General features: G+C 44.5%; 1 protein-coding gene across 1 annotated transcript; it reads right to left on the reverse strand.

The window, feature by feature from the left end:
• Positions 1 to 3,382: 3,382 nt before the first annotated feature.
• On the reverse strand, positions 3,383 to 36,157 carry LOC117528734 (galectin-3-binding protein B-like). The gene is made up of 5 exons (XM_034191370.1): positions 36,073 to 36,157; positions 35,017 to 35,126; positions 34,710 to 34,907; positions 33,864 to 33,998; positions 3,383 to 4,658 (listed from the first exon to the last, which is right to left on the reverse strand). Exons 2-5 carry the CDS (start codon positions 35,102 to 35,104, stop codon positions 3,586 to 3,588), a joined length of 1,494 nt encoding a protein of 497 aa, XP_034047261.1. The 5' UTR covers positions 35,105 to 35,126; positions 36,073 to 36,157; the 3' UTR covers positions 3,383 to 3,585.
• Between the last annotated feature and the right edge of the window lie 35,932 nt (positions 36,158 to 72,089).

The following is a 72,089-nucleotide window of genomic DNA, read 5'->3' on the forward strand; positions in this document are numbered from 1 at the left end:
ACACTCATCTAATAAGCTTTCAAGCAGAAAATGAGAAGGGCGAATACTGCCATGAACACTACTGGCCAGTAGATGGCAGTAGAGGCCTTGAAAACAAAATTCCAGATATAGTAATCCGTGTCTGCTACATTTAAAATGCGTGGAATTTAACAAACGCAAATAAAACCAACATCTATAAACGCAGAGAATATATTCAAGAGCGTTTTAGGCACTAGAGTTTAATGCTGTTGTCCGTGAGCCTGAACAGAGTATCTGAAATGCATTTGTCCTCCTGTCGTGAATGTGAATTACATCATCCTATCCATAATGCACTGCTGGGCTCAGCATGTGCTCACAAAACCTTAAAAATTAGCACATTACTTTAAAACTAAAACATATATCTGATATTTTCACTTAATAAAACAGTAATTTTAAATAACTTGTCCAAAATTAGTTTGGTTAAAATTTGAACCATAAGTTAAAAATGTATGCCTCTGACTGACTTAGGTGATATCCCAGCATATTGGTATGGTGTTAAAGAAAATGTTTTTTTTCTTTTGGGGCTGTTTCTCCTTTGTCTGAAGAGGTTTGAGATGCTTTTTATACAAGCAGTTCTCTTCTGTTTGCAAAGGTTATAGCTGTGTGTCTGTTACAAAACTTTTAACAGGTGGATGCTAAATTAATTTTAAAAATGCTTGTTGCTGTTCAGATTTGTTTATCGGTTTAAAAGTTATCAGACAAAGATTAATCGGAAGATAATTGGTCCGATAATGGTTTTTAAAGTTATCTAAAAAGATAATCAGATAAAGAAAACGTTATCTTCGATAATTATCTGTTATCGGATTATCGGAAGTGTGCCCACCACTGGTTTGAAGGTCATGTTGAAAGAACCTGTGAAGATGATTTTTTATTCAGAGAGTGTTACACAAAATTGACACAATTTACTGCAGGTAAATATCGACCTGAAATATCAGAATTGGGCTCCAAACCTTGTCAATAATCGGTGTCAGCACCTAAAAATCCATATCTGCCCAACATATATACATAACACACACATGTATATACATATACAAGGTCTGTTAGAAAAGTATCGGACCTTTTTATTTTTTTCAAAAACCATATGGATTTGAATCACGTGTGATTGCATCAGCCAAGCTTGCACCCTGCAGCTCATGGTGCGAGACACAACCACCTCTGTGTTGGTCTCACAGGACGGCTTTGAGATGGCTTTCAGACGGCTTCCGGTTGCTTTTCAGTCGTGTGATTATCTGAGAAATTGAGCATGAGCTGGACATGTCCTGTGAGGCTTCATCACGACGTTGCTTTGCGCCATGCGGCACCGCCGCGACACGCGGAATTCCTCCGCTCCTCTTTCCATGACAAAAACTCCTGTAACAGTGGAATGTGCTGTTCATTTCTAAACTGGATGCTGTCTTGATCCGGTATGTCATCTGACTAGCACAGGAATTGCGGAAGACGTGGACATCAGCACTTTTTCGGCACATTGAGACAGACGTGCGGAGGAATTGCGCGAGTCACGGCAGAGCCGCATGGCGCAAAGCAACGCCGTGATGAAGCCTCACAGGACATGTTGGGGCATGTCCAGCTCATGCTCAATTTCTCAGATAATCACACGACTGAAAAGCAAGCGGAAGCCGTCTGAAAGCCATCTCAAAGCCGTCCTGTGAGACCAACACGGAGGTGGTTTTGTCCAGCGCCATGAGCGGCAGGGTGGCGCAATCCTCCGCTTTTCTTTCCATGAAAAAAACTCCTGTAACAGTGGAATGTGCCAAAAAAGTGCAGATGTCCACGCCTTCTGCCTTTTTGTGAAAGTCAGACGACGTCCCGGATCAACAAAGCCTTCACATTGGAAATGATCTGATTGTTTCAGTGGGGTTTGAGCCTGTCGATCGGCGCTCGGAGTGCGGGGCGCTCTCAGCAGCTGTGGCCGGTCTTTAAACCGGCTGGAGCACTCCTTAATCTGTGTAATCCCCATAAAATCGTCCTTGAAAGCCATATTAATTTTCCGAATGGTGTCCACCTGGAGGTCTCTCACATTTTCTGGAAAAAAATTGATGCAGCAAAGCTCCAAATTGTTCAGACATTTATTCGCAATAAAAATCCGACGAGAGGGGTGGACCACTGCTCACACAAAGCCTGCTCACAGGTGAATGACGCAACCGACAGGCGTGAAAAAACTCACGCATGCGCACAAAGGTTCAAGCTTGGCTGATGCAATCACACGTGATTCAAATCCATATGGTTTTTGAAAAAAATAAACAGGTCCGATACTTTTCTAACAGACGTCGTATATATATACGAGGGCTGTCCGTAAAGTATAGGTCCTTTTTATTTTTTTCAAAAACTATATGGATTTCATTCATATGTTTTTACGTCAGACATGCGTCCAGCCCCTCGTCGGAATTCCTTTGTCTGAGAAGTTGCTGAGAGACTGGCGCGTTGTTTGATCAAAATTTTTTCTAAACCTGTGAGACACATCGAAGTGGACATGGTACGAAAAATTAAGCTGGTTTTCAGTGAAAATTTTAACAGCTGATGAGAGATTTTGAGGCGATTCTGTCGCTTTAAGGACTTTTCACGGTGCGAGACGTCGCTCAGCGCTCTCAGGCAGCGTCATCAGCCTGTTTCAAGCTTAAAACCTCCACATTTCAGGCTCTATTGATCCAGGACGTCGTGAGAGAACAGAGAAGTTTCAGAAGAAGTCAGTTTCAGCATTTTATCCGGATATTCCACTGTTAAAGGAGATTTTTTTAATGAAAGACGTGCGGACGGGTCCGCGCGTCGGGACGCAGCCGACGCGGCGCGGCGGCACAGGAAAAACACCTCCGTGTTGATAACCATTTGTTAAAATCGTTGGCTTTTGATGGCTTTCAGTGGAGTGAGTATATGAGAAATTGTTTATCAGCTGGAGATGTTCCAACTTGTCCTCAAGGCTTCCAACAGAGGTGTTTTTCCTGTGGCGGAGCGTCGCGGCGGCTGTATCACCTCAAAATCTCTCATCAGCTGTTAAAATTTTCACTGAAGACCAGCTTAATTTTTCAAACCATGTCCACTTCGATGTGTCTCACAGGTTTAGAAAAAATTTTGATCAAACAAAGCGCCAGTCTCTCAGCAACTTCTCAGACAAAGGAATTCCGACGAGGGGCTGGACGACTCCTCCCACAAGGAGTGCTCACAGGCGAATGACGTCACCGACAGACGTGGAAAAACTCACGCATGCGCACGAGGGTTCAAGCATGTCTGATGTAAAAACATATGAATGAAATCCATATAGGTTTTGAAAAAAATAAAAAGGACCTATACTTTACGGACAGACCTCGTATATATATATATATATGATTTCAATTTAAAAACTGTTGAAGTGTTAACAGACACAAACAAGGAACTTTAACAGTGGTTTATTTGTATTTGTAAAAGATGCACGTAAGGATACTTGAAAAGAAAGAACAGTTGCTGCAATAATCAACCAATAAATGCACAACTGACACACAGACACTGAGCTGATCAGAAGACCTCACAGGCTAAAGGTCCAGGTGACTAGGATCAAAAGATTAAGTATAAACACCAAGAACTGCTTTTGGTCGGTCAGACTTGTTGTGGTCTGACCACAAAGTGGTAGATGTATTTGTCATAAGCGCAGGGATAAGCCAGAACCTGGGTCCCGTTGGTGTTGGTGTGAGCCAGGTCTGCTTTGAAGTCTTGAACTTGACAGATGTATTTGCCTTGGCACACGATCAGCAGTCTGTTATGGAAGACAATGCTGCTCCCGTACTGGCTGAGAGTGTTTTTGGCCTTCAACCACGCAACAGGGAACGACTCACACCGAAGACCTCGGTTTAAACATGCAGATTCACTCATGAAGACAGCTGCCTCCCAGTTAACCTTCTTGTCCTGAAAGATCATGCTATTGTGGACAGGTGTGCTGAAGGACGTGCTTGTGCCATATGCATGGAAGTCTTGATAAAAATAAGGGTTGCTGTGATAGTACGCAGGATGGTTTTGATTTTGTTTTGGGTCAATTTCTGTACTCCATGGCTGAGCAGTGTAGATCCTGGGAGAATAGTCATCATCATCTCTGTTGAACATTGGACTCCTGGTAAGGTTGCTGAACGGCAGGACATTAAAATACAGAGATTTAACAATACCTTCACGATAGAGGGTCTCATGGGTTTTGTAAAGTGGGGAGGTGAACTGCAGCTCATGCAGCTTCACAGCTGGGATCATCGGGAAGCGAATGTGACTCAGCAGGTTGGCCTGACATTCCAGAGAGGTAGAATTACCCCTGTGTGTGATCCAGCTCTCTACGGTCTGAAGGAGAAACATTTCATCTGGGACCACCAGGTCAGATCGGACCAGAAGTTGCTCTAGGAGATCCACAGGGAAGTTGCCCCAAGCTGGAGAACTAGTCAGGTTTTGATAGTTCCAGGCCAGGTATTGGACACAGTTCTCTTGGAGGACCACATCCTTTGTTTCCACTGAATACGTGTAAAGGGACACCTGGGTGTGAAAGGAAGAATCCTCTGGAAGGAGTTTGGTGAAGAGCCGGCCTATGTCCTCCATCAGCTGCATCACTCCAAACTTTGAGGCCATCCAGTGGAGGCACTGTGCAGAGGAGAATGTCACATCCACCTTACGGGTGTAAATGTACCTGTGAAATCAAGATTGTAAAATACACATTTCATATATTTATTTTATTAAATTGTTGGTGACAATTCAAATAAATATTTCACGACATTGGTGTGGCCAAGTGGTTAATGCGCTTGGTTTCAGTTCAGAAGGTTCTGGGTTCAAATCCCACCCCTGCCACATTTCTCCATGTAATGTGGAGTTACATCAGGAAGGGCATCCGGCGTAAAACCTGTGCCAATTCAACATGCAGATCCACCTTGGATTTGCTGTAGCGACCCCAAGTGCAAAAATAAGGGAGCAGCCGAAGGGACTGACTTATTTTCTTCTTGTTTTTATGCAAATGTAATAAAATAACCTACGTAAAATGTGATGTTTTGTGGCACTTTTCCATCTAATGGAGACTATGGTGTCTAACAATGGGTATAGTTTGAAACTAGGAGTCATTTTTTAAGGATAACTTTACTCAAGGACACATTAGTGGGAGTAATGAGTGGAAGACACATGCTGTTGTTTCACTTTCCCCACCAGTATTTTTTGTCCGGTCAGGGATTGAACCTATAACCTGTGCTCACAAACCTGCTTTTCTACGCTTTAGGTATTCCCCCAAAAAGAACTGTATTAATCTGTCTGTACACACCAATTACATTCTTCCCCTTTGTATAGCAGGAGCAGCAAGGAGTTGGATCACCAGTATGTAGAGCTGGGTTTGATTCCCACTAACTCTCTGTGACTGCAGAAAAGACAATTCATCTGTATTGTCTCAGTCCACCCAACTGTAAATGGGTACCAGCCTTGGCAGTGGAAGTAAGCTGTGTTCCAGGTGGAGTCCTGGACTTTCATACACTTGACGCTACAGAATCGGCTCCACTAACCATTAAGGGGCTGTGACAAGAATTCCTGAAACCTTATCACAACACCCTTCTGTCCATCAATCATCCAGCTTTCATTAAGATTTATTTTTTTTAATTTTCATTTGTTAGATTTATAGAGTGATAATTTATTATATATCAGATTTGCATCAATACACTGTGCCATCTCATTGTAATTTGAGAATACCCAAGGGTCCGTATGAATGGACAACAAATATGGTGAAAGGCAGAAAATACTGATGTCACTGTTGGGGTGGGGGGGGTATGTGTGACTGCTCCATTTCCAATTTCAGAATCCAAATCCATATTTATGACAAATTTGGTGGACATCGGAGGGAAGAACCAAACTTTTGACCATTGCCAAAACAAAAACCCTTAAAGGCAATTCTAAGGTTGACAGTCATCCACGTGTCAAGAGCAGCGGGACAAACATACACACAAACAAATGTTTCTCAAAATATATTTTGACTAACATGTTGTCTGTGGGGATCCACAGGCTCTAGATTGGGTATTGTTTATAAAATTGGTAGCTGACATTTTTCAAGAGTGGTAATAAATTACGCAAAGTTTGTATAATGAGTTGGAATGGCGAGTGAGTACAGAATCTTTTTTGAACCTTAGACCGCAACAGTTTTTAGAAGAAGAACTCAACCCTTTTTGTTAATTATGTAATTCTTTAATGTTAATTTACTGTCTTAATGTATTTATCAATTGTTTAGCTTGTTGTTGTCACATACACACTATTATTATTATCAGTATTATTAATATGTATATGTCGTAAACATGAACAAGCAAATCTTTTCAGCATGTCACCATGTCATTTGGGTCCTTCAGACTTTTCAGTAAATGCTTCTGGAGAGCATTAGCATGACTAAAAATCTTCAGCTCCCCAGACCCCCTAACTACAGCCCTCTTAACACCCTGCCGTTTTTAAACATTTTCTTTATTTGCATTATCACACGCCTGGAAAAAGAGTCCTCACCATCTCATTTAGGTCCGACACACTTTATTTTCAGTAAATATGCTGGGAGCATAATCATGGATAAAAATCGAAGCCCCCCCCCCCCACACACACACCAACTATGCCCCTCTTAACCCCAGGGATGAGAATGGGCAAAGAAAAAAAACTCTGAAAATCAGCGGGGGCCTGGGACCTACAGGTTTTGCGCATTTTAGAGGCATTTCGGGGCCACTAGAGAGACCTAATTTCAATTTTACATATTTTTTTGTAGGTTGGGGTATGTGGAAGCCTTACTGTAATTAAAGAATCTTTCTATGCAGACCTTCTTTCAGTGATACCTGTCTCGTACTGTAGCACATATACTTAATATAAATGCCATAGCATTGGACAGATGTCACTGAACTTGCCAAAAGTATTTTTTAAGTGTCTTTCCTTAACCTGCAATGAGCACTGAAATATACTGGAACTTCATGCAAGTATCTGTAAATCATTTAAAGACATTAAAACCTATCAAAACAACATTTGTGGTATAAAACAGTGACTTTATTAATATTTACATGTAAAATGTATGCTTACAAATTACTGCCCCATAATAAATTCCTAAATCAAACTCTGTGAGTTTGCACCCCAACTACTGATGCCAGTCAGCAGGAAAAGCCCACAGGCACATACAGCATAGTAACATTAAAAAACATACATCCTGTGCACCAGCTGTACCGCAGTGTATGAAATTTTCAAAATAAAACAAAATTGATGCAGGCCGATTTCAGTGTGCAGTCAAAATATATTTCATCATTTTTGAATGGTTTATCTATTAAAGAGTAAAAACTGAAGGAAATCAATAATAAGGCCTGAAAGAAGTTTCTGTAGCAACTATTTTAGCCATAAGATCAAGTGAGAGGGGGAAGTGTTGGCTTTTTAAATACTTGAAAGACACTGGACTCATCAAGAGGATTTAGTGCTGCTATAATGGACTGATGCAGCAGGTGGCAGTAATGTAACAACAATAAGGATTCTGGCTGCAAAAGAAAATGCCACAATGGAAGAAGGGTTCGTTTTGTTGTTCTCCACCATAGACATGTGGCAGCCATCTATCACAGGGCACAGTGAAGGTTTGATTTTGTATTCTTGCTTATTTTTTTATTTTTCTTATTTTTTTCCCCTGTCTGCATATATAGTAATGGTAAATGCCACCCTGCCAGAACCATTTATGTACTTTAATACACACATATATGCAATTTATTCTTGCAAGACAGAAGGTATGTAGTGCATGAGTGAATGTGGTGTGCGTGTGTGACCCCTATCTGCCCTTCCCGATCAGCCTACACCATCCTACTCAAAGCCAACGGACAACTTCGATCAGGAAGGGCTGACCACCAAAATGACACAAAGACAGACAAGAACCAAAGACAAGTGGAGAAGACAATAACTGTGAAGTGAGACACCAAGGAGACGGGGCTCCAACCATACGACATACCATGACAAACAACCACACATGAACAAACAGTGACAGCAACAGTCTGTTGTCTAATTAGTGAGCATCCATACCCTAATCCAGAACACCAGAGTCTTGATCCCCTTGAGAGCACCCAAAACTGAACTGTGGTGACGGCCACAAATATACAACCATCCATGCACAGAGACCCAGATCACAGCTAAATATCTGATCACTACTGTGGCTGGTGTGTTGGGCCAAGACAAAGTACAGAACCTTACCATATGATGTGGACCACTCTGGCACATCAGAAGCCATACAACCGAGTGCACGCAACAGACGGTAATGGGTCCAGGACGCAAGGCTCCAGGAGAAACCATTAGAAAAGGGCAGTGGAAGGGCATGGGGCCAAGATGGGCAGCCACCAGAGCCACTGGGGCAGCCCGATTAACCACCAGGGGAATGGCCTGGCAGCACCGGAACGCACCTCTCACCCCCCCAAGGAGGCACAGGAAGCAACCCCATACTCAAGGGAAGCACACAGGGTGCCGCCATGGACCCACAAAAGGGGGGGCCCCAGAACCACACCACCCGGACCACGGACCCCAAAGGGAGGAGTGAGCGCTATCGGGGACGGGGAGCAAAGGAGCCATTGCAATCGAACCCAAAGCACAGGCAGGGACCACTGAGTCATATGAGGGCAGGGCCCGGCCCCCAGACAAGAGGCGAGACCCAACCTCCGGGACAGGAAGCACACGAGGCCCTCCCAACACCCAAGACTCCTCCAACGCAGCCAGCAGGACCACCCCCCCCACACACACACACACCTTTTTTATCTTTCTATAATAATGTCTTTTAGCACTATGTAAAGCGCTATATAAATAGAATGTATTATTAGTAGTAGTCTTAAGTGCTCAGAGCTACAGAGAGCTCTGTATACAGTCCTCTTTTAGGGCTTTTAGCTGGAAAACTTTCACAAGCAAGTTTGCATGTGTAAATATGGTTTGGGGCGGGCATGTCAAGTTCTTGAGTTAATTTGACAGTTTATGTATACATTTTATTCTCTCTGCTTTGTACAGCCTTTCTCTCTGTCCTGATATGAAGTATATTGATATGCTATGTGATTTATATATTATCATTTTCTGATATATAACTTTTTATATTTATGTTTGAATGATTTTGATACTCTGATTTGTATATATTATGCTTTTCTCTGATGTATAACATACAGTGAGGAAAATACGTATTTGAACACCCTGCAATTTTGCAAGTTCTCCCACTTAGAAATCATGGAGGGGTCTGAAATATTCATCTTAGGTGCATGTCCACTGTGAGAGACATAATCTAAAAAAAAAAAAAAATCCCGAAATCACAATGTATGATTTTTTTTTAAACTAATTTATTTGTATGTTACTGCTGCAAATAAGTATTTCAACACCTGTGAAAATCAATATTAATATTTGGTACAGTAGCCTTTGTTTGCAATTACAGAGGTCAAATGTTTCCTGTAGTTTTTCACCAGGTTTGCACACACTGCAGCAGGGATTTTGGCCCATTCCTCCACACAGATCTTCTCTAGATCAGCCAGGTTCTGGGCTGTCACTGAGAAACAGGGAGTTTGAGCTCCCTCCAAAGATTTTCTATTGGGTTTAGGTCTGGAGACTGGCTAGGCCACTCCAGAACCTTGATATGCTTCTTACGGAGCCACTCCTTGGTTATCCTGGCTGTGTGCTTCGGGTCATTGTCAGGTTGGAAGACCCATCCACGACCCATCTTCAATGATCTAACTGAGGGAAGGAGGTTGTTCCCCAAAATCTCGTAATACATGACCCTGGTCATCCTCTCCTTAATACAGTGCAGTCATCCTGTCCCATGTGCAGAAAAACAACCCCAAAGCATGATGCTTCCACCCCCATGCTTCACAGGAGGGACTGTGTTTTTTGGATGGTACTCAGCATTCTTCTTCCTCCAAACATGGCGAGTGGACGTGTGCTGATTTAAGTAGGGGAACCTTCCGTGCCATGCATGATTTTAACCCATGACGGCTTAGTGTATTACCCACAGTAACCTTAGAAACAGTGGTGCCAGCTCTCTTCAGGTCATTGACCAGCTCCTCCCGTGCAGTTCTGGGCTGATTCCTCACCTATCTTAGGATCGTTGATACGCCACGAGGTGAGATCTTGCATGGAGCCCCAGTCCGAGGGAGATTGACAGTCATGTTTAGCTTCTTCCATTTTCTAATAATTGCTCCAACAGTTGATCTTTTTTCACCACGCTGCTTGGCAATTGCCCCGTAGCCCTTTCCAGCCTTGTGGGGGTCTACAATTTTGTCTCTGGTGTCTTTGGACAGCTCTTTGGTCTTAGCCATGTTAGTTGGAGTCTTACTGATTGTATGGGGTGGACAAGTGTCTTCATGCGGCTAACAACCTCAAATAGGTGCTTCTAATTTGGAGTAATAAGTGGAGTGGAGGTGGACTTTTTAGAGGCGGACTAACAGGTCTTTGAGGGCCAGAATTTCTGCTGATTGGCAGGTGTTGAAATACTTATTTGCAGCAGTAACATGCAAATAAATTATAAAAAAAAAAAAATCATACATTGTGATTTCCGGATTTTTTTTTTTGTTGTTTTTTTTTTTTTTAGATTATGTCTCTCACAGTGGACATGCACCTAAGATGAAAATTTCAGATCCCTCCATGATTTCTATGTGGGAGAACTTGCAAAATTGCAGGGTGTGCAAATACTTATTTTCCTCACTGTATATATATATATATATATATATATATATATATATATATATATATATATATAGCCTAATAATATATTGCCTACAAATTACTAAAATAGTTGACTTTACTGCCACTATCTGCTTCTCTATCATATATTTGTGTGTATTTATGTATAATGTATGTGTTTACAGTGTTTGCAAAATACCTGCCTGCAGTCTAGGCTATATCATAATATTCTATTTGTCAGGCTGAGCGAAGGCGAGGCACGGACAGAGGCTGGACACAAATACAGGCTCTTAAACTGGATGTATGAGTAAAAATACTGGTCTTTATTACAGGCAGGGGTTCAGTAACAGGAAGGCAGTCCGCTGAGCAAAAGTACCAGACAAGGGTGAGACAGAGGACGTGGTCAAAAAACAAGGGTCAGTACACAAGCAAACTGGGTTTTCAGAGCTCAGGCAAAAACAGGATCCGGTACACAGAGCAGAATCAAAACACAGCTAGAGCAAAAACAGGACGAGACGAAGTGCTGGTAAGTGATGAACTTCATCAACAAATGAGTAGTGAGGGAGTGAACAGACGCAGTTTAAATAACGAAGACGGTGACAGGAAAACAAGGTGCACGTGAGGACGAAGGATCTGGAAAGGGGGGCGTGACCAGTTTGGGACTAACGGCGTTAAAATATAACGGCGTTACTAACACCGTTACTTTATCAGTAATGGAGTAATCTAACTAATTACTTAGGTCGTGTTCACAACGCCGTTATAGTTACTCAGAATGTAACGTGGCGCATTAGTTTGAAGCTGTTTCATCGGCATTAAGCAGCAGCAGCGTCTTTCTCTCGGCTGCTGCTGTGGTGTGTGGAGCAGTGCTGGCGGCGATATGTGATGATGATTGGCTAAAGGAGGCAAGTGGGCGGGCACTCTGCTCGCACTAAAGCCACGCTGTACACAGCTGTGCATCAAAACAAGCGATGATGGCGTCGAACCAGCCGACGTGTAAAGTTGCTTTTTCAGGTTGGAAGTACCGACATTACTTTTCACTCATTGAAGTAAAAGGGAAAAATGTCCATGTTAGATGCACCCTGTGTCCCGGAACAAAGACACTGTCCACAAGTGTGTCTAGTAATTCTAATCTCATGAAGCATCTTTCTTCGAGTCACGCAACAACAACATTGATTGCTAATGTTAGCCCTGCAGTCAGCGTGAGCTCTGGTGACGGGGATGAGGACGTGACGCCGTCGAAACAAACCAAACTTGATTTTACGGGGAAGCAAAACGTCTCACGTCCTGAGCCGAATACTCTAATTGCATGGTATGTGGTTGAAAATATGCTCTCCTTATCAACTGTGGAGTCCGCATCATTTAAAGCCCTCGTGTCCAAGATCCCAGTGAGAGCAGGAGTGTGCCCCCCGTGTCGTAAAACTTTTTCCAAGTTTATTGACCAAGAATACACGAAAATGAATGCTGAACTTAAAACCACGTTTGAACAATTGGATTACCTCTTAACAACAGCAGACATCTGGACCGCACACAATAAAAGCTATCTCGGTGTGACGGCCCATTGGATAAGCCCAACTAACATGGAGAGGAGAAAAGCTGCAACGCCGTGATGAAGCCTCACGGGACATGTTCTGGCATGTCCAGGCACATCCACAATTTCTCGGATAATCACTCGATGGAAAAACCACCGACAGCTGTCTGAACGCCATCTCAAAGCCGTCCTGTGAGACCAAAACGGAGGTGTTCCTTTGTCTCGCTCCATCAGCAAATCGGTCGTGAGGCGCGAAGCCTCCGCTTGGCTTTCCATGACAAAATCTCTTGTTAAAACTGAAATCTGCCGGAAAATGTTTGATGTCCAGCTCTTGTGATAACCAGAGAAAGTGCACGCGACGGTCTCGGATCCACAGAGCCATCCGTTTAGAAATGATCCGGTGGTTTGTGGCTCTCAATGGCGGCACGGAGCGCGGCGCGCCGAGCGTCCTTAAAGCTGTAGTAACAGTCCTTATTCTCTGTGAAGCCCGTAAAATTTTCACCGAAAGCCAGATAAATTTTTCGAATGGTTTCCAGCTGCCAGTCTCTAACAGTTTCTGAAAAAATTCTGATGGAAAAAAAGCCCAAATCATTCCGCCATTTCCTGACAATGAAAATCCGCCGAGGGGGCTGGACCACTCCTCACTCAAAGCCTGCTCACAGTCGAATGACGCAACCGACAGGCGTGGAAAAACTCACGCATGCGCACAAGGGTTCAAGCTTGTCTGACAAAATCACACGTGATTCAAATCCATATGGTTTTTGAAAAAAATAATAAGGTCGGATACTTTTCTAATAGACCTCGTATATATTAATTCTGTATTTCTCATTTACAATTACAGGCAATCAGAACAAGATTTTCGGAGGTGTTGGGGAATAAACAGGCAATCATAGCTGCTATAACTCTTCCACGATTTAAACTGCGTTGGCTGCGGTCACAACAAAAGAAAGATGAGGCCAAGGCACTACTGTTAGAGGAGTGTAGAAAAATAGTTCTGGAGGAAGGCAAACCAGGAACCAGCTGTGCGTCACAGTTTATGGACAGATCAGCTGTAGCTAAAGAAGATGCTTTCTTCTCCTTTGAAGAAGAAGAAGACACTTCAGCAGCTGCTGAAAATCAAGTTGCTGACTATTTCAGGTCATCATTACAAGGAATGGAGACTTTGCAAGGATTTCCTCTTGTCAAGAGAATTTCCATAAGTTATAATGCAGCCACTCCTTCAAGTGCACCTGTAGAGAGACTGTTTAGTCTTGGAAAGATTGTATTTTCACCCAAAAGGAACAGGCTCTCTGACCAAAGATTTGAAAAGCTGCTCCTCTTGAGGTACAATCAGTGGTTCAAGCGTTAGTGTGTTGTAAACTGGTGTGCCTTTATGTTGTGCAATAAGAAAATACCATGTTGTTATTTTTTTGGGTCAAATCAGTGTTGTTGTTAAGCATGTTCACAGTATGCTTGGGGTTCAATAACATTTTTTTTACCTTTATTTTAAATATACTTGATATTTTGTTCAAATTGTTAAATTTTTTGCACTGGATGATACTTATAAGCTCTCTGAAGCACATTTTTTTGTAATTAGTTACTTTGAAAATACTTGAAATAGCCTTCTGTCAGATATTTGGCAACACTAATATTTATTAGTTCTTGTTTTTATCATATGCTTAGTTTTGCACTGAGAGCTACCATTTCATTATTGTAGCTGAAGCACATTTTGTTTTACTGTTTTGCACTGAATACAATCTTTTATATATTTTCCGTCAATTGAGTTGATTGTTGAGTCTGTGAGACATATGCCTTTATTTTTAGAGAAAGTTCATTTTGTATTCTTGATTATTTTTGTGGTTGCAGTGTAGTAATAATTCTGATCAAGTTTACATTACATATATTATTTGTCTCTCTCTTCATATTAATGAATGTACTCCATTATTTACATGTAATAATGGCAGAAAATGTCTTATTGTTTTCGTTCCAGAACAACAATTTAATGTTATAGTTACTTTGTCAGGTAACTAGTTACTTTTATACTCTGGTAACTGAGTTACTAACTGAGTTACTTTTTGGGAGAAGTAACTATAACTAGTTACTTTTTTTGATGCATGATTCCCAACACTGGGCGTGACTGACAGACGAGGAACAGGTGCAAGAGAGTGAGGGAGGAAAACGGAATGCCAACGAATCAAAGGAACTAAGTGACTGGAAAATTAACGGAGAAAAATGAGACGTGCATAAGGCAGACAATAATAAAAGTGAGCAAAACAAAAGGGGAAAAAACTAGGAGATAACATGACTAAGCAAAGTGAAAAACCAGGAGATCATTAATAATAAAAACAAAACTGGAACAGAACTGACACTGAATAAAATATAGAAATAAATACAATGACAATACAAAATTACTAATAAGAAATTAATAAAAAATTTAAAATAAAAAAAAATTATACTAATAATACTAATAAAGATAAACAATAAGCAAAACCTGTGACTAAAGCATAATGTAAAGAATGTGAAAAGCTAAACCAATACATACGACTAATAAAATAAAAGATAACCAAGAACAAAACTAGTAACAGAAAGAAAACCAATAAATGACTAAACAGAAAATGCAATACATGAGAACCAAGAATACAATAAAGAACCAAAACTCAAGACACAGAAAACTACATGAACATGAATAATCAGAACTAGACAAGAATGAAAACAATCAAGCAGCAAAAAAGTGAAAACAAAGTCAAGAATGGGCTAAACTGAAGCAAAAGAAAAGAGGACGAAGACAGGAATGTAAACAGGACAGAAGCATGACACTATTACTGTTAATCCCACTATGAATATTAAAATATGACCCAATTGTCCTGTATCATAGCTACATGTGTGATGTTTGCAGAAAAATCTGTGTGAAAATCAGTTTAGAGAGAGTTAGAATGGATTAAATGAGTGGAGTGGGTTGGATGACCGGTCTTAGATGGCGGCCCCACGGCTCGTCAGCGCCAATAGGCAGCACCGGCCGATGTGGTGTCTACCCTTTATAATGTCTATGTTCTCCACCACTGATCTCTATATAATGCTGGATCGCTCATTGGCCAATATTTTTGAAGCAAACCGGCCACCATATTACCACTCCGATGTTCCGCTCCTAAACGCTCTTTTCTATTGATCTTTAATGAGGTGTACACAACTTTATTCTTTGTAATTTTGTTAAAAAATTCCTTCATGTGTAGCTATAACCTGCACAAATCGCCAGATCAAAGGCTGTGGACGAACATTTCACCTGTGAGTATGATTGAAATGGGAAGTAATGAACAATAATTTGAAGAGTTCTATCCCTTATTCCAGCATTCCGACAAAGATAATAATAATAATAATAATAATAATAATAATAATAATAATAATAATAATATAATATGCTGATGATTCCACAAATCCCCCTCCAGCTGCCACCTTATCGTGGTGGGGGAGTTTGCGTACCTGGATGATCCTAGGAGCTATGTTGTCGGGGGCCTTGTGCTCCCTGTAGGGTCTCCCAAGGCAAACAGGTCCTAGGTGACGGGTCAGATTAAAAGATCAAGGACCGAGACGTCGCCCGGTATGGCGGAGCCAGGCCTGGGGTTGGGGCTCGCGCGCGAGCGCCTGGTGGTCGGGCCTTAGCCCATGGGGCCTGGCCGGGCTCAGCCCGAAAGAGTGACGTGGGCCCGCCCTCCTGTGGGTTCACCACCTGCAGAGGGGGCCATGGGGGTCGGGTGCAGAGAGGATTGGGTGGCGGTCGAGGGCGGGTGGCCCGGCGACCCAGTCCATGCTCACAGCCGACGTGGAATGTCACCTCGCTAGGGGGGAAGGAGCCTGAGCTTGTGCGGGAGGTTGAGAGATACCGACTAGAGGTAGTCGGGCTCACCTCCACGCACAGCTTGGGCTCTGGTACCCAACTCCTGGAGAGGGGCTGGATGCTTCATTTTTCTGGCGTCACCCACGGGGAGAGGTGGAGAGCTGGGGTGGCATTGCTTATTGCTCCCCAGCACAGTCGCCAAGTGTTGGAGTTCACTTCGGTGAACGAGAGGGTCGCGTCCCTACGCCTTCGGGTCGGGGACAGGTCTCTCACCGTTGTCTCGGCCTACGGGCCGAGCAGCAGTGCAGAGTATCCGACCTTCATAGAGTCCCTGGGAGGGGTACTCGATAGCGCTCCGACTGGGGACTCCATTGTTCTCCTGGGGGATTTCAACGCCCACGTGGGCGGCGACAGTGAGACCTGGAGGGGAGTGATCGGGAAGCATGGCCTCCCCGATCTGAACCCGAGTGGTGTTCAGTTGTTGGACTTCTGTGCTAGTCACAGTTTGTCCATCACGAACACCATGTTCGAGCACAAGGGTGTCCATAAGTGCACGTGGCACCAGGACACCCTGAGCCAGAGGTCGATGATCGACTTTGTAGTCATATCATCTGACCTTCGGCCACGTGTCACTCGAGTGAAGAGAGGGGCAGAGCTGTTGACTGATCACCACCTGGTGGTGAGTTGGATCCGCTGGGAAGGGAGGAAGCCGGTCAGACCTGGCAGGCCCAAACGTATCGTGAGGGTCTGCTGGGAACGACTGGCGGAACCCTCTGTCAGCGAGGTCTTCAATTCCCACCTCCGGGAGAGCTTCTCCCAGATCCCGGGGGAGGTTGGAGACATGGAGTCCAAGTGGACCATTTTCGCCACCTCCATTGTCAATGTGGCTGCTCGTAGCTGTGGTCGCAAGGTCTCTGGTGCCTGTCGCGGCGGCAATCCCCGAACCCGGTGGTGGACACCGGAAGTAAGGGATGCCATCAAGCTGAAGAAGGAGTCCTACTTATCTTTGTTGGTAGGTGGGACCCCAGAGGCAGCTGACAGGTACCGGCAGGCCAAGCGTGCCGCAGCCTGTGCGGTCGCAGAGGCAAAAACTCGGGTCTGGGAGTAGTTCGGGGAGGCTATGGAGGAGGACTATTGATCGGCCTTGAAGAGATTCTGGCAAACCGTCCGACGCTTCAGGAGGCGGAAGCAGCTCTCCACCCACACTGTTTACAGTGCGGGTCGGGAGCTGTTGACCCTGACTGGGGATGTTGTCGGGCGGTGGAAGGAGTACTTCGAGGATCTCCTCAATCCCATCGTCACATCTTCCGAAGAGGAAGCAGAGACTGGGAACTCGGAGGTGGACTCATCCATTACCCAGGCCGAAGTCACCGAGGTGGTTAGAAAGCTCCTCGGTGGCAAGGCTCCTGGGGTGGATGAAATCCGTCCTGAGTACCTTAAGTCTCTGGATGTTGTGGGGCTGTCTTGGCTGACACACCTCTGCAACATCACGTGGCGATCGGGGACAGTGCCTCTGGATTGGCAGACTGGGGTGGTGGTCCCTCTGTTTAAGAAGGGGGACCGGAGGGTGTGTTCCAACTACAGGGGGATCACACTCCTCACCCTCCCTGGTAAGGTCTATTCCCGAGTACTGGAGAAGAGAATTCGACCGATGGTCGAACCACGGATTCAGGAGGAGCAGTGTGGTTTTCGTCCTGGTCGCGGCACACTGGACCAGCTCTACACGCTCCATCGGGTGCTCGAGGGTTCATGGGAGTTTGCCCAACCAGTCCACATGTGTTTTGTGGATCTGGAGAAGGCATTTGACCGTGTCCCTCGGGGCACCCGTGGGGAGTGCTCTGGGAGTACGAGGTCCGGGGTCCTTTGCTAAGGGCTATCCGGTCCCTGTACGACCACAGCAGGAGCTTGGTTCACATTGCCGGTAGTAAGTCAAACCTGTTTCCAGTGCACGTTGGCCTCTGCCAGGGCTGCCCTTTTGTCACCGGTTTTGTTCATTATTTTTATGGACAGAATTTCTAGGCGCAGCCAGGGTGTAGAGGGGGTCTGGTTTGGGAACCACAGAATCTCGTCTCTGCTGTTTGCAGACGATGTGGTTCTGTTGGCTTCGTCAAATCAGGACCTTCAGCGTGCACTGGGGCGGTTTGCAGCCGAGTGTGAAGCATCCAGGATGAAAATCAGCACCTCCAAATCCGAGGCCATGGTTCTCGACCAGAAAAAGGTGCTTTGCCCTCTTCAGGTCGGTGGAGTGTCCTTGCCTCAAGTGGAGGAGTTTAAGTATCCCGGGGTCTTGTTCACGAGTGAGGGACGGATGGAGCGTGAGCTCGATAGACGGATCGGTGCAGCATCTGCAGTGATGCGGTCGCTGTGTCGGACCGTCGTGGTGAAGAGAGAGTTGAGTAGGGGGGCAAAGCTCTCGATTTACCGATCGATGTACATTCCGATCCTCACCTATGGTCATGAGATTTGGCTCATGACCAAAAGAACGAGATCGCGAGTACAAGCGGCCGAGATGAGTTTCCTCCGCAGGGTGGCTGGGCGCTCCCTTAGAGATAGGGTGAGGAGCTCGGTCACTCGGGAGGAGCTCGGAGTCAAGCCGCTGCTCCTCCACGTCGAAAGGAGTCAGTTGAGGTGGCTCGGGCATCTTTTCCGGATGCCCCCTGGATGCCTCGCTGGAGAGGTGTTCCGGGCACGTCCCACTAGGAGGAGGCCCTGGGGAAGACCCAGGACACACTGGAGGGACTACATCTCTCGGCTGGCTCGGGAACGCCTTGGGGTTCCCCCGGAGGAGTCTGGGCGGCTTTGCTTGAGCTGCTGCCCCCGCGACCCGACTCCGGATAAAGCGGAAGAAAATGGATGGATGGATGGATGGATGATTCCACAAAACTTGTATAAACTTTGATTAAGGAATGCTAATTCTTAGAATTGAGTATTTGTCCCAGTGAGATATGAGTAATTGAGAATAGAAGGGAAAAAAGTGTCAAAGTAATAAAAGAAAGAAAGACAATAAATCAAATAGCTAATCATGGCAGGCATAGCTTAGGAGGGATCAATCGTACATTATCTGAAGAACAAAAATAAGTAAATGACAAAATCAGTTCAGTTATTACTTGAAATTGTTGACGTTCTAATAAGCTGTCTATGTGCGGTCCGCATAAGTTTGGAGTGGCAAAGATGTCCGCCACATTGCTTCAGCGGATTGTACATAGTGTGTGGGCCAATGATCTATCCAGGAATATTTACAGATCAATGATCTCCACACCACAGATTTACAGTCATGTTTTCAGAAAAAAGTGCGTTTTGTGTCAAAATAAAGCCATAAAATACATTTTTTTAAGTTAGCGGTTTTATTTGACAAAATAAACGGAACGTGTTAACAAAATTTGATGAAAATCCATGTACAAACAGAGGTTTTGCAGCGCTGAATTTCACTTCAGTATGTGCACAGTATAAATAACTGTGCCACACTTAAAACTTTCAGTGATTGTAAACACATTTTAATTGCATGAATAGAATTATTGGACATACACCTGACCACTGGATGTTCACTCGCTGACCGGTGTCAGGAGGTGGACTTTGGGGCTGGCTGTGCCTCTTCCAGGCTCTTCTGGACCCAGGCAGATTAGTCCATTTAATTTGATGACGTTCCTTCGTCTTGCAGTGTTCTTCCAAGGTTTCGTTGATGAAATCCGACCTTAATGTCTTGCTTTTGTCCCGTAAACGTGCACCTCCCGCTCCAACCCTGTCCACTTAAACCTATTTTTTACACGACCATCTCTGTCTTTAACGCAGTCTTCGTCCTGTCTCTCTTTAATTTTGGCCATGTTACAGATGCAGCTCGACAGACCAAAACTTGCAGAAAATCTAAATATTCTAACTTTTCAGCTACTTCACAGTAGGGCTGCACAGTATGGCCAAATTAGCTGAACTTTCAGGTCTTCTTTTTAAGAAAAACCTCTTCTACACCACTCCATCACAAAGCTGTATTTTATATTTTTAATTAAATATATACCAAGTTGTAGAGATTTGCTGTCAGTTTGAGTTTAAGGAAGATCATTTTAGACATTAGAAAATGGCCGTTTGGGGGGCACTAGCGAGCAGGCAATATGAGTAGGATGCGTGTACAGTGAGCTCCGCACAAAGTTATTTTTTTAAGTCTTCTTATTTGGCGTTCTGACCAAAAGTGTGCCACTGTAGAATCATCGTCGACGTGGCTGGATTATATGAGACACCATTTGCTCTATAAAATGGCCAGCAGCCTGCAAAAGTACAAGTGCAAGGGATCTTCCAACGAGACCAGCTCCGACACAGCTAGCTCTAGCATTAGCATGCTAACCGAGCATGAGACCCCCGCGGACCCTCCAAGCGACTCGGCTATGTTATCTGAACACCACAAACAATCTAACCTGGCGGATTTAAAAATGGAACTGCTGGCATCCATAAAAACCGAAATGACTGAACTCTTTCAAAGAGAAGTAACAAAGGTGATAACAAACGAGATGGAAGGAGTTAAATCTGAGCTGCAATCGGTAAAGTTGGAACTAGCCAACAATACTGGAGCCCTTCGATCAGAATTAGACACAGTCAAAATTACGGTGGCAGATATGGAACATGGACTCTCTGGCTGCTCCGATGATATCGTGGAGCTGCAAGCCAAGGTTAAAATATTGGAGAAAACTGTGTGCTGACTCTGCAGGAGAAATGTGTGGACATGGAGGGGCGTATACGGAGGTCAATTATCCGCATATTGAATGTAGCTGAAGAATTCTCGTGCGCACCAATATCTGTGCCCAGGCTGCTCAAAGACGTGCTGAAGATGGATAAGGATGTGCTGATTGACAGATCACATCGCACTTTACAAGGCAAAAGAGCAGACGGCAAACCCAGAGCGATCATTGCTAAGCTGCACTATCTTCAAGATTGTGCTGACATCCTCCGCCGAGTACAAGAAGCTGGCCCACTCCGCTACAACGGCTCGCCCATACTTATCTTTCCCGACTACCCACCCAGCGTTGCCCATGCCAGATTGGCATTTAATGACGCGAAGAAACTTCTTCGAGGACGGCGGGGAGTGCGATACGAGTTTCTCTATCCCACACGGCTGCAGATCACCCACAACAACGGTACAGAAGTAATTTTTGACAACCCAGCAGAGGCTATGAGGTACATCCAGGAGAATATTGTGTGAGGACAGACAAAATGAATGCTGGTAAAACTGCCCCGTCTTATGCCTTTATTTTATTTTGTTTAGTGTATAATTACAGTATTATTGCAGAACTATATGATTAAGTAGCACAATCCATTTCTGTCATGATCTGGCCCGTTTGGGCCAGTTGTTCTGATTCTGGACTTTGTTTTTTCCTCTTTCATGTTCTGAGCCTTTTGTCTTTTAGTCATGTATAGTCCCGCTTAGGTTGTGTCTGATCTTGCTTCATGTTCATGTCAGGTTATCATTAGTTTTGTTTCTGTTATCCTGGTATTTGTCATTCATGTTCACTTAGTCACTTCAGTCCTAGTTTGTTTCTGTTCATTTATGCTTTGGTCTACAGTTTGGTTTATCACATTTTTTGCATTTTGCTTTTGTCACAGGTATTGTTCATTATTTATCTCTGATTATGTTCCATTTATTGTTTATCTGTTAAGTCCTTTTATTTATATCTTACAGTCACTGGCTGTCATTCTGTTCATTATTCAGTCTTAGTTTATACTGTCATCTCACCATTGTTTATTGCATTCACTTTTATATTTTGATCCATCTCACTCAGGTTATAGTTAAGATAATTGATTTCTTTGTTTACTGCCATCTTAGTTCTGTCAGGTATGGTTTATATGATTCTGTTTTAGCTCATTGTTCTACGTTTCTTTCATGCCAGCCCAAATATGTTCCCACTCCATATCACTGCACCAGCCATTGTGTTTTTGTCTCACACTTTGTTTGTCTGCTTTGTATTTTCACTCACTCCCGCTCTTGCACTTGCTCACGTGTCTTTGTTACTTTCATCACTCCACTGTGTTTTCCTGCCTTCACTCTCTTGCACTTACCTTTGTCTTCCCTGGTCACGCCCCCTTCCAGAACCTTCCCTGACACCTGTGTCTTGTTTCACTAATTATATCACCAGTTATTTAAGCCCTCACAGTCTCACAGTCCCTTGCTCGATTGTTGAATGATTTCACTTTCCAGCACTCACGTCCTTGCCTTGTTTTGCCTTGTATTCAGCCTGCCGGTATCTGACTTTGTTTTGCTCTCGACCTTGTACTTATCTTTGCCTCTGATTACCTCCACACCGTCTTTTTTGACCACAGCCTGTTTTTTGGACCAAGCCTCAGCCTCACGTCTGTCTGTACCTTTGCCATCGCTACTGGACCTCCTGTGTACCGAATCCCAGCTTGTAATTAAACCTTTTTCTTACACCAGTCTGTTTGTGAGCATTTTGCATTTGTGTCCTGCTCGGTTTGTGCCACGCCTGACAATTTCGGTCCATGTTGCTTGTTCATAATATCTGTCTCTGCTGTTTAAGCCTTATTCTTGTCTGATCCGTGGCACACTCACTATAATATCATTCAACTATCAAAGCCTTTTTATTTATTTCATTATTATTATTTTAAGTATTTTATTACCTCAGCCAAGGAGGTTATGTTTTCGGTCGAGTTTGTTTGTTTGTTTGTCTGTCTGTCAGCAGGATAACAGGATAATAAATACAACTAGAAGCACTCTCTGAAGCCCAAGAAAATATGTTAAATTTCCCATTTAAACTGAGTAAAGACAGATTTAAATATGTAGGTATATGGGTAACTAAAAATTACAAAGATATGTATAAAACAAATTTCATTCCATTACTAGATTGCATAAAACAGGATTTCGCACGCTGGACTACATTACCAATATTGTTGGGGGGCAGAATTAATGTAATTAAAATGAATGTCTTACCCAAATTCCTGTATTTATTTCAGTCTGTACCCATATTTTTAACAAAAACATTTTTCTCGATTATAGATAAGTTACTCTTATCTTAACGGGAAAAGTGCCCGCATATCTAGAAATATTCTGCAATGACACAGAGAGCACAGAGGATTTTCTCTTCCAAACTTCCAGCTTTACTATTGGGCATCTAACATCCGTGCAATGTTGTACTGGCTTCATCCTCCCCATAATAGTGGTAAATGGCTAAAACTCGAAGTTTTGTCAGGTAAATCTACCTCTCTGCGTTCTCTGTTGTGCTCAAGGTTACCTCTCCCTCAACCATTATGTATGTATTCAACAAACCCAGTGGTAAAACATTCACTTTAAATTTGGGCTCAATTCAGAAGAACTTTTGGTTTAAATGATTTGTCAATTCATGCACCTATAGTAAAAAATCATTTGTTTGTTCCCTCCATTAGTGATCACTTTTTTTACAGTTTGGGCTACACATGGCCTTAGGTTATTGAAAGATATGTACATTGAAGGACTATTTGCCTCATTCCAGCAAGTGAAAACAAAATTCCAACTTCCTGACTCTCATTTCTTCAGATATCTTCAACTCCACAGCTTTGTGTCATCTTCACTCAACTACTTTCCCTCACGGCCTCCTGACTCACTCCTTGAAATCATCTTCGACACGAATATATCTGCAAAGGGTGTCATTGGAAAAATTTACGGTGTTATTAACTCTCATGATGTGGAACCACTGGCGCGTACCAAAGCAAAGTGGGAGGAGGAACTTGGGACTAAAATCACTGATGATGTATGGCACTCTGCAATTAAGAATATTTATTTATCTTCAATCTGTTTAAAACATAGGGTAATCCAGTTCAAGGTTGTTCACAGACTCCATTGGTCTAAAATGAAACTGGCTAAATTCAAACCTGAGTTGGATCCCAACTGCGACCGCTGTGAAAAAGAACCAGCAACATTGTCTCATACGAGGTCTATTAGATAATAAACCGACTCATTTTTTTTAACTATATGGATTTGAATGGTTGCGATTACACCAATCATGCTTGAACCCTCGTGCGCATGCGTGAGTTTTTTCACGTGTGTCGGTGACGTCATTTCCCTGTGGGCAGGCCTTGAGTGAGATGTGGTCCCGCCCTCTCGGCTGAATTCCTCTGTTTCACACGCTGCTCGAGACGGCGCGCGTTGCTTTATCAACATTTTTTCTGGACCTGTGAGGAATATCCGAGTGGACACTATTCGAGAAATTAAGATGGTTTTCGGTGAAATGTTTAACGGCTGATGAGAGATTATGGGGTGTTTCTGTCGCTTGTAGGACTTCCCACAGAGCAGGATGTCGTGCAGCGCTTCCAGGCGCCGTCGTCGGCCTGTTTCGACCTGAAAATTCTAATTTAAGGCTTAATTCACCCAGGACATCGTGAGAGAACAGAGAAGATTCAGAAGAGGCCGGCATGAGGACTTTATGCGGACATTCCACTGTTTAAGGACATTTTTTAATGAAAGACGTGCGCGCAAATTCGCCGAGTCGTTTCCGTGACAACTCGGCAAATCTGTGTGCACCGCGACAGGAAAAACACCTCCGCATTTCAACTTGAAACGGTGAGACGCTGCTGCCTTGAAGCACAGATTGCCGTCAGGCGCCGTGGGCCGTCCTTACGGCGACACTACCAGACCAAAATCTCTCATCAGCCGTTAAAATTTTTAACGAAAACCAGCTGAATTTATCGAATGGTGTCCACTCAGTTCTGCCTTACAGTTTTGAAAAAATTTTGATCAAACAAAGCAGCAGTCTCTGAGCCATTCCTAAACAATGAAAAAAACGACAAGAGGGTGGGCGACTCCTCACTCAAAGACTGCCCACAGGCGAATGATGTAACCGACAGGCATGAAAAAACTCTCGCATGCCCACGAGGGTTCAAGCATGTCTGATGTAATCACACGTGATTCAAATCCATATGGTTTTTGAAAAAAATAATAAGGTCGGATACTTTTCTAATAGACCTCGTATGTTTTGGTCATGTTCAAAATTAATTAAATTTTGGCAGTCTATATTTAAATTTATGTCAAAAGCCTTGAGAATTAATATTGAACCAGAAGCTAGGATTGCATTATTTGGTGTTATACCAGTGATTCCCAATACTTATTCACACAGAGAGAAGTGGTGGCATTTACCACACATATTGCTCGAAGACTTATACTGCTTAGATGGAAAGAAAAACACCCTCCATCTTTCAGATTTTGGCTTGTGGATCTCTTACACCACTTGTCATTGGAGAAAATAAAGTACTCCGCTAGGGGCTGTGCCAAAAAGTTTTTTAGTATCTGGCAACCCATATTAGATCAGGTTAAAGAGGTGGATCTCTTACTCATCATAAAGGACTAATGTTTCCTTTGTATTTGTAACTCATGGTTCTATTTTACAATTTTCTTTTACAAGTGCAACAGGGTGGGTGGGTGGATTGTGGGTGGTAAAAAAAAAAGTTGTATTGTACTGTATTACCATATTTGATTGAAGTTTCAATAAAAACACTTTGAACAAAAAAAGAAAATGGCCGTTTACTCACCAATATAACTAGGACTCTGTGGTTCAGATGATGTGTTCAATTTCAAAACTGGCACAAACATTTTTCTTCTTCTACTAAGGTGGATTAGAACTTTTGTCGAACACAGTACCAACTACTGTACAGGATGAACCCAGCAGTTAATATGTGTCACCAATTTCAAAATGGCTCTTTTCAACCAGACATGTGGTGCAGTGACATGTCAATCATCCATGTGGCATCTGGGTGTCAATAAGATTTCAGAGAAGTCCAGTGCAACCCAGCGCCACCCATGCCAGGAAGTGTTCAACATTTGACATTTCCTGTTTCACTATGGACACAAAATTTGGAACTTCCTGTTTGGGACTCCTTGTACCATGGGCGAGCTTCGCGCCACTGCACGTCGCTTCACTCTTATTATTTTATTATTTCTTCTATTTTGTTATTGGACTTTTAAATGGGACACAATAGCAATAAGTGTTTTTACTTTCTTGTAGCATCCATGTATTTTTAACATAGTTACAATTATACAACCCCAATTCCAATGAAGTTGGGATGTTGTGTAAAATGTAAATAAAAACAGAATACAATGATTTGCAAATCCTCTTCAACCTATATTCAATTGAATACACCACAAAGATATGATATTTAATGTTCAAACTGATAAACTTTATCGTTTTTGTGCAAATATTTGCTCATTTTGAAATGGATGCCTGCAACACGTTTCAAAAAAGCTGGGACAGTGGTATGTTTACCACTGTGTTACATCACCTTTCCTTCTAACAACACTCAATAAGCATTTGGGAACTGAGGACACTAATTGTTGAAGCTTTGTAAGTGGAATTCTTTCCCATTCTTGGTGATGTACGACTTCAGTTGTTCAACAGTCCGGGGTCTCCATTGTCGTATTTTGCACTTCATAATGCGCTGCAAATTTTCAATGGGCGACAGGTCTGGACTGCAGGCAGGCCAGTCTAGCACCCACACTCTTTTACTATGAAGCCACACTGTTGTAACACGTGCAGAATGTGGCTTGGCATCGTCTTGCTTGCCTCTACTGGTGGTTGGCTCTCACTGCGGTATTGTATCACTTCCTGTTCCGGAGCACAGCGGTGTTTTGCTGTATCTGTTAGCTGTTTAATCTGCACAGTTAGATTGATCTAGTTACCTAGATAACGATTTGTTTCACAGTGTTATCTTCACGTGCCTTAACTAAAGCACTCCCTCTGCTGAATCACCTCTAAATTATTTACACATTATTCACTTTGTGTGTTTTTAGGAATCCGCTAGCTTAGCGCAGCTACTAGCTCTTAGCTGGTTTAGCATGGCGGCTTCTCCTGTCTCTCCCGCACTTTTCTGCTCTGGGTGTGAAATGTTTAGTTATTCCTCGGCCTCCTTTAGCAGTAATGGTACTTGTAATAAGTGTAGCTTATTCGTAGCTTTGGATGCCAGGCTGGGCGAATTGGAGACTCGGCTCCGCACCGTGGAAAATTCTACAGCTAGCCAGGCCCCTGTAGTCGGTGTGGACCAAGGTAGCTTAGCCGCAGTTAGTTTCCCTCTGGCAGATCCTGAGCAGCCGGGAAAGCAGGCCGACTGGGTGACTGTGAGGAGGAAGCGTAGCCCTAAACAGAAGCCCCGTGTACACCGCCAACCCGTTCACATTTCTAACCGTTTTTCCCCACTCGATGACACACCCGCCAAGGAACAAACTCTGGTTATTGGCGACTCTGTTTTGAGAAATGTGAAGTTAGCGACACCAGCAACCATAGTCAATTGTCTTCCGGGGGCCAGAGCAGGTGACATTGAAGGAAATTTGAAACTGCTGGCTAAGGCTAAGCGTAAATTTGGTAAGATTGTAATTCACGTCGGCAGTAATGACACCCGGTTACGCCAATCGGAGGTCACTAAAATTAACATTGAATCGGTGTGTAACTTTGCAAAAACAATGTTGGACTCTGTAGTTTTCTCTGGGCCCCTCCCCAATCGGACCGGGAGTGACATGTTTAGCCGCATGTTCTCCTTGAATTGCTGGCTGTCTGAGTGGTGTCCAAAAAATGAGGTGGGCTTCATAGATAATTGGCAAAGCTTCTGGGGAAAACCTGGTCTTGTTAGGAGAGACGGCATCCATCCCACTTTGGATGGAGCAGCTCTCATTTCTAGAAATCTGGCCAATTTTCTTAAATCCTCCAAACCATGACTATCCAGGGTTGGGACCAGGAAGCAGAGTTGTAGTCTTACACACCTCTCTGCAGCTTCTCTCCCCCTGCCATCCCCTCATTACCCCATCCCCGTAGAGACGGTGCCTGCTCCCAGACCACCAATAACCAGCAAAAATCTATTTAAGCATAAAAATTCAAAAAAGAAAAAATAATATAGCACCTTCAACTGCACCACAGACTAAAACAGTTAAATGTGGTCTATTAAACATTAGGTCTCTCTCTTCTAAGTCCCTGTTAGTAAATGATATAATAATTGATCAACATATTGATTTATTCTGCCTTACAGAAACCTGGTTACAGCAGGATGAATATGTTAGTTTAAATGAGTCAACACCCCCGAGTCACACTAACTGCCAGAACGCTCGTAGCACGGGCCGAGGCGGAGGATTAGCAGCAATCTTCCATTCCAGCTTATTAATTAATCAAAAACCCAGACAGAGCTTTAATTCATTTGAAAGCTTGACTCTTAGTCTTGTCCATCCAAATTGGAAGTCCCAAAAACCAGTTTTATTTGTTGTTATCTATTGTCCTCCTGGTCGTTACTGTGAGTTTCTCTGTGAATTTTCAGAACTTTTGTCTGACTTAGTGCTTAGCTCAGATAAGATAATTATAGTGGGCGATTTTAACATCCACACAGATGCTGAGAATGACAGCCTCAACACTGCATTTAATCTATTATTAGACTCAATTGGCTTTGCTCAAAATGTAAATGAGTCCACCCACCACTTTAATCATATCTTAGATCTTGTTCTGACTTATGGTATGGAAATTGAAGACTTAACAGTATTCCCTGAAAACTCCCTTCTGTCTGATCATTTCTTAATAACATTTACATTTACTCTGATGGACTACCCAGCAGTGGGGAATAAGTTTCATTACACTAGAGGTCTTTCAGAAAGTGCTGTAACTAGGTTTAAGGATATGATTCCTTCTTTATGTTCTCTAATGCTATATACCAACACAGTGCAGAGTAGCTACCTAAACTCTGTAAGTGAGATAGAGTATCTCGTCAATAGTTTTACATCCTCATTGAAGACAACTTTGGATGCTGTAGCTCCTCTGAAAAAGAGAGCTTTAAATCAGAAGTGCCTGACTCCGTGGTATAACTCACAAACTTGCAGCTTAAAGCAGATAACCCGTAAGTTGGAGAGGAAATGGCGTCTCACTAATTTAGAAGATCTTCACTTAGCCTGGAAAAAGAGTCTGTTGCTCTATAAAAAAAGCCCTCCGTAAAGCTAGGACATTTTACTACTCATCACTAATTGAAGAAAATAAGAACAACCCCAGGTTTCTTTTCAGCACTGTAGCCAGGCTGACAAAGAGTCAGAGCTCTATTGAGCCGAGTATTCCTTTAACTTTAACTAGTAATGACTTCATGACTTTCTTTGCTAATAAAATTTTAACTATTAGAGAAAAAATTACTCATAACCATCCCAAAGACGTATCATTATCTTTGGCTGCTTTCAGTGATGCCGGTATTTGGTTAGACTCTTTCTCTAAGATCATTCTGTCTGAGTTATTTTCATTAGTTACTTCATCCAAACCATCAACATGTCTATTAGACCCCATTCCTACCAGGCTGCTCAAGGAAGCCCTACCATTATTTAATGCTTCGATCTTAAATATGATCAATCTATCTTTATTAGTTGGCTATGTACCACAGGCTTTTAAGGTGGCAGTAATTAAACCATTACTTAAAAAGCCATCACTTGACCCAGCTATCTTAGCTAATTATAGGCCAATCTCCAACCTTCCTTTTCTCTCAAAAATTTTAGAAAGGGTAGTTGTAAAACAGCTAACTGATCATCTGCAGAGGAATGGTCTATTTGAAGAGTTTCAGTCAGGTTTTAGAATTCATCATAGTACAGAAACAGCATTAGTGAAGGTTACAAATGATCTTCTTATGGCCTGAGACAGTGGACTCATCTCTGTGCTTGTTCTGTTAGACCTCAGTGCTGCTTTTGATACTGTTGACCATAAAATTTTATTACAGAGATTAGAGCATGCCATAGGTATTAAAGGCACTGCGCTGCGGTGGTTTGAATCATATTTATCTAATAGATTACAATTTGTTCATGTAAATGGGGAATCTTCTTCACAGACTAAGGTTAATTATGGAGTTCCACAAGGTTCTGTGCTAGGACCAATTTTATTCACTTTATACATGCTTCCCTTAGGCAGTATTATTAGACGGCATTGCTTAAATTTTCATTGTTACGCAGATGATACCCAGCTTTATCTATCCATGAAGCCAGAGGACACACACCAGTTAGCTAAACTGCAGGATTGTCTTACAGACATAAGGACATGGATGACCTCTAATTTCCTGCTTTTAAACTCAGATAAAACTGAAGTTATTGTACTTGGCCCCACAAATCTTAGAAACATGGTGTCTAACCAGATCCTTACTCTGGATGGCATTACTCTGACCTCTAGTAATACTGTGAGAAATCTTGGAGTCATTTTTGATCAGGATATGTCATTCAAAGCGCATATTAAACAAATATGTAAGACTGCTTTTTTGCATTTACGCAATATCTCTAAAATTAGAAAGGTCTTGTCTCAGAGTGATGCTGAAAAACTAATTCATGCATTTATTTCCTCTAGGCTGGACTATTGTAATTCATTATTATCAGGTTGTCCTAAAAGTTCCCTGAGAAGCCTTCAGTTAATTCAAAATGCTGCAGCTAGAGTACTGACGGGGACTAGAAGGAGAGCATATCTCACCCATATTGGCCTCTCTTCATTGGCGTCCTGTTAATTCTAGAATAGAATTTAAAATTCTTCTTCTTACGTATAAGGTTTTGAATAATCAGGTCCCTTCTTATCTTAGGGACCTCATAGTACCATATCACCCCAATAGAGCGCTTCGCTCTCAGACTGCAGGCTTACTTGTAGTTCCTAGGGTTTGTAAGAGTAGAATGGGAGGCAGAGCCTTCAGCTTTCAGGCTCCTCTCCTGTGGAACCAGCTCCCAATTCGGATCAGGGAGACAGACACCCCCTCTACTTTTAAGATGAGGCTTAAAACTTTCCTTTTTGCTAAAGCTTATAGTTAGGGCTGGATCAGGTGACCCTGAACCATCCCTTAGTTATGCTGCTATAGACTTAGACTGCTGGGGCGTTCCCATGATGCACTGAGTGTTTCTTTCTCTTTTTGCTCTGTATGTACCACTCTGCATTTAATCATTAGTGATTGATCTCTGCTCCCCTCCACAGCATGTCTTTTTCCTGGTTCTCTCCCTCAGCCCCAACCAGTCCCAGCAGAAGACTGCCCCTCCCTGAGCCTGGTTCTGCTGGAGGTTTCTTCCTGTTAAAAGGGAGTTTTTCCTTCCCATTGTCGCCAAGTGCTTGCTCACAGGGGGTTGTTTTGACCATTGGGGTTTTTACGTAATTATTGTATGGCCTTGTCTTACAATATAAAGCGCCTTGGGGCAACTGTTTGTTGTGATTTGGCGCTATATAAATAAAATTGATTGATTGATTGGTCTTGCTGAAATAAGCAGGGCCGTCCCTGAAAAAAAGACATTGCTTGGATGGCAGCATGTGTTGCTCCAAAACCTGGATGTACTTTTCAGCATTGATGGTGCCATCACAGATGTGTAAGTTACCCATGCCATGGGCACTAATACACCCCCATACCATCACAGATGCTGGCTTTTGAACTTTGCACTGATAACAATCTGGATGGTCTTTTTCCTCTTTTGTCCGGAGGACTCGATGTCCATGATTTCCAAAACAATTCGAAATGTGGACTCATCAGACCACAGGACACTTTTTCACTTTGTGCTTATCCATTTCAAATGAGCTTGGGCTCAGTGAAGGTGGCACCGTTTCTGGATGTTGATGTATGGCTTTCACTTTGCATGGTAGAGTTTTAACTTGCACTTGTAGATGTAGCGACGAACTGTGTTAACTGACAATGGTTTTCTGAAGTGTTCCTGAGCCCACGCGGTAAGATCCTTTACACAATGATGTCTGTTTTTAATGCAGTGCCACCTGAGGGATTGAAGGTCACGGGCATTCAAAGTGGTGATCCTCGTCCCATCTTTGCTTGTGTATTGCTGAGACCTTTGGGGATGCTCCTTTTATACCCAATCATGACACTCACAATTAGTGTCCTCAGTTTCCAAACGCTTATTAAGTGTTGTTAGAAGGAAAGGTGATGTAACACAGTGGTAAACCTACACCTGTCCCAGCTTTTTTGAAACGTGCTGTAGGCATCCATTTCTAAATGAGCAAATATTTACACAAAAACAATAAAGTTTGTCAGTTTGAACATTAAATATCTTGTCTTTGTGGTGTATTCAACTGAATATAAGTTGAAGATGATTTGCAAATCATTGTATTCTGTTTTTATTTCCATTTTACACAACATCCCAACTTCATTGGAATTCGGGTTGTATTATGAACTTACATTGAACTTACTAAATAAAGTCAGCCACACACACACACACACACTCACTCACACTTTTAATATAAATATGATATCCGTGTTGTGTGGGCCGCTGAAGAGGAGGTACTGCTGGCCCACCACCAGATGGCGCCTTACTGTGCGGGCACCTTTTTGTCCTGAAGAGGGCGCACTGGCCTGTTGGCCTCTTTTGGCACCACCAGGCTGTCAGCTGTTTTTCATCATCATCATCCACACCATAAAAGCCTGGGAGAGACACCATAACTCTGCCGAGTTATCAGCTTACCTCACAGGTAAACCAACTCAGCCTTTTGTGCCGTACGCACATTCACTGTTACTGAAGTCTTTGCAGTTGTAACTTTGTATACTTGCAGCTTGTAGCTGGGTTTGTGGAAGTTTGGAGGAGTTGGCGTCTCCAATCCTCACTTCTTATTTTTTAAGTATAACCATTGACACTGCACGTTTTCAAGTTTTCCTCTGCACTCTGGGAGTTATTGGAATTTTCCCTCAGGAGGATTACTGTGTTTGCTGACTGTCTGCTGGGTGTACACACACCCACTTTAATCTGTTTTTGCTCCTGCCAGCAGTACCGGTCTGACAGCCTGGAACGGTGGCCTCCTGGGGTTTCAGGTCTTGGTGGTTCTGGTGGATTGCGGACCTCCGGCTGGCAGTGGGACTGCGTGGGTCCCGGCTCTTCTCTGGATAGGCATCTTCTACCTTCGGGCCTGCCCACTTGTCACCATTTATTACTGAATTGGACTTTGCATATTTGAAACCTTGTTTGCACCTTTGTGTAATAAATTGTGATTTATTTGTATCCTATTGACCGCTCATTTACGCCCCCTAACGTGGGTCTGTGCATTCACTTTCTCAACAATCCGGCCTCCTGCTGGAAGGACGTATGAGTCCAGAATGCAGTTAGCAATGTCCATTGTTCAGTGTTGTTAACTAATACCTGTAGTTTCTCCAAAAATATTAGTCCTATCAATGTTCCGTTTTGGTGCCATTCATCCTTGACCCAAAATACATAAGCATACCAAATGGCAAATGTCAGCTCTCCCCAGTTTGTCCATGATCGAAGCTAGATGCTTTTTGTCTGTTCTGAATTCTGCCGCAAGCAGGTGCTTCTATTTTTACACACCCACAGAGATGGTGGCAGAAGACATCAAACGCAGTACAGTTTTCACTCATGGTAAGGGCAACATGAGACTTAACTAAACTGACTAAACCAATTGAACTACAAAAACACACTCAACAACAATAACAACACTGTTAAACTGACATGAACCATAATAACATTTAAAACCCCAAAACCCTGCTGCACTACAGTATAATATCCATTGTTCACTGTTGTTAGCTAATATCGCTAATTTCTCCAAAAATATTAGTCCTATCAAGTTTCTGTTTTCACAGCATTCAACCTTGATCCAAAATACATAAGCATACCAAACAGCACATGTCAGCTCTCCTCAGTTTCTCCATGACTAAAGCCACACATGCACACACGCATACACACATACAGAGGCCACTTGGCTATTATAGCTTCAGCACAGATGGTTGCCAGTTCGAGTCCCGGCACCTGATGCTCTCCCCAGTGTTAAAAGGGACACCTGACTAATAGTTGGAGACGGTATAAGGCAGGGAGGAAAGGAACTGGCCACTCGACCTCATCGTGCTGTGACCCCGCAAATGTGCTACCAAATTCCTACCTACTTCACTCACTGCATTTTGCATATTCCTTGGCTTTTCCAAAGCCTCAGAATATGATACAACAGAGTGTCATCACGTGTTACCTACTTCCTGTTTCACAAACAACTCCAACGTCTTCCTTGTGGGAGCAGTCGGTCACTCCCCAACCTTTAAAAGAACAGGAAGAGAGACTGTCCTCTGTTCCTTTACACTCAACATCATCAAGCCAAATGGGTCCAGGAGCTGATGAAAAAGAAATCATTTTATTAACTGTTGCAATTCCACATAGATAATTGTAATTTTGTGCAAAACTTGAAAAATGTACAAGCTACTAAATATCTAAAATTTATAAATAAACTTTGTCTTGCACGTTTCAATAAAAATGCTGCTCAAAGTGCTTAATATCATTATATAATACAAATTTAAAGGAATTACTTGTAAGTAATAACCAGTGCAAGTGAAAATACATTTTAAAAATTTTAACATAATTAAGCATTTAAACTTTGCCATAAAATGAACATTTTTCACCTTGAAGATTGCATTTTTGTTTAGTTTTTTGTTTGTTTGTTTTTTGGTGGTCTATGGTCTGATAGATCACTGATGAGTGCACAGTCCTTCTGTACAGAAGGTCAACAGTTCAAATCCAGGCTGGGATTGGCACCTGATGCCCCCTGCTGATCACCCCGAATCAAAGAGGAACCTGACCACCCTGTCCCATTATGCTGTGTCCTCTGCAAATCCCCACAGCTCAATTTAAAAAAAGTATGGGACTCATGTTTTACATTTATTTAAATTGACTTTGTGTAAAAATATCTATATTTATAATTTTTAATTGATGCTTTCATTTTTGTGTCGTCACATACCAGGCAGCTCATTGATTTGTTTCAACTCGACTAGTTTGATTTTCTATACATTTCTGCCCCCTGGTGGTCAGTAAATGCAAGTAAAATGCACCTGTTCCGTAGACTTTTCCAGTTTGCACAGATTTGGCTCCAGGGAACTGCAGCTGTCGACACACCACCTGGGCCTCGGCCAGGTCCCACCCATCGTCACAAACTGTGCCCCACCTCTCGTTGTGGTAGATCTCCACGCGGCCCTCGGCAGCACTCTCAGAGCCGGACAACCTTACAGATCCTTCATAGAACTGCACCTCTGTTTGTTTGCCAACAGTAGACACATGCAGAGGTCAGCCAAGGTCATGACAACAGAAAGGTCATGCAAGCGATCTGTTTCCAAACTTGACCTGCAGAGGAGGACTTACCGAACAGGTTAAATTTTGCAGACTGTCCTCCAGAGACCCAGAAGAGCAACAACATCCACAAAGTCTTTGTGTTCTTAAGCGTCAGCATTTCAAACTGCTGATTTAACAGTCTGACAAGCAAAAAGAGGAAATGTTACAAATGCACTCATTTAGATCAGAACACGATAACTGACACTTTCAGAGTTGAAGGAGTTCATTAGTTTGTCATTAATAATCATTAAAATTGTGAGTGATTTATAAAGAGCATATCCAGTATTCTGTTAGTTCACAGGATTAGACACTGCGTTGTTTTTTTATGATGTGTAGTTTATTTTTTGTTTCTCCACAGCAGAATGCAATGTGGTTCCACACGCTCCAGCTGCTCATGCTGTGTTCATTCAATCGCATGCATAAAACCGTTGTAGCAGGATCATTCACGTCTGCCCAACCGTGTGTCCCTCCCGGCGTCGACTCGATGTTTTCGGGGTTCGCTCATTCATGCTGTTTTGTCATGATTCGCACTTATTCCTACTTATTTGTGCTATGTGTGAAGGGGCCCTTAAACCAGTTCAGACGACACCTTGTTCGCCCAGCACCTTCAAAACAAGGCAAATTTGGGACAAACTTTGTGCTTTTAATCTGTTCTTTTCAAATATATACGTGTATAAAATGCTTTTGAAGGGTGAGTTAAATGTCTTTTCAAGCAGATATTGGCAGATCTTTTTAACTTATTGTTAAAACAGCTCTAAGTCATCGATAATGAGGTTTAAACTGAACAATAAATGATCTAAATTTGATAAATATTTTGATTGAATAATTGTTTACATTCGATTAAGTTGTGCTGAAAAATTTTTGCAAAACTTTTTTTTTTATTAATTCTAGACAATTAAACAGTCATGCAGTGATGAATACTAAATAACACTAATTACAATGTTATGTAAGAATACACCCTAAATTATTCCAAATTTGTGAATTAAACATTAAATGTAAGCATTCAAAGCAAAATGCTTTCAGTAATTACAGGAAAAAGTAACATAATTCTTTATGGTTATGAAGTCATTTTGATTGTTAACCTACCTTTTTGTTTAAGGTAATATCAAGAATCTCTGTCAACTGCCCCAATACGTTCACGTCAACTTCACGTCTGTAGGCTTCCTTAAGTTTCACTCTCACCCAAACCAAAATAACAGGATGTTGTGTAACTGCTCCAGTGATTTAAAAAAATACATCCATCCATCCATCCATTTTCTTCCACTTTATCTGGAGTGGGGTCGCGGGGGCAGCAGCTCAAGCAAAGCCGCCCAGACCTCCCGATCCACACACACCTCCCCCAGCTCCTCCGGGGGAACCCCAAGGCGTTCCCAAGCCAGCCGAGAGATGTAATCCTTCCAGCGTGTCCTGGGTCTTCCCCGGGGCCTCCTCCCAATGGGACGTGCCCGGAACACCTCTCCAGCGAGGCGTCCAGGGGGCATCTGGAAAAGATGCCTGAGCCACCTCAACTGACTCCTTTCAACGTGGAGGAGCAGCGGCTCGACTCCGAGCTCCTTCCGAGTGACCGAGCTACTCACCCTATCTCTAAGGGAGCGCCCAGCCACCCTGCGGAGGAAACTCATCTCGGCCGCTTATACCCGCGATCTCGTTCTTTCGGTCATGTGACAAATCTCATGACCATAGGTGAGGATCAGAACGTACATCGATCGGTAAATCAAGAGCTTTGCCCCCCTACTCAGCTCTCTCTTCACCACGACGGTCCGATAACAGCGACCGCATCACTGCAGATGCTGCACCGATCCATCTATCGATCTCACGCTCCATCCGTCCCTCACTCGTGAATAAGAACCCGAGATACTTAAACTCCTCCACTTGAGGCAAGGACACTCCACCGACCTGAAGAGGGCAAAGCACCTTTTTCCGGTCGAGAACCATGGCCTCGGATTTGGAGGTGCTGATTTTCATCCCGGACGCCTCACACTCGGCTGCAAACCGCCCCAGTGCATACTGAAGGTCCTGATTTGACAAAGCCAACAGAACCACATCGTCCGCAAACAGCAGAGACGAGATTCTGTGGTTCCCAAACCAGACCCCCTCTACACCCTGGCTGCACCTAGAAATTCTCTCCATAAAAATAATGAACAGAACCGGTGACAAAGGGCAGCCCTGGCGGAGGCCAACGTGCACTGGAAACAGGTTTGACTTACTACCGTCAATGCGAACCAAGCTCCTGCTGCAGTCGTACAGGGACCGGATAGCACTTAGCAAAGGACCCCGGACCCCGTACTCCCGGAGCACTCCCCACAGGGTGCCCTGAGGGACACAGTCAAATGCCTTCTCCAGATCCACAAAACACATGTGGACTGGTTGGGCGAACTCCCATGAACCCTCGAGCACCCGATGGAGCATGTAGAGCTGGTCCAGTGTGCTGCGACCAGGATGAAAACCACACTGCTCCTCCTGAATCCAAGGTTCGACCATTGGTCAAATTCTCCTCTCTAGTACTCTGGAATAGACCTTACCGGGGAGGCTGAGGAGTGTGATCCCCCTATAGTTGGAACACACCCTCCGGTCCCCCTTCTTAAACAGAGGGACCACCACCCCGGTCTGCCAATTCAGAGGCACTGTCCCTGATCACCACGCGATGTTGCAGAGGCGTGTTAGCCAAGACAGTCCCACAACATCCAGAGACTTAAGGTACTCAGGACGGATTTCATCCACCCCAGGAGCCTTGCCACCGAGGAGCTTTCCAACCACCTCGGTGACTTCTGCCTGGGTAATGCATGAGTCCGCCTCTGGGTCCCCAGTCTCTGCCTCCTCTTCGGAAGACGTGACGATGGGATTGAGGAGATCCTCGAAGTACTCCTTCCACCGCCCAACAACATCCCCCTCTACACCACTCTACCACTAAAAAAATACATCCATAAAAGAAATGTATAAACTCAGATAATAATAATCACGATTTTACTTCACCAGCAAAAAATGTCACAGTGTCACTCAGCTTTCAAACAATCATTAAAAGAATTTTATTAACATTAAAAACCGTATCCATGAAGCAGCTACAAATAGCTCGTAGTGATGTTATTCTCAGAAAAATTCTAAGAAATTCTAAGTTCTAAGAAATGTCTAAGAATTCAAGGAATTCTTAGGCTTGTTTAAATTTTAGGTTAAGTGAGGTGAGTTGCTTTGTGGATACAGGCCCTGATTTTTTTTCCGCCCATTGTTTGCCAAAGAGCCACAAGATCAACCTTTGGCCTCCTGTGAACAACTATGTGAATGAAAATTACTGCTTCTTAGAATAGCCTTTATTGTTATTGTACAGGGGAGGGGTACAATGAAATTGGAGGTGCTCCCGCAGAGCAACTGTATACTGTATGGATGTACCTTTCAGCATTGATGGTACCATCACACATGTGTAAGTTGCCCATGCCATGGGCACTAACGCACCCCCATACCATCACAGATGCTGGCTTTTGAACTTTGTGCTGGTAACAGTCTGGATGGTCTTTTTCCTCTTTTGTCCGGAGGACACAACATCCATGACTTCCAAAAAACAATGTGAAATGTAGCCCACGGGCCCGGCCGGGCTCAGCCCAAAAGAGCAACATGGGCCCACCCTCCTGTGGGTTCACCACTTGCAGAGGGGACCATGGGGGTCATGTGCAGATATGATTGTGTGGCAGTTGAGGGCGGGTGGCCGGGTGGCCCGGTCCGCGCTCACAGCCCCTGGCTGTTGGGATGTGGAATGTCACCTCGCGGGGGGGTGAGGAGCCTGAGCTTGTGTGGGAGGTTGAGAGATATGGACTAGAGAGAGTCGGGCTCACCTCCACGCACAGCTTGGGCTCTGGTACCCAACTACTGGAGAGGGGCTGGACGCTCCACTTTCCTGGCATTGCCCACGGGGAGAGGCAGAGAGCTGGGGTAGCATTGCTTATTGCTCCCCAGCTCAGTTGCCATGTGTTGGAGTTCATTCCGATGAATGAGAGGGTCACGTCCCTACGCCTTCGGGTCAGGGACAGGTCTCTCACTGTTGTCTCGGCCTATAGGCTGAGTGGCAGTGCAGAATACCCGACCTTCTTGGAGTCCCTGGGAGGGGTACTAAATAGTGCTCCGACTAGGGAGTCCTTTGTTCTCCTCGGAGATTTCAATGCCCACGTGGGCAGCGACAGTGAGACCTGGAGGGGGGTGATCAGACCTGGCAGGCCCAAACGTATCGTGAGGGTCTGCTGGGAAGGACTGGGGGAACCCTGTGTCAGTGAGGTCTTCAACTCCCACCTCCGGGAGAGCTTCACCCAGATCCCGGGGGAGGTTGGAGACATTGAGTCCGAGTGGACCATGCTCTCCACATCCACTGTTGATGCAGCTGCCCTCTCTGATAGCCTCTCCTGGACTGCCAACACCACAGTGGTGGTGAAGAAAGCCCAGCAGCGACTCCACTTCCTGAGGGTGCTCAGGAGAAACAATCTGGAGGAGAAGCTGCTGGTGTTGTTCTACAGAGCCACCATCGAGAGCATCCTGACGTACTGCATCACAGTGTGGTACGGGGGGTGCACAGCAGCAGACAGGAGAGCGCTGCAGAGGGTGATCAAAATGGCCCAGGGAATCACTGGCTGCTCTCTGCCCAGCCTGGAAGACATTGCTCTCGCTACCTCTGCAGAGCTGCCAGCATCTGCAAAGACAAATCCCACCCCAGTAACCACCTGTTTGACCTACTGCCCTCCAGCTGACGGTATAGGTCAATCAAAACTAGGACAAACAGACTCAGGGACAGCTTTCTCCCCAGAGCGATCACTGCTCTGAACAAAAACATCTCTAATCCGCACCTCTCAAGTTTCTTGTGCAATATCTGTAAACCGTGTGCAATATTCCCATGCAATATGATTCCACAGTTGTATATAATTCTCATTTTACATTTTACTTGGTCCACATTTCATTTTATTTTATCTTATGTTTATATTAGTTGCACATATACTCTGAATAATTTACTGTTAAATGTCACTATCTTTTATTTGGCTAAAAATTACTCGCACCACGGAAAGCACCTTTTTTGAGTTGCACTCAAATCTCGTTGTAAATGCAAATTACAATGACAATAAAGGTGATTCTGATTCTGATTATCATAGCTGTGGTCACAAGGTCTCTGGTGCCTGTCGCGGCAGCAATCCCTGAACCCGGCGGTGGATGCTGGAAGTAAGGGATGCCATCAAGCTGAAGAAGGATTCCTACTTGTCTTTGTTTGTAAGTGGGACCCTGGAGGCAGCTGACAGGTACCGGCAGGCCAAGCGTGCTGCAGCCTGTGTGGTCGCAGAGGCAAAAACTCGGGTCTGGGAGGAGTTCGGAGAGGCCATGGAGGAGGACTATCGGTCGGCCTCGAGGAAGTTCTGGCAAACCGTCCGATGCCTCAGGTGGCGGAAGCAGTTCTCCACCAGCACTGTCTACGGTGCGGGTGGGGAGCTGATGACCTTGACTGGGGATGTTGTTTGGCGGTGGAAGGAATACTTCAAGGATCTCCTCAATCCCATTGTCATGTCTTCCGAAGAGGAAGCAGAGACTGGGGACTCAGAGGCGGACGCGTCCATCACCCAGGCCAAAGTCACCGGGGTGGTCAGAAAGCTCCTCTGTGGCAAGGCTCCTGGGGTGGATGAGATCCGTCCTGAGTACCTTAAGTCGCTGGATGTTGTGGGACTGTCTTAGTTGACACGCCTCTGCAACATCACATGGCGGTCGGGACAGTGTCTCTGGATTGGCAGACCGAGGTGGTGGTCCCTCTGTTTAAGAAGGGGGACTGGAGGGTGTGTTCCAACTATAGGGGGATCACACTGCTCAGCTTCCCTGTTAAGGTCTATTCCAGAGGACTGGAGAGGAGATTTTGACTGATAGTTGAACCTCGGAGTCAGGAGGAGCAGTGTGCTTTTCGCCCTGGTCACGGCACACTGGACCAGCTCTACACACTCCATCAGGTGCTCGAGGGTTCATGGGAGTTCGCCCAACCAGTCCACATGTCCTTTGTGGATCTGGAGAAGGTGTTCGACTGTGTCCCTCGGGGCACCCTGTGGGGGGTGCTCCGGGAGTATGAGGTCCAGGGTCCTTTGCTAAGGGCTATCCGGTCCCTGTACGACTGCAGCAGGAGCTTGGTTTGCATTACCAGTAGTAAGTCAAACTTGTTTCCAGTGCACGTTGGCCTCCGCCAGGGCTGCCCTTTGTCACCAGTTCTGCTCATTATCTTTATGGACAGAATTTCTAGGTGCAGCCAGGGTGTAGAGGGGGGTCCGGTTTGGGAACCACAGAATCTCATCTCTGCTGTTTGCGGGCGATGTGGTTCTGTTGGTCTCGTCAAATCAGGACCTTCAGCGTGCACTGGGGCAGTTTGCAGCCGAGTGTGAAGCATCCGGGACGAAAATCAGCACCTCCAAATCCGAGGCCATGGTTCTCGACCGGAAAAAGGTGCTTTGCCCTCTTCAGGTCGGTGGAGTGTCCTTGCCTTCAAGTAGAGGAGGTATCGCGGGGTCTTGTTCACGAGCGAGGGACAGATGGAGTGTGAGATCGGCAGACAGATCAGTGCAGCATCTGCAGTGATGCGGTCACTGTATCGGACCGTCGTGGTGAAGAGAGAGCTGAGTAGGGGGGCAAAGGTCTTGATTTACCGATCGATCTATGTTTCGACCTTCACCTATGGTCATGAGATTTGGCTCATGACCGAAAGAATGAGAACACTAGTACAAGCGGCCAAGATGAGTTTCCTCCGGAGGGTGGCTGGGCGCTCCCTTAGAGATAGGGTGAGGAGCTCGGTTACTCGGGAAGAGCTCAGAGTCAAGCCGCTGGTCCTCCACGTCGAAAGGAGCCAGCTGAGGTGGCTCGGGCATCTTTTCCGGATGCATGCTGGAGAGGTGTTCTGGCCACATCCCATCGGAGGAGGCCCCGGGGAATACCCAGGACGCGCTTGAGGGACTACGTCTCTTGGCTGGCTTGGGAATGCCTCGGGGTTCCCCCGGAGGAGCTGGGACAGGTGTGTGTGGATTGGAAGTTCTGGGCGGCTTTGCTTGAGCTGCTGCCCCCACGACCCAACTCCAGATAAAGTGGAAGAAAATGGATGGATGGATGGATGGATGGATGGATGGATGGATGGATGGATGGATGGATGGATGGAATGTGGACTCATCAGACCACAGGGCACTTTTTGATCACCTGAGGGCCCAGCGCCGTTATATATATGATATATATATATAGGTCTATATATGATGTCTGGAAGCATATGCTAAAGAAGAATGTATGTTTGCATCGCGCAGTTTCAACAATTGAAATTAAGTGCATCAGCCTACATTAAAGAGCCCACATAAAAACAAATGCTTTTTCACTACTCACAAAAACCTTCTCTTGGGGGAGATGGTCACAGTGTCAAAATGTTCGTTTCATGTTAAAGTGTTTGACAAAGAAACACTGATAGAGATGTCTTTTTATGGTTTATGAAATATACTATATATACACAATTACAAATAAGACAAATAAGGCCCACGGTGAGAGAGAGAGAGAGAGAGAGAGAGAGAGAGAGAGAGAGAGAGAGAGAGAGAGATGCAAAGACAGGCAAAGGAAAGAAAGAGAACAGCAATTGGTGCTCTGAGGGAGACAGAAAGCAGAGGTGAGGTCAGATATGCCTGATTCATTGCATATGGCCGGGCGGGCCTTCGAGAACCAAGGAATTTCATTGGACTAACCCAATGTGCCTCAGGAGAAGCATCCAATGGGCCACTATGTGTCATTTTTTTTTACCGTCGCAATCAATAAAAACTATAATTATATACATTGACTAAATATGCACTACAATGCGCTCAACTTTTGTTCAGAATCAGCTTCTTACCACTGGTAACGACGCGGCATTCCTCTCACTCATTCTCACAGACTTCAATAGCGAAGCAAAGAGTGCAGCGAAACGAGATGAGTCATTGGATAAATGCTGGGCTTAATCCCGCCCATCGGTCGCTCAGCATCTATGTGGCAGTGGGCGGGCCTCGGCTGGCCCGGACACTCAGCTTCTGCATGATAATTGGATGATCTGCCTGAGGCTGAATCACTTTTTGATTGACAGCGAAATGAGTGAATCAGCGATCTTTTGGTGTAAACATCCGTGGGAGCGTTTTAATTTTGTTCTGAGTTGTACTGGAGACTTTCCTAGTCTTTTGTCCCAACTTTTTTGAAACGTGTTGCAGACATCCATTTCAAAATGAGCAAATATTTGCACAAACAATAAAGTTTATCAGTTTGAACATTAAATATCTTGTCTTTGTGGTGTATTCAGTTGAATATAGGTTGAAGAGGATTTGCAAATCATTGTATTCTGTTTTTATTTACATTTCACACAACGTCCCAACAGAAAATGCAATACATACTAAAAGAAACACAACCGGATGAAGACACTGAAGATAAATATTTACCAAAACCAGTGATTAAAGCATAATAAAGCAACACAAAATAAATGATAAACAGAGAATGCAATAAATAACTAAAAACATAACCAGACAGAAAATACTTGCAGGTAAATAATAACCAGAACCTGTGACCAAAGGATACACAATGTGATGAACAGACCTAAACTACAGCAACTTAAGGAACCAAGAGTGAACAAATACGATGATGATGAACAGAAACATGAGCATGAAAATGACAAGTCACGAATGCCACAAAGTACACATTCTTGGCCGCTGATCACGAATGTGATTATTCGGGGCAGAGGTGTCAGGTGTCCTCAGGAACTGCTGCAACCTGTTACCACACGTTACGATTAATGGCACGTGTTGCTGGAGAATTATCAGGAACCATTACGCACGGTAAAGAATAGTGTTCCGCGTTGTTGCGTGCTATAGCGCGCTATTGCGCGTAACAGCGCATCCTTAAGTTCTGTCACGTTGTGAACGAGATGAATTGTCTGAACACACACACCCATATTCATCCAACCGAATTCAGATTGCTCCAGTTTTTCAGAAGAACTTTGTGACTGCATGAGTAGTTGGGCTCTGTGCCATGGAGTGGCGCAAGAGAGAAAACTGACCCACCTTTCGTCAAAAAAGTGACAGCTGCCAATCAAAATCGGCCACGTCACTAAGCCCCGCCCCCTCTATGACGTCATAGCCAATCAGAATCGATGACGTCACTATGTCCCGCCCCTAAGCCCCTCCCCTAGTCCCGCCTCCAAGCCCCGCCCCTTATGACGTCACAGCCAATCATAATCGATGACGTCATTATGCCCCGCCCCTAAGCCCCGCCCCTGATCCCGCCTCCGAGCCCCCGCCCCTTATGACGTCACATCCAATCAGAGTCGATGACGTCAGTATGCCCCGCCCCTAAGCCCCGCCCCCAGCTCCTCCCCTAGTTCCGCCCCTGGCTCCTCCCCTAGCCCCACCCCCAAGCTCCTCCCCTAACCCCGGCCAAGCACCGCCTCCAAGCCATACCTCCCCTCCCACCCAGGGTCTAATATTTTAATGTCATTTTATTTCATGAATTAAAGAACGATTAAAAATACCTAGATCTTTTTAATGTATTAAAGAATTAACTAATTCTGAAATAATTAAACATAAATCACTGTCTATTATTTAATGACCCTTTAATATCTTTAATTCTTAAATTATTACGTTTCCTTTTCTGTTTTTTAATTCGTAAATTAAAGAAGGGGAACAAATACCCGTCTCTCTCGGCTGTAAGTCTTTGCAGCAAGACGGTCAAATACCCACGCATAGAGCCGCTCGCGGAAACATGACCCTGTGTGTGTGTGTGTGTGTGTGTGTGTGTGTGTGTGTGTGTGTGTGTGTGTGTGTGTGTGTGTGTGGCGGGACACCCGCTGAGCGGAGATGCTGCCCCGAGGTGATGAACCCGAAGAACAATAAACAATGCTCCTTATCACTCACGCCAGATGATGTTTTCTTTTAAGATATTAGCCGATCGATCATGGGGCGCGGGACACCCGCTGAGCGGAGATGCTGCCCCGAGCCCGAACAATAAACAATGCTCCTTATCACTTACGCCAAACGGTGTTTTTAGAGCAAAAGGTAAGGAATTACGCCCCGCGGACGAAGAAGGGTTTAAAAATCCCCTTTCGACGATAGAGTGACATACAGCATTCACCATGGCGAGACGAACTCCGATCCTCCGCTACATCTGCGAGACCCCGGTTAACATCACCATGACAACAGAAGGCTCGCTTGCCCCAAAAAAAGCGAGAATGTACGTCAGCCGTCTGAGCCAGCCGATACCGGAGGAAGATCTGACGTACAGCCTGGAGGGGCACGAACGTTTAACTTACACGTTCGACCCGTATTATGCCCAAGTAAGTTTCTTCACTCTGGCCGAGGGTGAGACTGCCACTCGAGGAACCCCACGGGTGGCGCTTACTTCCGCCGATTGGGGTGTCTTCTCCGCGGCGGCGGGCTCGATGATTCGCGACACGGTCAACCCTGAACCTCCAGGAGATCGGACGCCGGAAAAGAAGAAAACACGCTTCCAACTCACCTGGCTCAGCGCCCAGGGGCCTCGCTATAGGGTGATATTCCAGCGTGGACCTCCTGACACTGTCTCTGAGGGTGAAATTAAGTTGGAGCGGGTTAGTGCCAGCGGCCACGTCAGAAGCGTCACAGCTGCGGCTGAGAGCTGGCATGAGATGTTCAACACCTGCAACGACAGGATTACGGGCCTCTTTACAAGGTGCCTGGCCTGGAGGGACGTTATCGAAGTCCGAAAAAACTTGGCCCCTCTTTTTACTTAAAAAAATAAATAAAAAAATAAAATAAAAAATAAAATAAAAAAAAATAAAAAAAATAAAAAAAACTCTGACGTAGCTCCTCCCCGCATGCACGGGGATTTCTATAAAAACCAGGGGACCACATCTCATTCAAGCATCGGACGACGAACCAGCATGAGCTCCTCAACCTCTCCCATTGCAGCGGCCGACGACATCGCTTGTGACTGCGCGCTCGACTGTGGAAGAGACCGGCCCTCCCTGAGCCAGGCTTCACGGACCCGCGGTGGGTACGAGAGCCCGTGGGGAGTTCAGCTCGAGGCGGTCTGGGGCGAGATCCATCCTTCTCACGCGCTTTCCAGCCCGGGAGGCGTGGGGTCTCTTCCCGCTGTCACGGAGGCCGCGAGTCCGCGGGAGGTACAAGACCTCGAGCCGGCTGAGAAATACGCCACATCTTTCGCATCTGACCGGCCTGACGGGTTCCTGTCAGAGGAATTCCTGAAAACGGTGAAAGTCGGCGTGGCACACTTACTTTTGGCTGTGATCAAAAGTTACAGACAAAAACTCTGTTACGGGTGTGAGATCGATCACCCCAGCCAGCGCCAGCACGAGTGCCTGGACCCGTTAAATGAATATTTCTTTACCGGACATTTTGAGAGATTAATGGTGAGACTCTGGAGACCGACCTTCATCCCGGCTGTGGTAAAGCTCCTAGCCCAGCGCTTCCTCAACCCATCGGCTGCGAGGGTTCAGGGGGTGGTAGAAAACATCCTCACTGAGCTGAAATACACTGATACTTTTGAAGCAAAGATCAACGAACTGTACACATGTTTCGGTGAAGACGCAGATCTCGACCTGGAGGGGATGGTAGCCGTCTATAACCCAGACGACTGAAGAAAAACCTGTTTTTTTTTTTTTTGTTTTTGTTTTTTTTTTAAATATCATTATATTGTTTTACAGTCATGGGTAATTGTGTGATGATTCTCTTTCAAAGCTTGCGGGAAGTTTATATTATACGTGGACTCTCGTATAAGCTGGAGCGGGTAGTCATTCGCAGGCTGGAGATCCCAGACGCCCCGCCTTTATGCGCTATGGAGAGGGTTTTCGACGTTATCAGACGTCGCCCCGGGCCCGGAGTCTGGACAGATCATATCTACAGCGCGGCTCTCCATTCATCTGAAAAATCTCTGTACAACGTATTACTGAAAATCTCTGTTTTGACCACTGACGATTTTACACGGTGTAATACGATGCATCTGCTTACATTATACACTCTGTTTGTGGATGTGATAGCGTGCCGGGTGAAACAGATGGGGGTGTCCAGAGGGGAGATTGTTCCTACACTTTTACAGCTGAATACTGAAATAAACCGTAAATGCGGGGGAGATGTATTACTGAGAGTTTTCCAGTTTTGTACGTGAACGTATGCTTTTTTCCTTCACGTATGCTGTGTTTAATAAACATGAACAATTGCTTTTTTCTCTGTGTGTGACTTTAATGAATGTAATAAAGCACATATTCTAAACCTTATACGGCCTGTGTTCTTTCCTATAATATTGTTGAAAAAGGGTGAAATGTTTTTCATATTGCAAGACAGAGTCATACAAACGAGGTTTTGGTGGAAAAAAGGTGCTCGTATGAATTAATGAGGGGTTTTAACACGGTCTCATTAAAAGCTCGAGGCTGCTCTGTGAGCGCTCTCCGCGGTGCTGAATCAGAGTTCAATTTAACGTTTCCAAGAGCTCCTATTTAAAACGTATACTTTTTTCCTTCACACATGTTGTGTTTAATAAACATGAACAATTGCTTTTTTCTCTGTGCGTGACTTTAATGAATGTAATAAAGCATATATTCTAAACCTTATACGGCCTGTGTTCTTTCCTATAATATTGTTGAAAAAGGGTGAAATGTTTTACAAATCAAATTTATATAGTGCCAAAACCACAACAAAACAGTTGCCTCAAGGCGCTTCATATTGCAAGACAGAGTCATACAAACGAGGTTTTGGTGGAAAAAAGGTGCTCGTATGAATTAATGAGGGGTTTTAACACGGTCTTATTAAAAGCTCGAGGCTGCTCTGTGAGCGCTCTCCGCGGTGCTGAATCAGAGTTCAATTTAAAACAAAAGACTAATATTTATGGTCGCTAAAACATATAAAAATGCAAAAGGACTATCCGGTTCATCATTCTGAAGAGATCCGTCTTAAAAGATGGGTGATGAGGGTTTAATGAAGGATGTATATTATAGTCCGGTAAATCCGGGGAGTTTTGGAGGGCCGGAGCGTTTACGCAGGGCTCTGCATGATCAACACAGCTCTAAAATTCGTATGAAGCATATCAGAGATTTCCTGTCGGGGGAAGATGCATACACATTACACAAACCTGCCAGGACGCATTTTCCAAGAAATAGAGTATTTGTCACAAACCCGCTTAACCAATTTCAGGCGGATTTATGCGACATGCAGGGGTTATCAGATTTTAACGACGGGTACAAGTACCTGCTGACCGTTATCGATATCTTCTCAAAAAAAGCGTATGCCAGACCTCTGAAGTCAAAGCAAGGGCGCGAAGTCTCACAGGCCTTTGCCTCACTCTTAAAGCAGAGCGGGGTGCCTCTGAAGATGCAGACTGATGCCGGGAAAGAGTTTTTTAACAAATCGTTCAAGGATTTAATGAAAAAACACCGGATTCTACATTTTGCCACCGCAAGTGATCTGAAAGCCTCGGTTGTCGAGAGGTTTAATCGCACGCTAAAGACGAGAATGTGGAGATATTTTACTGCTAAAAACACGAGAAGATACATCGACGTCCTACCGTCTTTACTCACGGCTTATAACGAGAGTTATCATAAAAGCATTAAGATGAGGCCGAATGAGGTTAATGATCGAAATGTCGATCAAGTGTTTCAAAATTTGTATGGGGCATCCACCCTACGCAGGAGGCCTGTGAAGTGTAAATATAAGGTCGGAGATATAGTCAGGGTCTCCAAGCTCAGGGGAGTTTTTGATAAAAAATATGAACAAAGTTTTACGGATGAAATGTTCACGGTGTCAGAATGTATACAACGTACGCCGCCCGTTTATAAATTGAAAGATTATGACGGTGAGATCATTGAAGGCTCATTCTATGAACCGGAATTGCAGAAGGTTAAAATAGCAAAAGACAGACCGTATCAGGTTCAAGAAATTATTCGTGAACGTTTTACCAAGGGAAAGAAATTTGTATTTGTCAGATGGAAAAATTGGCCTGAGAAATTTAACTCCTGGGTTCCCGCGGACCAGCTGATGGCCGTATAAATATGAGAACTTCCATCTTCAACCGACATATGAGAAATGGATCGGGATCTGAAACACGGATTTTATATGACTCTGCCTTCAAACGCCAGCCTAAAAGTATTCCCGGACAACACAATTTCATGCTACCAGGTGGACTTGGCTCGACACCTGGATCTAGAGGGTGACTGGGATGTGGCGCTGACGGAAATTTGTTATCCGCACACCTGGTTAAATATCCCGGAAAAGCCTTCCTGTGACTGATTTTTTCTGGGTCTAAACGAATCTTCTGATTCAGCCAGTAGTCCGTGATGTATTTTTCTCTGCTCTCGGAGTCTTTATCAAATTCGGGAGGGAAACCAGAGGCTTCCTGCTTGTGTTTTAAGAAGGTGTTTATGTACCCCTCAAAGATTTTATCACTTTTTTCCTCAAAATGCCAGACTTCAAAAATCTTAGCTACAGCATAGCCTGTATCCAGAGCTTTGTGGAATTCCGGGGTCGTCCAAGTCCCAGACAGAGCTCTCTGCTGCTGACTGTGTGTGCACGCTGCAGCTTGATTATTTTCATCAGCGCAGGTGCGACACAGAGTAAACACCAGTTTACCGTGAGGAGTTCTGTGTGGGAGGACGGGGAATTTTAGCCCCTGGGGCGGGTACACGATGGCTTTGATGAGCCCGAAATAAGTCCTGGGGTCTCTGAAATTTCTCTCTATAATTTCCGGATGCCCCGTGGGATATGTGAAATTTACGTTAACGTAAGGATACAGCGAGGTCACGTCGACGTAATAGACCGTCTCATCTTGCTCAGCCGTGTACCTCAGACGGGCCGCGCAAGTCCGACCGCCGTATAAAGCGTCGCGAGGTTCGAGGGGCGGCGGTAACCCCCTGTGGGCGAGGAAACACCGAACGCTCTCATCCCTCAGCCTCATTTCAAGCCATTGATGCTCCCAAATTACGTTGAGGGTGACGCCCGGCATAGCCCGCAGAAAGGCTATTTTTTTCTGACACGCTGCGTGGAGCTCTCCAAATGAGGTGTTTGTGAGAGGGTTTATTTCATGCTGTGTAAAACACCTTGCACACCCGTGGTAAAAACATCCGAGAAACTCCCACACTTTTATCCGGCCGTCAATCTGAGCATACCCATCAACATAATAACCTCCTATTTTTTTCTCGCCCCTGTTTAGAGCATGATCGATGATAATGTTTTGTGTCTCAGCAACCCATTCTAACCATTGCACGGCCACGTCCGAATATTTTTTATGCCTCGTTCTATAATTGTCGGCGGAGGGGATCGCCAGCGTTTTTGGAGCAAGAAAGTTAGTTTGGAAGACTTTCATACACGCCGAGGCGATTGTAACGCAGGTAAAAGGATCCACGAGTGTTTCAGCGATGAATTCAGACATAAATTTGGAGCAGGCTGCAGCCAAGATTTTTGTGTCGTTATCACAATACATAACGGCCTCGGCTTTAAAATCGAAAATTGCGTTTTTTTTCCGCACGTACCACGCGTTAAATTCCTCTCTTTCTCCCTCTGACATATTTGCGACCCCGTAAGCCGCTGAGTCAGGGTACGGACCGACATAGTTCAGATTTTTTTCTGAACTGAACAGGTGCGGAAAGTAACCTTTGCGGATGATTTCGTCTTTCAGCCGGATCCCCAGGGCTTTAGGCATCTGAGATAAGCGCATTGTAAGGAAAGATAACGAATCTATATATTTCTGTTTAAAGGCGGCGTCTGTCATGAGTAATAGTTTACTCCCGGTCATAATCACAGCGGGGGTTACGCCCTGCTGGACTAAATACTTTAGAAGCAAATAGCCGTCAAAACCTTTTGAGTTGTGAGCGATGAACACGTATTCTTTGAATTTTCTCGTTCTAAAATGTTTAAAGAAGCGGGCTACGCAGTCTGTCCCCCATGCGCTCCAAAAATCACCCGTCTTTGTTACAGCGCTGACGTAAAACGGTACGTGTTCCCCGTTATTATCGACATACGTTTCAAAATCATAAAAAACATATTTCTCTGAATGCGTCTCTTCAGCTTTGACCGGCGTCATATAGCAGAGGTGACCCTCGCTCGGCTCCTGGAGAGCCTCGCCGCATATATGACACCTCTTCTGCTTACACACGTGCGGAGCGCTGTTTTTAGAAAACGCTATGTAATACTCACGTTTACATCGAGAGCATTTTTTTCTGTTATCACACACATTAACGAACTTACCGGCGGAAGGACGATACTTCGGCTGTTTATGCAGGCTGTAACAGGTGGGAGAGCGACACTCCTTGTTACATTCGCTGCAGAATACAGGGTTATTTTTCTCATAACACTGCGTGGATTCACAAATTTTACAATATGACGGACAATTATGGGAGGCGTGGTTATTGTACCCCTCAAAGCAAAACTTACATACATATTTCACTCCCAAAAATCTCTTTAAATCGATGATTCCGTAAAAATGATTATTAAACAGAAAAACGAAAAGAGTTTTCTGCTGCGCCGGTATTCCTGTCTGGAATTTTGTCAGCTTTCTCTCCCCTTCGGCTCTGAAAAACACCACAATTTTACAACCCAGAGCGTTTTCAAATTTTCCCACCTGCTCTAAAGATACCGGCGTAGCTTCCGTTAATCCGACGCTATTTTGTAACGCCAGTCCGCGCTGCTCCGCCTCGTGCGTACTCAGATGAGGATTCAATAACTGAACGAGGTTTATCGCGAAACATAAACTGTTGTCAGGATTATACACGATATTAAGGCATTTGGATTTTTTCCTCAGAACCTCGTGATGGAGGAGGTCATCTATTCTGCGCTTCCCCGCGCCGTTCTGGTTGCGGATGACTTGAACCACTAATTCCAGAGACTCGTCGGCTAAAACGTTGGAATTTGATTGTATCAATCGTTCTAACAGATTTTGGAAGCCCGTCACATCGCCAGCGTCGTTATATGAGCTGATCAAAGCGGCCTCGTTGTAGACTGAGTCCCCACGAATCTCCATTTGGATAAAGTCCCCGGCCCTGGCGTGTGTTAAAGCCTTTTCGACCGAGTTATGAAGAGCCCCAACGACGTTACGGTAAAATTCCGCGTAGTCGGGAATTTCGTCGGCGCGCTGGAAATTGAGAGGCAGCCTGATTTCGATATTGTTAAAAGCAGGTCTCCTGATGACGTTAGCAGCCCCACCACCCGTCATGGGAGAGTGTCGGCTGGGTCCCGGTCGTGCATCATCTCCGTCTTCCATCAAAACAGAGATCGCCGCGTTTATCGGGGTTAAACGAGCTCTGTTTAAAATCTCTTCTCCGCGCGCATTGCGCGGGGAGGGACTTCTTAAAGGTGAAAAAGCGCGAGCGTCGTTAGGCGTTTGATTTAATTCATCCACCGCGGATTGGACGTGAGGATTAACTTCACACGCGAGGAGGTTTACGGCGTTATTTAACGGAGTCAGACGTACCTGGTTCAACGCCGCGGGACCGGACTCGTCTGGAGGTGAGGTGTGCGGGGGGTCAGGGGGCTCTTCAGTATCAGACTGGACCGTCGAATTTATAGCGTTAATCGCAGAAATGATGTAGGGGTTAATTTCTTCCGATTCTCGTTCAGCCGCTAAATTGTTAAGAGCCTCATTTAACGGTGTTAAACGAACACGGCTTAAAAGTCTCTCTCCGGACTCGATGTTATTTTGAGGCGGCGAATTTAACGCCTCGGGTAATGGACCATCTGCTCCAGGAGCGCTCCCCGCTGAGTCGATTATTGAAGCGTTTAAATCCAATACACGTCCGAAGTTATTTTCCCGATGTGAATTCTCTCCTTCCATCTTTTAAAATCTGTAGCAGGAAGAATCTACCTCAAGAAATTCAGTTAATATACCTCTTCAAAATGAATTCTCCCGTTCCATCGGAATAAGAGAAAAAATAAAAAAATAAAAACAGACTACACATTTTCAAGAAAGTTGCGTGATGAGGTTAATCCCAGCTCAGAATATCTTCGAGCCTTGCGTCTCTGTGGAAAATAGACGGTCTCCCTCCACCGCGTGCTGAAAAAAGAGAAAATCGTTAGTTATTAAATATTTAAAATAAATAAATACATAAACTCCGACTCCTTACCGTGTACATCCGCGGATCGTTTTACGGGTCTCTCCCACTGACCCGCTTCTCCATGGGCTGTGACAGAAAAAATCGGGTTATTCCAGAGTTTTAATCGTGATTTAATCTCGATCGCTGTACTTACATCTGCGTGGTGAAGTCGGGGCTTCCAGCCTTCGAACTTCTTCAGGGGGCTCTGACTTGATTTCTAGAATTAACATAAATAAATGAATACAAAGCATCACCCTCGCAAGCGGATATTCTGTACTATTTCAAATATATTACCGAGGACGGGTCCGAACGCGCTCTGGACCGTCTGCGTGGTTTTGTCTAAAAAAAAAAAAAAAAAAACAGTTTCAGACGGCGTGCATCATTTAAAAACACTCATTTCTATCAAAACAGATTACTTAAATCACTTACCCTGAAAGCTGATGCGGTTTTCGCACTCTGCTCGAAGACAAGAAAACTTAATTAAACAACATGGTTTTCCAGGATTTTTTCCGCAAATTTATTCTATTTTATACCCATAGCTGGGGGTCCAGGCATCTTCACTCTTCACCGGTCGTAGTGGAAATGCTCGCTGACTCGTTCCCAGGGACGTAAGTGATAAGGAGCATTGTTTATTGTTCGGGCTCGGGGCAGCATCTCCGCTCAGCGGGTGTCCCGCGCCCCATGATCGATCGGCTAATATCTTAAAAGAAAACATCATCTGGCGTGAGTGATAAGGAGCATTGTTTATTGTTCTTCGGGTTCATCACCTCGGGGCAGCATCTCCGCTCAGCGGGTGTCCCGCCACACACACACACACACACACACACACACACACACACACACACACACACACACACACACACAGGGTCATGTTTCCGCGAGCGGCTCTATGCGTGGGTATTTGACCGTCTTGCTGCAAAGACTTACAGCCGAGAGAGACGGGTATTTGTTCCCCTTCTTTAATTTACGAATTAAAAAACAGAAAAGGAAACGTAATAATTTAAGAATTAAAGATATTAAAGGGTCATTAAATAATAGACAGTGATTTATGTTTAATTATTTCAGAATTAGTTAATTCTTTAATACATTAAAAAGATCTAGGTATTTTTAATCGTTCTTTAATTCATGAAATAAAATGACATTAAAATATTAGACCCTGGGTGGGAGGGGAGGTATGGCTTGGAGGCGGTGCTTGGCCGGGGTTAGGGGAGGAGCTTGGGGGTGGGGCTAGGGGAGGAGCCAGGGGCGGAACTAGGGGAGGAGCTGGGGGCGGGGCTTAGGGGCGGGGCATACTGACGTCATCGACTCTGATTGGATGTGACGTCATAAGGGGCGGGGGCTCGGAGGCGGGATCAGGGGCGGGGCTTAGGGGCGGGGCATAATGACGTCATCGATTATGATTGGCTGTGACGTCATAAGGGGCGGGGCTTGGAGGCGGGACTAGGGGAGGGGCTTAGGGGCGGGACATAGTGACGTCATCGATTCTGATTGGCTATGACGTCATAGAGGGGGCGGGGCTTAGTGACGTGGCCGATTTTGATTGGCAGCTGTCACTTTTTTGACGAAAGGTGGGTCAGTTTTCTCTCTGGCGCAGAGAGGAGGAGGAGGACAGAGCCAGATGTGTGGCTTCATGCGGCTCTCGTCTCGCGCATTTTCCCAAATATCAGGCTCATGCAACAGGTGGAACACCTGCAGGAGCGCGCTGAAGACCACTGAAATTAGTCTTTTAGCCGACTTGGTGTCAGCAATCAAACAGAATGGGGTGCAGCAGGGTTTAATTGTGCGCGGGCTTCTTCCTCCGCCGGACTGGAGGAGGTGCAGAGATGTCTGGCTGCACGTGAGTCTCCTCTTGCTCCTCTGGTTCAGACTCGTTCTCCCGCTCATCGGTTACAACAGCAGGTGGAACACCTGCAGGAGCGTCCTGAGGAGCTTCAGCAGGAACTGTGGAACGACACTTGGAGCCGAGTTTAATTGTGCGCACGTGACAGAAAACTGATTCGTCGTGGCGTGCAGTGAAATGTGACGCCGCGTTTACAAGTCGTGTCAAAACTTGACAGTTTCCGTGTCACTTCGTAATAACGCGTGACAGTTTGGGCTCCAAGAACCATCACAGGAACCACTACGAACGTTATCACGTTCTATTAAGGATCAATACTCATCACGACGGATCAATACGCTCAGTTGCGACCTCCACGACGTGAGACGAAATGAGGGTGGTGTGTGACATTCATGGAAGATTTTTTGACAGGCAAAAACATGCTCCACGAATATCAAGAATATCACGCACCAACACGTGCTATTAAGAAACATATTCAGATGGGTTAAGTCACATTAAGAATGTCAGGAATGTGTCACGAATCACAGAAAAATGACGTAACACGTCTTGGTTATGTGTAAACGCACCTTAAGAAAAACAAAACGCTCAGAGCACAAACATGGAAAAATGTTCAGAATCATAACAGCCTGCCCCAAAAGGGCTGGATCATGACATTTGTGTCAATTTATAGATAATACGAAGAAGAAAAATAATATTAATAATGTAGTCTTTAATTTCTGTTTTGAAAATGTTATTTTTGGATTTGTCAGGACTGAAAATGCTCACACTTTCTTGATTTTTTTTTTTGGGGGGTTGTTGTTTTTGTTGTCCTTTTGGCTGCTCCCGTTACTGGCTCTCCATAGCGGATACAGCAGTAAGAAACACCTCTTGCATTTTTTTCTAGCAGACTTTATTTTATGTCTGAAAACTCCCAAAGTAGAAAGCTATAAGAACAGTTAATTCTTTTTAAATATTTTAATTTATTTAAGGAATTTTGTTTTTGTTCCATTCATAAGGAAAAGGTCAACTGGGAGGCAGATGCCATCACAATGACAAAGTGGATGTTGAAACCTATGTCTCTGGTGCGAGTTGTTCCCTGTTGCATTGGTGAGGGTCTAAGCAGCATTGTCTTCCATGACAGGTTTCTGTTTGTGTGCCACAGCAAATACATCTGTCAATTTCAGTAGTTCAAACAGACCTGGCTCACATCAGTAACAACAGTACCCGGACTCTGTTTTGTCTCTGCCCAGATGACAAATATATTTGCAGCTTTGTGTTCAGACCAGAACAAGTCTGGCAGATGCATTTTCCACTTTGTGGTCAGGCCATAACAAGTCTGACCAGTTCTTGTTTTTCACATGTCGACATTTGCTGTTACTAGCTGGGACACAAAGTCCCTGAGGTCTTCTAATCAATTCAGTGTCAGTGCTTCAGTTGTTGATTTAGTGGTTGTGTGGCTTGTTGCTTAATCAAGTTGCAAGGTTTCTTGTAGCCAATGCAGGCAGCACTGAGGTTGGTCTACCTGGTCTTTGAGTCCTGGTGTACTACTCTACCAACTGGTGCTTTGACCCTGTGGTGTTGTTTCCAATGCTCTTCTGAACTGCACTTATGTGTTTAAATGCCCTGATACCACTTCAGAGAAAGAGAGAGCAGAATCATTCGGCCGGAACTAACAGCACAAAAAGCATTAATTCCCAGCAGTAAACCAGCAGACCAACAGAGTAATGTGCTTGCTGGAAGCTAGCCGTTAGCTTCACTAACAGACCCAGAGCTTAGATATAATGAGGCTGAGAGCTGCTCCATTGTTACTGACACAAATAAGAAGGAGTGAAAAAAAATGATTGAGTATAACATCAATATATTAGTCATACGAAAGGGCAAACACATGGGTCGTTAATATGGACTTAAATGACTCCAGAGATTCAGACTGTTTTGTCTCAGCAGGCAGACTGTTCCACAGAACTCAGAAGTGCTCAAACGTTTACATACCCTGGCAGAATTTTAGTTTTTGGCCATTTTTCAGAGAACACAAAAACTTTTTTTTTCACTCATGGTTAGTGGTTGCGTGAAGCCATTTATTGTCACACAACTGTCTTTACTCTTTTTAAATCATAATGACAACAGAAACTATCCAAATGACCCTGATCCAAAGTTTACATACCCCTGTTCTTAATACAGTGTGTTGCCCCCTTTAACATCAGTAACAGCTTGGAGTCTTTTGTGGTGGTTGTGGACGAGGCTCTCTGATGGTGAAGTTGCCACTGAATATGTCTTGGACTTTATTTACATCAATTACAAAGACATGCAGACAGTATGACACTCTATGGTAAATCTGCATGGAGTAGACAGTTCTCAAAAACTGAGTGACTGTGCAAGAAGGAGAAGAGTGAGGAAAGCCACCAAGACACCCAGACAACCCAGAAGAAGTTATAGGCTTATGTGGCTGTGACTGGAGAAATTATGCACAGTGCAAATTCTGCATTTTGCATCACTGCTCTTAGCTTCACTGTGGAGTAGATCGGAGAAGGATTTTCTTTCACCAAAATAGATCAAACCTATGCTTGAATCTCACATGTACCTTCTGGCAATTTGTAGCTAAACCTTCAGGTTTTTGTTTTTAAGAAAATCCTCTGCTATACCACTTCATCATGAAGCTGTATAAGTGGTGATACAAAATACAAAATGCTTTATTTCTGTGGTTCAGAAAATTGTTAAAAGTAATGCATAATGGGCTACAAACCAGTGACCTGCCTCGCTGAACTGCAAGTTCTCTCAACTTGTCCCTTTTCACTTGGGGTTACCACAGCAGATGAGAATCAGAATCAGAAGAAGTTTATTGCCATTGCCAGTGAACAGGATTCACAGACTAGGAATTTGCTTCGGTACAATGGTGCAACATTAAGAAGAGATAAAATGTTAAGATAAAATATAACATATGTGTCAAAATAAGATAAAATATAAGATAAAAAAAGAAATATGAAATATGAAAGGCTGTGTGCAACAGAGAAACAGAAAAAACAGTGCAGTGGGAGGAGTGCAATTAAAAACCAAAGTACATTGTCTAAAGTGACCCGTGATAAAATGATAAAGTGACAGAGTTAAGCTTAAGGTGACTGAGTTATGAGGTGTTCATGAGTCTAACGGCAGAGGGGAAGAAACTGTTCTTATGGCGGGAGGTTCTGGTCCGGATGGACCGTAGCCTCCTGCCCGAGGGGAGTGGTTTGAACAGACCGTGTGCAGGGTGAGAAGGGTCAGCTGTGATCCGACCTGCTCGGCCCAGAGTCCTGGAGACGTGCAGGTCGTGGAGAGATGGAAGGCTACAGCCGATCACCTTCTCAGCAGAGGCCACAATGCTCTGCAGTCTGTGTCTGTCCCTGGCTGTGGCCCCGGCGTACCACACCATGATGGAGGAGCAGAGGATGGACTCGATGATGGCCGTGTAGAACTGCACCATCAGCTGGACAGGCAGCTTGGCCTTCTTCAGCTGCCGCAGGAAGTACATCCTCTGCTGGGCCTTCTTGATGAGGGAGCTGATGGTTGACTCCCACTTGAGGTCCTGGGTGATGGTGGTGCCGAGGAAGCGGTGACAGACCACAGTGGTGATGCGGCTGTTGGTGAGGGCGAGGGAGGGCGGGGGGGCTGTGGCTTTCCTGAAGTCCACGATCATCTCCACTGTTTTCTGGGCGTTGAGCTCCAAGTTGTTGCTGCTGCAACAGGTCACCAGCCGGTCCACCTCTCTCCTGTAGGCAGACTCATCCCCATCCGAAATGAGTCAGATGAGGGTGGTGTCGTCCGCAAACTTGATGAGCTTTACAGAGTCGTGGCTGGAGGTGCAGCAGTTAGTGTAGAGGGAGAAGAGCAGAGGGGAAAGGACACAGCCCTGTGGAGATCCTGTGCTGAGAGCCCGAGTGTTCGAGACATTTTTTCCCAGTCTCACGCTGACTCCGGTCCGTCAGGAAGTCTGTGATCCACTTGCAGGTGGAGTTGGGCACGTGGAGCAGAGAAAGCTTGTCCTGGAGCAAAGCTGGAAGGATGGTGTTGAATGCAGAGCTGAAGTCCACAAACAGGATCCTAGCATAGGTTTCTGGGGAGTCCAGGTGCTGCAGGATGGAGTGCAGGGCCAGGTTTATAGCGTCATCTACAGACCTGTTGGCTCTGTAGGCAAACTGCAGGGGGTCCAGGAGGGGGTTGGTGATGGACTTCAGGTGGGATAAAACCAGGCGTTGGAAGGTCTTCATGACTACAGACGTGAGAGCCACAGGCCTGTAGTCATTAAGTCCAGTGACGCGTGGTTTCTTGGGGACTGGAACTATGATTGAGGACTTGAAACAGACTGGAACATGGCATGACTCCAGGGAGGTGTTGAAGATCCCCGTGAAGACTGGGGCCAGCTCATCAGCGCAGTGTCTCAGGGTGGCAGGACAGACACAGTCTGGGCCCGGGGCCTTATGTGGATTCAGCCTTTTGAAATGTCTCCTCACGTCATCCTCTTGGACCGAGAGGGCAACAGGGGGAGTGGGGAGGGCAGCAGTGAGAGGGGTGAGGTCCAGAGTGTTTGAATATCCAGTTGTGTGGGGGGTGGGGAGGTGTGAGTCCTTGTCTTCAAAGCCTGAATAGAAGACGTTCAGGTCGTTGGCCAGCTTCAGGTCGTCAATAGAACGAGGTGCTTTGGGCTTGTAGTTGGTGATCTCTTTCAGCCCCCTCCACACAGAGGCCGAGTCGTTGGCAGAGAACCTTTGCTGCAGACGTGAACTGTACATGGATTTAGCCTTTGCCACCTCCTTGCTAAATCTGTACTTTGCACTTCTATAGCTGTCTCTGTCTCCTTCTCTGAAAGCCACCTCTTTCTGCTGACGGAGCTGCTGGAGTTTAGGTGTGGACCAGGGCTTGTCATTGTTATGTGTGGACCAGGGCTTGTCATTGTTATATCTCACCCTGGTACGCTGTGGGATGATGCTGTCTTCACAGAAATGAATATATGACATCACAGTGTCCGTGTAGTCATCTAGACTGTCTGTTGAAGCCTCAAACATATCCCAGTCCGTGGTGGCCAAGCACGCGCGTAGCTCCTCTACAGCTTCATTGCTCCACACTTTAGACGTCCTCACAACAGGTTTAGAGAGTTTAAGTCTCTGTCTGTACGTGGGGATCAAGTGGACCATCACGTGATCTGAGAGTCCCAAAGCTGCATGGGCCACCGCGCGGTAGGCGCCGCTCACTGTCGTGTAACAATGATCTAACGTGCTCCCTTCTCTGGTCGGGCATTTAACAAACTGTTTGTATTTTGGTAATTCCTGACTGAGATTCCCTTTGTGAAAAACACCGAGAATTATAACAAGAGAGTCCGGAAAGTCTCTCTCCACGCTCATAATCTGATCCGCGAGCGCGCGCTCGGCCTCGTGCACGTCCGTGCTCGGTGGAATATACACAGAGCAAAGTATGAAAGAGTTAAACTCACGTGGAGAGTAGAATGGTCTGCAGTTTATGAGGAGATATTCCAGAAAGGGACAGCGGTGTTGGGAGATCACAGTCACATCAGAGCACCAGGCGTTGTTGATATAGAAGCAGAGTCCTCCACCTCTTGTTTTTCCACCAGAGAGTGCTCGGTCTCTGTCTGCGCGGAGGAGTCGGAATCCCTCTAGTTGGAGCGCGCAGTCCGGTGTCTGTGCATTTCACCACGTCTCCGTGAAGCACAGTACAAAAGATGAGGAGAAATCTCTATTCTTCTTCATCAGCAGAGCCAGCTCATCCATCTTGTTGTGGAGTGAGTGGACGTTGGAGAGAAATATCCCAGGTAGGGGCGTGCGCGTGCCCCTTCGTCTGAAGCGCACGAGAGCTCCAGCTCGTTTTCCTCTCCGCCGTCGTCTCACTTTTTTGGCCAAAAAGTGAACCAGTTCAGCTGCAGGCACTAAAAAAACTGGCGTAATGTCCGTGGGTGTTGATGATTTGATGTTTAGAAGCTCCTCGCGGGTGTAGGGACACAATGACACACGATTCACACACAAAAACAGACAAAACAGGGAGCACCAGAATACCAGGGCACCTTCACGTGGCGCCATCTTGGAAGGGGTTCCGATGTGCTTGCACAAGTTTTACGCTGGATTCCCTTCATGACCCAACTCCACATTACATGGAGAATGGGCACATGTGGCCTTGACTTGGGAAACTTCTGTTTTTGGTGCATTGACCACTTGGCCACCATGCTGCCCAACCTGCCTCACACTGAAAAAGGCTGTTGTGTCCTCTTCTGTCACCAATAGAATTAGAGCATGAAAATGGATTAGATGATGGGCATAAAAACAAAATGGGCAATACTGTTGTGTGGGCCGCCAGAAGAGGAGGTACTGCTGGCCCACCACCAGAGGGCGCCCTGCCTGAAGTACGGGCTTCAGGCACGAGAGGGCGCTGCCGCCACGGACACAGCCGGGGGTGACAGCTGTCACTCATCTCTTGACAGCTGTCACCCATCTACACTACATCATCTCACTCCATAAAACCCAGACCGTAGCCTCCACCTCATTGCCGAGATATCATCGACCTGTGAAGGTAATAATCTCAGCTGTATAACTAACTGTGTTTAGTAAACTCATTTTTGCAGCTGTTTTTCCTGTGGAGTGCATTATCTGGAGATTGGCGTGACCGGCGACAGCTTCGCTTTACACCCCACCAGATAAGTGCTGTGTGACAGGAGCTGCACGAGTGTGGATGAGAGGTGGAGGTGGAATCTCCACCATTGTTGTTACTGGGTGTGCACACACCCACATCTTATTGTTTCTGCTCCTTGCCAGCAGTACCAGATCTGACACTCGGAGACGGTGGCCACCTGGGAACTCGGGACTTGGCGGCTCCAGTATTCTCCGGGTTCGGTGGCGGAGGAAATCGTGTGGTTCCGGTTCTTCTCAGGACAGACGTCTTCTAGCCTGCCCACATGTCACCCTTGTGATTGACTGTTTGCAAAATTTCACATTCCTCTGTATTGTGGTTGTGCTCATTCACAACAGTAAAGTGTTCATATTCGACTCTTTCATTGTCCGTTCATTTACGCCCCCTGTTGTGGGTCCGTGTCACTACACTTTCCCAACAAATACGGTCAATTTAAATGATAGACTACAATTTATAATTCCTGTGGTGAACAATGACTTTCATTCAAAAGTGGTCTTTACTTGATATAATTTCATCACAACAAGAAAATAGTGATGCTTTTTTTTTTAACTATAAACTCTCTAACAGTAAAAAATGCAGAGAGACAGCATGTCTTATTCTCAAATAACCCATCTTTAAAGAATCTGAAGAATTTAAGGGAGGACAGTCAAGAGGTTAAAAAATGTGATGTATATGGCTTATTTCGTGTAATTTTATACTCAACTAAAATATAAACGCAACACTTTTGGTTTTGCTCCCATTTTGTATGAGATGAACTCAAAGATCTAAAACTTTTTCCACATACACAATATCACCATTTCCCTCAAATATTGTTCACAAGCCAGTCTAAATCTGTGATAGTGAGCACTTCTCCTTTGCTGAGATAATCCATCCCACGTCACAGGTGTGCCATATCAAGATGCTGATTAGACACCATGATTGGTGCACAGGTGTGCCTTAGACTGTCCACAATAAAAGGCCACTCTGAAAGGTTCAGTTTTATCACACAGCACAATGCCACAGATGTTGCAAGATTTGAGGGAGCGTGCAATTGGCATGCTGACAGCAGGAATGTCAACCAGAGCTGTTGCTCATGTATTGAATGTTCATTTCCGAAGAACACAGGTGCATTTTATTGATGGCATTTTGAATGCACAGAGATACCGTGACAAGATCCTGAGGCCCATTGTTGTGCCATACATCCAAGAACATCACCTCATGTTGCAGCAGGATAATGCACGGCCCCATGTTGCAAGGATCTGTACACAGTTCTTGGAAGCTGAAAATGTCCCAGTTCTTGCATGGCCAGCATACTCACCGGACATGTCACCCATTGAGCATGTTTGGGATGCTCTGGACTGGTGTATACGACAGTGTGTACCAGTTCCTGCCAATATCCGGCAACTTCGCACAGCCATTGAAGAGGAGTGGACCAACATTCCACAGGCCACAATTGACAACCTGATCAACTCTATGCGAAGGAGATGTGTTGCACTGCATGAGGCAAATGGTGGTCACACCAGATACTGATTGGTATCCCCCCCAATAAAACAAAACTACACCTTTCAGAGTGGCCTTTTATTGTGGGCAGTCTAAGGCACACCTGTGCACTAATCATGGTGTCTAATCAGCATCTTGGTATGGCACACCTGTGAGGTGGGATGGATTATCTCAGCAAAGGAGAAGTGCTCACTATCACAGATTTAGACTGGTTTGTGAACAATATTTGAGGGAAATGGTGATATTGTGTATGTGGAAAAGTTTTAGATCTTTGAGTTCATCTCATACAAAATGGGAGCAAAACCAAAAGTGTTGCGTTTATATTTTTGTTGAGTATATAAACGCAACACTTTTGGTTTTGCTCCCATTTTGTATGAGATTAGTGCACAGGTGTGCCTTAGACTGCCCACAATAAAAGGCCACTCTGAAAGGTGCAGTTTTGTTTTATTGGGGGGGATACCAGTCAGTATCTGGTGTGACCACCATTTGCCTCATGCAGTGCAACACATCTCCTTCGCATCATCCGTGAAGAGAACACCTCTCCAACGTGCCAAACACCAGCGAATGTGAGCATTTGCCCACTCAAGTCGGTTACGACGACGAACTGGAGTCAGGTCGAGACCCCGATGAGGACGACGAGCATGCAGATGAGCTTCCCTGAGACGGTTTCTGACAGTTTGTGCAGAAATTCTTTGGTTATGCAAACCGATTGTTTCAGCAGCTGTCCGAGTGGCTGGTCTCAGACGATCTTGGAGGTGAACATGCTGGATGTGGAGGTCCTGGGCTGGTGTGGTTACACGTGGTCTACGGTTATGAGGCTGGTTGGATGTACTGCCAAATTCTCTGAAACGCCTTTGGAGACAGCTTATGGTAGAGAAATGAACATTCAATACGCGAGCAACAGCTCTGGTTGACATTCCTGCTGTCAGCATGCCAATTGCACGCTCCCTCAAATCTTGCAACATCTGTGGCATTGTGCTGTGTGATAAAACTGCACCTTTCAGAGTGGCCTTTTATTGTGGGCAGTCTAAGGCACACCTGTGCACTAATCATGGTGTCTAATCAGCATCTTGATATGGCACAGCTGTGAGGTGGGATGGATTATCTCAGCAAAGGAGAAGTGCTCACTATCACAGATTTAGACTGGTTTGTGAACAATATTTGAGGGAAATGGTGATATTGTGTATGTGGAAAAAGTTTTAGATCTTTGAGTTCATCTCATACAAAATGGGAGCAAAACCAGTGTGTGGCGTTTATATTTTTGTTGAGTACATAACGCAGTATTGGCCATTAGGTACAGAAAAATCTCATTTTGAGGGTGCATATTGCCATAATGATTAAACCAGATTTAAGGACTATTTTTAAGTAGGATGGCATATCTACTCATTCACACATGGTGTCAAATATCATGGGTGTAATATTGGTAGAAGGGAGTATGGGGATAACAAAGCACATGGAAGAAAGTTACTTTGTATTGAATTGTGTATTTATATTCTTACAATCAAAATGTTCAGTATATGATTAGTCAGTAAATGACAGAATACTCACATTTGTTTTTGCTATAAACAGGTCTGAAAACACTAAAGTTTGTAGAGTTGTTCAAATCTTTTCAAGAAGAGTCAAACAGGTTTGTAGCAGCCACGTGCAGCATGTGCAGAGAAAGTATGCATTCATATCAAGGGGGATATTTGAATCTGCTTGGTTATACAACCAAGCTGGCATGCACACCCACGCTATGTGTGCTAGCCAGCAGCTAGCAGCAGATAGCCCAGGAGCCTGGGCTCTGTTTATAGCAGTAGGCAGGCTATAAACAACAGAGTCCTGAAACAACCTTTAGTTCATCACTGTGGCTGAGCAATCATTTAGCTTAAATGCAGCATATATGAGTGGGTACATAATTATTATGATTGAATGAGTAAATGAAGTATAAAAGAATATAATTCAGACAATAATAAATGTAGAATCCTTTAACAAGTCAGCTAAGACACATATTCTTTCAGTCTTGTGGCTGGTTTCACTCCCACATCACACAGATAACAGATAGTTGATACAGTTCATTTCACAAGAAGCAGAAACTTAACTCAGACTACTTTTGATTACATTGAATATCATGTAAGCAGGCAATGATTAATTAAATAAATGGTAACAACTCATTTCCCTCCTCTTTTAGCATTTATTTGTAGTTAGCTAGTGTAAAAATAAATGTATTGACAGTGTATGACAATAATTCAGCATAATTTCACTCATCCATCATGAGCACTTGTTTACACATTTTCACTCATAACTTCATTACTTTACACTGTCAATTATCATCATAAGTGTCTTGACCTTAGTCCACATTATCACATCCTTCCTGGGACTCCTTGAGGTTCAAAAGTGTATAGGTTGGTGTGTGAGCCAATTGTAATTGCACAAACAGCTTGGTTGCCAGCCTGGTAACTATTGCCTTAATACAGGGTATGGCACAGCAGGAGAAAACAATCAAAACTCCAATCAAAATCAGAACCGGTGTAAAGAATTTTAGCAATATTTGCCACCAGGAGCCGGAGGTAAACCACCCCCACAGGCTCCATCGTGCTGCTGTTTCCTGAAACTCGGTGGTCATAGTACTTTGCATTTTTCCAGGACCCTCATCGCCTGTTGTGCCGAATCAGAATTGATCTCATCAGATATATATGTACAGCACGTGGCATTTATCATTCCACATACTCCGCCTTGTGCTGGAGGACCATCGTACGGATTTCGGTCAACATTTTGTTTTGGGCTTTGTTGACTACGAGAGACGCGTTTAGGAATACAGCCAATCGATAATTTACTGTTTCTAATCAAAACTGTAAGTTTGGAATACCCAACCAGGGCAACACGGACAGACCACCCCTCTCCCAATCTTTCCAGATCTTAAACTCCTCAGGCACATCATCGCTCTGCCAGATGTGTTTTACCTGGTGAATCTCCACATCGTCTAAATTCCGCCTCACCCTTTCTGGCCTTTTGGGCTCGGCCGCGACGACAAAGGTGTGATCTGACACCTGGGTAGGGGCGCAAATTCCATCCCATCCCGGTGGGAGATTCAGGTACAAGCGTGTACCACAAACCCAGAACACGTCATCCACTGGCCATGTTCCATTCCGGGCTGGTAACCATAATTTTGCTATCCTGAAGCAATTGTGATCTGTTGGACAGGAGGGTCTGTCCTAAGCCCAATTTCCACAATATAGGGTTTCAGATTTGGTTGTGTTAACTTAAATACACTCTCCAACATTTAGGCGAGTCTCTACAAATCTCTTAGCAGTCAACCGTCCCACTGATACATTCCCTTCCTGATAATAACAAATTGGAAATTTAATTCCGTGGGGTATTATAACAGTTTTGGCCACAAGTGCAGATGCCTTAATCCTAGTCAAGGTTACTAATTGACTACACAGGTCATAAATTTTCCCCCAATGAGATCCATTCCATCCGCTGTATGCTTTGGACATATATACGTGATCCTCACCAGTCATTGTTACGTACATAGCTTGAACAAAACAGTCAGTGACACCATAACTAAATGGTCATGCCCATAAAGTTGGTTGTGTGCTGGATATTGGGATGTATGAACAGACATAACAGCCTGTCTCATTAACTGATTGAGCTACGATTGTGGCATAATTGTACCATGAGTTTTGCTGTAATGGATTGTCTGTGGTATCGTTTTTTATCTCATCGAGTAGTGCTAGCATCTGTTTAGGTATGTATCTTTTATTGATTTTTGCGAACGCTTTGCTTTGTCTGGCTGTACCTTGTAACCGGAAATGATGAAGTAAATATATTACCCCTGCTAACAGAAGCAACATTATCATACAACAACAAAAACAAGAGCATTTCTTTCTGCTATGAACCTCTCGGATTTCTCCCTTACGTCATTTAACTCTTTCTCTCCTCAGCAGAAGCTCTTCGTCCTTCATGTTGACTGGTACAGGTGTCATCTTTAGTGACAGTTCAAAAGGAGCAGTTTATGTGGGCTTAAGATAATGTGTCATGTACTCTGTCCTGTGCCCTGTTCTTGACGTTTCTTTTAAACACAGGTGCACAGGATTAGAACAGGATCGTCTTATCTCCTGTTTTCAAAGATGCAGTTTCGTCTGCTTCTGTCTCCTGGTCTGGTCATGTCAGCTTCAGTGCTCTTATTTCAAGCTTGTAGTACGTCTGCTTCTGATCCTGGTCTGAGTTGACAGGCCTCTTCTTGGTCACAGCTGGTTACTTGTCTGCTTCAGGACTCTGATATTTGCTTCAACCTTTGGTCTTTGTCTTTGTAGTAGGATAGATGCACCCAAGATGACCTTTTCCTCTGGGCTGGATGCCTTTTCCTCTGGGCTGGATGCCTTTTCCTCTGGGTTGTCCAGGAGTTTTACCAGCTTACAGTGACTTAGGTGGATCCAACTCGACCTTCCAGCGATTTTAACTGCAGTTGGAATGGCCTTTCCCACTTTGGGCTGGACCAAGATTTCCTTTTGATTACTTTAATGTAGATCCAATCTCCAGGGTGTACTTCCAGAGTCTGTAAGTTGTGATTGTTGTTGTTGTACTTGTGAATTCTGCTGTGATGGTTGTTGTACAATTTGTTGTCCAGGTTGTGGTCTCGGCTGTAATGGTGGCTGTTGTCGTCCGGTCACTGTCTCATTATCTTCAGGTCTTACATACATTATCTTGTCCTTTCCTTTCTGACTCTTCCTGTCATTGATTGCTTTCTGTCTCTTCTGTGCTTCATCTAACCATCTCTTCGCTACTTTCAATTCTTCCTCCTTTTTTAACTTACTCTTTCCTGTCTTTGTGGCTACTTGAAGTGTGATGTCACTTACAACCTTTTGACAATTTCCCACCACAAGTTTATTTGTGAAACCATATTTCTTTTTCCAGTCTTTACAGTACTGTGTGGATCCCGGGGAGACCCTTTCCATATATTTGGGGTCGCCCTCGAATTTTAATGTACCCTGTGTGTTTCCCATTTTAGACCACTGAGGGGGTTAGGCCTAGGGCCATCTAAATCAGTGGTATTTCAAGACCCCTTTAATGACTCTGGCGCGTCCGCGAGGTGCCGACCAAGCTTCTACCAAATCCTTAAATTGGGCAGGTCGACCTTGCCTCTGCTTCCTTGCGGTCGCTGTTGGGTTTTTGTGCGTATGGAATGTCACGCAAGCTACACTGCAACCGGAGTTACAGGAATTCGCTTACGATCGTTCCCAGTCATACATTCCATTCATTCATCATTCATTACCCCTCTAGATAAACTTGGGTTTTCAGTACTTTTTAAAATGTCCAATTAGAATTTGTGAAATTATTTGGAGAAAAAAAACAATCCTACACGTTGTCACAGTTGTCTCTCTTTGACGTAAATAATAGTCTTAGAATTGCCCTCCAGGTCAAGTGTTAACTGTCTTCCTGTGGCAAACATCACATCGAGTCAAGAATAAATCTGTCTTCCCGTCACAGGTCACGTGTTAAACGGTCTTCCTGTATTTTAGTCACAGGTCACGTATTAAACGGTCTTCCTGTATTTTAGTTACACTGCAGTGATTAACTTAAAGTTCACAATCTCACACAAAAGACTCCTTACTTACGTCAAAATTGTGATTCTAGTGGCTCCGTAGAGCGCCGTCAATCCCTCCTCCGAGCCACAAGTTGACTTCAGTCTAAAACGCCAGCCACGTTTGAAGTGGTGGTCTTTGCCTCCGTCTAACGGGGTTGCGGTGCATCGTCTTCTGGTTACGGAGGGAGGATGTGTCGACGCCCCACGTTGGGCACCAGGAAAATGTCAGGTCCGTTGCCCGAACTGGACCTGGCACTTAAACTGTGCCTAAGATCGTATCCTGCAAAACAGTTTCTCAAAGCACAATCACATAAAAGAGACAACATTAGACAGAGATCTCTTTTGTGAGCTTTGCGCAAAGGGGAGAAGCTTCAGAGAGAGCGTACAAACCTCTCCGCCGCCCCCTCCTGGCGCTTGCTCTTTTATTGAAAAAGAAAAAAATCATAAACACTACAACGTAGCATTAGGGTACATTGCGTTTGGGGAAGGGAGGGGTGAACGGTTGCTTGTGAGTTACGGTTTCCTGTGAAACATGCTCGTTTCTTTCAAGAAGGGAGTAAGCAGTTAAGTTTCGATGTCAACAGAGTCCTGAAACAACCTTTAGTTCATCACTGTGGCTGAGCAATCATTTAGCTTAAATGCAGCATATATGAATGGGTACATAATTATTATGATTGAATGAGTAAATGAAGTATAAAAGAATATAATTCAGACAATAATAAATGTAGAATCCTTTAACAAGTCAGCTAAGACACATATTCTTTCAGTCTTGTGGCTGGTTTCACTCCCACATCACACAGATAACAGATAGTTGATACAGTTCATTTCACAAGAAGCAGAAACTTAACTCAGACTACTTTTGATTACATTGAATATCATGTAAGCAGGCAATGATTAATTAAATAAATGGTAACAACTCATAAAATCCCCATCAGTGTGTGTTCATGCATGTATGCTTTCAACCTAAGGGTGCCAGTGACCTCTCCCTTGGTGCCTTCTGTCACCATACCAAATTTGGTGTCGATTGCTTATATATATATATATATATATATATATATATATATATATATATATATATATATATATATATATAAAAATGTGTGTACGTATGTATGTTAGTTTATGGTTATAACATGACATTGCAAACTGCAACTTTTTGATATGGCCAACAAGATAGTAGGTTGAGCAGGTTTGGCATGAGCATCAACAGATCCTTGAGGAAAATACTGATGGTCAATGTTTTGAATTTTAATATATAAACTTTTGACTTTTTGATGCTGATCAGTTCAGGAAAAAGACTGAGGCAAAAATTAAAATTGTTCTGGCCAGAGGTACAAAGGTTACTCAGGTATTTCGGATTTTGTACTACATAATATGCACTCTCTCTTTATATGCTGGTTATTATGAGATGGTGGTGGGGATTTTGCATATGTTCAGATGCACTGTCAAAGAAATATTTTATTTCTTTATTTCTATATAGCGTGAGCTTAAATGGTGTGTCTATGCTGGGGTTCAGTTTGACTTTGGCAGGGTTGCCAACTTTGGGACTTTGGCTGGAGTGAGACTTTGACTGTTTTTTTTTTTTTGTTTGTTTGTTTTTTTGGGGGGGGGGGGGGGGGGGAATGCCTGTAAAATGTGTAATATCAACATTTTGGACTCAAGCCCTAAAATGTGCATTATGATCCCTTTTTAAAGGTTCATTACGTTTGTGACTGACATAATCCACCGGAACTCTTACACTGAAGCTGGAACTTGGAAGACTCTTGAGTGTGTGAGGGGAAGAAAAAGGAAAAGTTGCACACACTGGATGAACTCAATTCAATTATGTGCAGGATTTCCATTTAATAAATATATGTAACCCCAACTCAAATAGACCACATCCATGCAAGACAATTCAAATTATTTTAGTTAGGACTACATGTATTTATTATATGTAAATTCAATCCAATGAATCAGTCGAGTGCATGGCGGGGGGGGTGATTTGGTTGCCAGCAGCTTGAGCCAGGCGGAGCAGCAGGCTGTCAAAGAGGCAGGGGGCCGTGTAGTTTAGCTTTTTAGAGTTTGCTGACTGACTTCCTCTTGGTAGAAGCAGCACAAATTCCTCTCTCTTTGCAGCTGATGAAACTCTCTTGTGCCCTCATCTTCCCAGCATCTGGTCGGGCAGGTTCTCTATTCGATAGAGACACCTCTGTATTGATGCAGGTGACTGTTAGTCAGTGCGGTTTGTCTTCTCTCTTTTCAGTTATCAGGGCGAATGTGACTCACGGTGAAGAGGTTTTTGTCAGTAATGACCAATTAAGAACGCCTATCAAGCAGAACAAGTATACCATTACGCAGACTCAGGTACGTTCCAGAATGTTGCATATCTTATCAGTATGAAATGATTTATTATGTGCATAAATTATTTTCCTTTAAATGTACTTTTTGTTTTTAATTGACAGCTGTTCAAAGGTCCTAACCAGACGTTTGATGCCTTCTACACTGAGTCATCTGCTGCTGCGTGTGGAGTGACTCAAGCTGAAGGCAATTATGTCATGACAGGTAAAACTATGACCACATTACAAACACAATCACATGCAAAATGTAGATAAAAAAATGTGCAAAAATGAGAGAAATAAAATCTCACAATGAATTGCATCATGCAGAACTACAGTCTGAAAATTTTGCATTGGGATGAAGAATCGTTTTGTTTGTATTGATATTTCTACACTCAACAAAAATATAAACGCAACACTTTTGGTTTTGCTCCCATTTTGTATGAGATGAACTCAAAGATCTAAAACTTTTTCCACATACACAATATCACCATTTCCCTCAAATATTGTTCACAAACCAGTCTAAATCTGTGATAGTGAGCACTTCTCCTTTGCTGAGATAATCCATCCCACCTCACAGGTGTGCCAAATCAAGATGATGATTAGACACCATGATTAGTGCACAGGTGTGCCTTAGACTGCCCACAATAAAAGGCCACTCTGAAAGGTGCAGTTTTATCACACAGCACAATGCCACAGATGTCGCAAGATTTGAAGGAGCGTGCAATTGGCATGCTGACAGCAGGAATGTCAACCAGAGCTGTTGCTCATGTATTGAATGTTCATTTCTCTACCATAAGCCGTCTCCAAAGGCGTTTCAGAGAATTTGGCAGTACATCCAACCAGCCTCACAACCGCAGACCACGTGTAACCACACCAGCCCAGGACCTCCACATCCAGCATGTTCACCTCCAAGATCGTCTGAGACCAGCCACTCGAACAGCTGCTGGAACAATCGGTTTGCATAACCAAAGAATTTCTGCACAAACTGTCAGAAACCGTCTCGCTGCCGTTTGGCACGTTGGAGAGGTGTTCTCTTCACGGATGATGCGAAGGAGATGTGTCTAAGGCACACCTGTGCACTAATCATGGTGTCTAATCAGCATCTTGATATGGCACACCTGTGAGGTGGGATGGATTATCTCAGCAAAGGAGAAGTGCTCACTATCACAGATTTAGACTGGTTTGTGAACAATATTTGAGGGAAAT

This window comes from Thalassophryne amazonica, chromosome 16, assembly GCF_902500255.1.
Source record: "Thalassophryne amazonica chromosome 16, fThaAma1.1, whole genome shotgun sequence".
NCBI classification, from domain to species: domain Eukaryota; kingdom Metazoa; phylum Chordata; class Actinopteri; order Batrachoidiformes; family Batrachoididae; genus Thalassophryne; species Thalassophryne amazonica.

Coding starts and splice junctions, on each gene's coding strand:
- LOC117528734 (XM_034191370.1), bottom strand. CDS start 35,104: ATGCTGACGCTTAAGAACACAAAGACTTTGTGGATGTTGTTGCTCTTC. Junction 33,999..34,709: donor TGGAAAAGTCTACGGAACAG/GTGCATTTTACT, acceptor CTTTTTCATCAG/CTCCTGGACCCATTTGGCTT. Junction 4,659..33,863: donor AGTTGTTTGTGAAACAGGAA/GTAGGTAACACG, acceptor TTTTACAATCTT/GATTTCACAGGTACATTTAC.